Source organism: Cannabis sativa, chromosome 8 (genome assembly GCF_029168945.1).
Source record: "Cannabis sativa cultivar Pink pepper isolate KNU-18-1 chromosome 8, ASM2916894v1, whole genome shotgun sequence".
NCBI lineage: Eukaryota > Viridiplantae > Streptophyta > Magnoliopsida > Rosales > Cannabaceae > Cannabis > Cannabis sativa.
The window spans coordinates 32,680,949-32,753,037 of record NC_083608.1 but is presented as its reverse complement, the minus strand read 5'-3'; the positions used below and the strand labels follow the sequence as shown (position 1 = coordinate 32,753,037).

The window sequence follows — 72,089 nt, the reverse complement described above, 5'->3', positions numbered from 1 at the left end:
AGTAATTAAGTACGAATTTAATAGAATACATAGAAATTAGGGATAAAATAAATCATATTAAAATCATAAAGCAATGTCAAACAACATCCATCTAACCCTTATCAAGTGTTTAGCTACACATGTTCATGGAAGCAAAACACACATATTAACTTTAAGAAAGAGAAGAAGATAGAGAATAAAATAATGCTGAAAATCCTCTGCAGAATGCCTTCAGTATTGACTTCTGTCTTTGAAATTCGTACTCCTTTTTTCTTCTAAATGTCTTCCCCAAAAACTATTGAAGTCCACTTCTTTTATAGCCAAAAAAAAATGATAAAATAAAATAAAAATCGCTGAAGTAAAAAACCTATTCTCCTTAGGATTAGAAAAGCTATTCTGCTTAGGATTAGAAGAGGAGGTGAGTTTTTTGCTGCGTCGACTGATAGTATTTTGGCCACAACTCTCTCGATATTTCTCAAAATTGAACGATGCAAGATGTTCTGAAAAGATAAAAGAGAGATCTAGAACTTTTATGTTTCTACTTTTTCTAAAATCTGATCAGAACATAGTCGAATTTAGGATTGAATTTTCAGCTTTATTTTTTTTGCATAATTTTCTCTATTTTATATATCATCTTTTTGTGAGATTTTTTTATCTTTTTTTCCCATTTTTTCCTCTGATATTTTTTCTAATCTTCTTTTATTTTAAATCTGCAAACATAAAAGATAACAAGCGTAAAAATACTTCAAACACAATTAAAACTAAAGTAAAAATATACTAAACTTAATCTAAAATTCAAACTAAAAATAACCTAACACATTGTTCCTTATATAGATGCATACCATGTCTAGAAGACATATGAGCATCTTTGGCGTTAGTCATTAAGAAGCACTCAAGCACCTTATCAACGTAAGCTGCTTTCAATAGAGTAAGTGATATGTTCTTCCAGTCTCTATTAATTTATATCCTAAGAACATAACTAGCTTCACCCAAGTCTTTCATCTAAAACTGGGTGTTCAACTATTCCTTTACATCAGTTATCTTCTTGACATTGTTTCCAATGACCAAGATGTCATCCATAATAAGGACCAAGAAAACTACCACTTGATTTTCCTTGAGCTGGTATACACAAGGTTCATCATCATTTTGGTGAAAGTTGTAGGTCCCTATGATTTCGTGAAAACTTTTGTTCTAAGAACGAGAAGCCTGCTTAAGTCCATAAATGGACTTGTTTAGCTTGGAGACTTTCCCTTCTTGTCCTAGAATCTTGTAGCCTTCTGGTTGCTCCATATAGATGGTTCCATCAAGAATTCCGTTAAGGGAAGCTGTCTTGCCATCCATTTGCCAAATCTCATAATTGAGAACAGTGGCTATGGAAAAAAAGTATCCTAATGAATTTGAGCATGGAGATTGGATCAAAAGTATCCTCATAGTCCACACCTTCTCGTTGGGTGTAACCTATTGCTACAAGTCTAGCTTTATAAGTTTCGACTTGACCATTTGTTAGAATATTAGTTGTAAAAATTAAGGTAACTTGTACTTAGTAGTTTCCTATTTGTATTTGATAGTTTCCCATTTAGTCTCCTAGCTTTGTATATAAATTTATACTCTTCTATGAAATACAACACATAATTCGATTCACCATTTGCTACATGGTATCAGAGCCATAGTGATTCGAAATTCAAAATTCGAAATTAGGGTTCATAAAAAAAAGAGAGATTAGGATTTGAGTTTAGGGTTCTTTTCCAAAAACCCTATTTGGAGTGCGAGTTTATTCTCACCGCCCACTCAAGAGGATTGCCCAGCCGCCGATCTAAAAAACCCCTAAGTCTGGTCATTGGATTCCTTGCGCGTGGGGCTCATATGCCACCTAAAGTTTCTGCGCACATTCCCACGCACCGGTGCATGGAGGCACGTGTGACGGCATCTTAGATGGCATTCTTTTGCCAATTCTTTACTCGGTTCTTGTAAGCCCACTTGCATCTTCCTCAGGTTGTAATTTGGTATTTTTTTTGCCTTCTTCGTGTTATTCTTTGGTGTTCATTTTCTTCCTTTTCTCTTTCAATTGTTTTTGCTTTTGAGATTATGGCAGAGATAAAATCAAATTCGAAATCAATCGTTGTTTCTGATGTTGTTCTCGTGATGTCTAGAATCACGGATCATAAATTGATTGGTTTGAATTATTTGGAATGGAGTAAGCTGATTCGACTGTATCTAAGGAGTATTGACAAAGATGATCACTTGATTGATAATCCTCCCAAAGAAAAAGACGATTCAAGGAAAATATGGCTCCGTGAGGATACTCGCTTGTTCCTTCAAATTCAAAATTCTATCGATAATGAGGTAATTAGTTTGATTAATCATTGTGAATTGGTTAAAGAAATAATGGATTACTTGGAGTTTTTGTATTCTGGCAAAGACCACATATCTCACATAAATGATGTTTGCAAAGCCTTTTATCGTGCGGAGAAAGAAGATAAGTCTCTTATGAGTTACTTTATGGCATTTAAGAAAACATATGAAGAACTTAATGTGTTATTGTCATTTAGTCCTGATGTGAAAGTTCAACAATTATGAGTTTTCTTGCAGGACTCTCATCTCAATTTGACTCTACAAAGTCACAAGTTCTCTCTGGCTATGATGTCTTCTCTTTACAAGATGTGTTTACTCATGTTCTTCACACAGAAACTACCTCTTCAACTCCTCTTAATAGTGCCTGTAACATCCACGCTTCAAGCCTCCATTGGGCCCTTACACCCACGAAATAATGGCTCTTATACACGAGTACGTCACTATGGCTGCTTCATGGACTGATGACTGGCCCTACAGACCAACACGAGTGTTTCCAGCGTGCTTTGTCCTCACTCGCACGCTTCCTGGGAAAACTTCCCAGGAGGTCACCCATCCTGAAATTGCTCCAAGCCAAGCATGCTTAACTGTGGATTTCTTTCATGATAGGCTACCGAAAAACAAGATGTACCTTGTTGACATAGGTAGTACCAATCAATCCATTTAAGCTCTCTTCAACTGTGCAGTCCCATACCTACACAGTCTCAGAATCATCCCACTTGACCTTCCCCGGGCGGTGTGGGATTGCACAGCTTACCCGGTATTTCCCCTTACGGATCACGGGACTACTGACTGTCACAATCACCCCCCCTTACGGGGTCCGACGTCCTTGTCGACCACACTTCCAGCTAGGTCAAGGCTCTGATACCATTTGTAACGTCCCCACTTCAAGCCTCCATTGGGCCCTTACACCCACGGACTAATGACTCTTATACACGGGTGATTGTGACAGTCAGTAGTCCCGTGATCCGTAAGGGGAAATACCGGGTAAGCTGTGCAATCCCACACCGCCTGGGGAAGGTCAAGTGGGATGATTCTGAGACTGTGTAGGTATGGGACTGCACAGTTGAAGAGAGCTTAAATAGATTGCTTGGTACTACCTATGTCAACAAGGTACATCTTGTTTTTCGGTAGCCCATCTCGAAAGAACTCCACAGTTAAGCGTGCTTAGCCTGGGGAAATTTTAGGATGGGTGACCTCCTGGGAAGTTTTCCCAGGAAGTGTGCGAGTGAGGACAAAGTACGCTGGAAACACTCGTGTTGATCTGTAGGGTCAGTCATCAGTCCATGAAGCAGCCAGAGTGACGTACTTGTGTATAAGAGCCATTCATTCCGTGGGTGTAGGGGCCCAATGGAAGCTTGAAGTGGAGACATTACAAATGGTATCAGAGCCTTGACCCAGCCGGAAGTGTGGTCGACGAGGACGTCGGACCACGTAAGGGGGGTGATTGTGACAGTCAGTAGTCCCGTGATCCGTAAGGGGAAATACCGGGTAAGCTGTGCAATCCCACACTGCCTGGGGAAGGTCAAGTGGGATGATTCTGAGACTGTGTAGGTATGGGACTGCACAGTTGAAGAGAGCTTAAATGGATTGATTGGTACTACCTATGTCAACAAGGTGCATCTTGTTTTTCGGTAGCCCATCTCGAAAGAACTCCACAGTTAAGCGTGCTTAGCCTGGGGCAATTTTAGGATGGGTGACCTCCTGGGAAGTTTTCCCATGAAGTGTGCGAGTGAGGAAAAAGTACACTGGAAACACTCGTGTTGATCTGTAGGGTCAGTCATCAGTCCATGAAGTAGCCAGAGTGACGTACTTGTGTATAAGAGCCATTCATTCCGTGGGTGTAGGGGCCCAATGGAGGCTTGAAGCGGAGACGTTACAGTGCCTTGGTGAGTCGTAATAATTTTGCACAGGAAAAAAACTCTACTCCAAGTGGATACAAAGGAGGTAATTCACAAGGACCTGATAATCAAACACTAAATTTTGGGAGCATCATGTGCAACTATTTTAAAAAACTAGGTCACACCAAGTTTGAGTGTAGGAAGTTACAATTCAAAAATTAACAACAACACTCTCTAATATTGCAAGTACTAGTGATACATCTGACAAATCGGTCCTTATTTATGCTGATGAATTTTCCAAGTTCTCAAGGTATCAGTTTACACTTAAGTCTTCATCTTCTTCTGTCACTGCGACTGCTGATTCAGGTAACTCTAATACATGCCTTCTTTCCAAATCCTCAAAATGGGTCATTAATTCTGGTGCCACAGATCATATGACAGGTAATTCTAGTCTCGTTTCTACTCTTCAGTCTCATAGTCCCACTTATATTGTTACCTTAGCTGATGGATCAACATCCTCTATTCTTGGATCTGGAACTGTTGTTCCTACACCTATGCTCACTTTATCATCAGTCTTACATTTACCTAATTCGTCCTTTAATTTGCTTTCTATTAGTCAACTCACTCGTAATCTAAATTGTTGCATCTCATTATTTCCCCATCATTATTTGTTTTTGGATCTTATGACGAAGAAGATTATTCGTAAAGGACATGAATCTGGCGGCTTGTATGTTCTTGAACCACTTCCACCAACCTTTATTGCTTGTTCGAGTGTTGCTTCTACTTTTGAGGCTCATTGTCGTTTGGGTCATCCATCCCTTCCTTTGCTCAAGAAACTTTGTCCCAAATTTAGTAAGTTGTCTTCATTACATTATGATTCATGTCAGTTTGCCAAACATCGTCGTGTTAGTTTGAGTCCTCGAATCAATAAACATGCTAGTCTTCCTTTTCAGTTAGTTCATTCTGATGTTTGGGGTCCTTCTCCTATTTTGTATCAACCTGGATTTAGGTATTTTGTTACTTGTGGATGATTATTCTCGTGTAACTTGGTTATATTTAATGAAAAATTGTTCTGAGTTGTTTTCTATATTTTGTGCTTTTTGTGCTAAGATTTGAAATCAATTTAATGGGATGCTTCATGAAACTTCTTGTGTTGATATTGCACGTCAAAATGGTGTCGCATAACGTAAAAATTGACATCTTCTTGAAACTGCATGTGCCCTCTTATTTCAAATGAAAGTTCCTAAATCTTTTTTAGCCAATGTAGTTTCCATGGCATGCTTTCTTATTAATCGCATGCCATCCTTTGTACTTAATGGTGAAATCCATTTAAAATTATTTTTCCTAATAAGTCATTATTTCCAGTTGCTCCTCGATATTTGGCAGTGTTTCTTTTGCTCGCGATATTTGTCCATTTGCCACCAAATCTTTCTTGGTTATTCTCATCTTCAGAAAGGGTATAGGTATTATTGTCATGATCTCAACAAATATCTTATTTCTATTGATGTTACCTTTGTGGAAAATACACCTTACTTTTCATCTTCAACTACTCCTACTCGTTAGGGGGACGATGAGGATTTGTTGGTATATTCTGTCACGTCCTCTGCGCCTGATACATGCTCTGGCAAGCCTCTTGTTCCTTCACCTGCCTCGGTCATAACTACCACAAAGTCTACACCTCTACCACCTCCACTGTAACGCCCTAACAATAGGAACGCTACAAACTGTAACTAAACATATGCTAATCCCGCTAAACTGAGATTTACTAGAGCTAAGAGCAGAAATTAAACTTTAAAATGAATAAAGAAAAAAAATAGTAACTTGTAATTATTAAACTTTACAAACATCCAAAAGATTACATTTTTGTTTCAGGATCTCATAAAAACTTTTTCAAAATATTACTAGTTATCAATACACGCCGACCTAAGCTGTAAAATTGGAAATTACAATATTTTCCCCTGGTAGACCCAACCCCCGTGCCTTAGCTTGGCCTGAACATGTACAATACACCGCAAAAGCCCTCAACCTTATGGTTGATCAACAACAAATTTACTCTTTCCTGCACAATAGAGCACCCATGAGCCAAGGCCCAGCAAGACAGTATAAACAACAATATGAATGTCAATTTTAAAATCACTTAGCATTGATGCCACTACATCTATTGTCTATTTAACATAACCTAATAAGGCTTTAGAATGGTTTATCTCACTTCTGATTACCGAGTCTAACCTAATTATGCCTTAAGCACATAATTCTTTATATCAACATATACAACACATTATTATATTCATAATCACTTAAATTTTAGAGTAATAACGCTAGATCACATAACTGCTAAATTTAGGGTAGTAACCCTAACCTCGGTTTCTCACATAACATACACATAATAACATACATGAGCGCCACTGCGCTAAACTTTATGTGCTAGTTTACTGTCTTACCTAGTAATCCAAGTATGTGGAGATTCCAAATCTCTGGGTGTTCCTGAGCAAGTGCCGGTAATCCTAGTCACATATTAAGATTTCACAAATAGGATTAATCTTAAATTAATTTTAACATATACACATAATTTAAATTCCATTTATATATTAACATATAGAGCCCAAAATGAGCTTTCCAACGATACCAAGAACGTCCAAAACGGAGTTTGGAGTCAAAAGTTATGGTACATTCTGCCCTGACAAACCCCTAGCGCAGGCCACGACACTCAAAGACCATGCAGCGGCTCATGGGTTAAAAACCTAGAAAAACTCACCTTTAGATACACGAAAATGCACCAAACTCAACCCAAAAATACCCTAACTTGCCAACAAGTTTCCCAATCAAATTGAGGTGTTTTCCAAGCATTTATACACCAAAATACATCCAATAAATATGCACAAACCAAGATTCTAATCAACACTGAATTCATCTAGCATTGGAGATCAATTGAGCTCCAAACAAAGCTCAAAATCAAAAACCAAAATCATAAATTAAGCATGCCAACAAAAACAACACACTTGCATACTATTATACAAGCTTGAAACCCAAGCATTGAAACCTTCAAAGCAATCCCCAGAAATTCAAAGCAAATTCCCAGAATTAAACATCAAAATTCAAGCCAATAACCTCTCAATTCAATCTAGATTCATACAACACAACCTTAATAACACAATCACACATAGAACATTATAATTTCCCTCACTCTCAACAACATGCATCACTAAATCACAAGAACACCAAGAACATCCAGAAACATTATAAACAAGCTTAAAATTTAAAAATTAAATCAAGTGAAATGGATTAAAGCAATTTACCCAAAGTCCTCAAGCAAGAGTATGCACAACACACACCAAATCCAAGCTCTTTTCTTCAAAATTGGGTAAGAAATATACAATAGAGAGAGAGAGAGAGAGAGAGAGAGAGAGAGAGAGAGAGAGAGAGAGAGAGAGAGAGAGAGAGAGAGAGAGAGAGAGAGAGGTCAATTTTGGGAGAAGCAAACCCAGAAAATAGTTTTCAATTTGCTAAAAATCTGATTTTTGTTGAATATTAACTTAATTGGCCAAAAGACCTAAATGCTCCTAAGGCACACATATGGGCATAAACATAAAAAAGGGAAAGTTGGTCATTCCACTCACACACACACACACACACACACACACACACACACACACACACACACACACACACACACATCACATAAATCACATTTTCTCATTTATCACATAAATACCATAAATAAATCCCAAAAATATATTTTGGGTCCCAAACCCAGTTCGGCCCAAAATACACGGTTGTAACTATACCGCGCTGACTTGTCAGAAAATACCTGCAGAAGGACAGAATAAACATAAAATATAATACTATAGTCCATAAACACAGTATACCATAAAATTACGATTTTACCCATCTCAGATCAAAATTATAAAAATGCCCCTAACACACCAACAGGGTCTTAAAATGTAATAAATCATAATAGTTTCACATATTAAATCATATAATAACATAATTTCTTATTAATACATAATTAACCTAGCTAGGGTTACTAATCGGGTTACTAACCTTAGAGTATTACAATTATCACTTCCTTATAGAAATTTCGTCCTGAAATTTACCTGAACAACTCCAAATATTTCTACTGCATATTCATCTCAGTTCCTAGGTTGCCTCTTCAACCTTACTATTTCTCCATAATACTTTAATTAGTGCAATTGTCTTATTTCTCAAGACTTTTTCTCTTCTGTCTAGTACTTGCACTAGTTGCTCCTCATATGAAAGATCTGGTTGAAGTTCCAATACTTCATAACTCAGAACGTGAGACAGGTCTGACACATATTTTCAAAGCATCGAAACATGAATCACATCATGTACAGCTGCTAGCACTGGGGACATAGCCAATCTGTACCCTACTTGCCCTATCCTCTCAAGGATCTCAAAAGGTCCAATGAACCTCAGGCTAAGTTTTCCTCTCTTTCCAAAGTGTTTAATACCTTTCGTGGGAGATATTCAAAGAAATACCATATCTCCAACTTGAAAATCAATATATCATCACTTTGGATCGGCATAACTTTTCTGTCTAGTCTAAGCAGCGAGCATTCGCACTCTAATCTTGTCAACTGCCTCACTTATTGTCTGAACAGCTTTGGGACCCAAGAACTTTCTATCACCTACTTCATCCCAGTGAATAGGTGATCTGCACTTTCTTCCATAGAGTAGTTCATAAGGAGCCATCCTGATTATTGCCTAATAGTTCTTGTTGTACGAGAACTCGATCAGGGGAAGGTACTTTACCCATGATCCTTTGGTCTAATAAACATGCCCATAGCATGTCTTCTAAAATTTGAATGGTCCTTTCAAATTGTCCATCTGTTTGAGGATTGAATGTTGTGCTAAATTTTAGTTGAGTACCCATGGCTCGATGTAAGCTCTCCTAGAATCTTGATGTGAACTTTGGATCCCTATAAAAAATAATGGACTTTGGGACACCGTGGAGACAAACTATTTTTCTAACATACAATTTTGCAAATTGATTAATGGAGACATTCGTCCGAACAGGTAAGAAGTGCGCTGACTTTGTAAACCTGTCAACTATGACCCACACAGAATCGTACTGTCTAGTAGTCCTAGGTAATCCCACTACGGAGTCCATGGAAATGTCTTCCCATTTCCATTCTGAAAGGTTCAATGGCTGCAGCAAACCTGCAAGCCTTTGGTGTTTAGCTTTCACTTGCTGACAGGTTAAACACTTTGTAACATACTCTGCTATATTGTTCTTCATTCTAGGCCACTAGTGCATGGACTTAAGGTCTTGATACATTTTTATTGTCCCTAGATGAACAAAATAAGGAGTTGTGTAAGAATTATTTAGAATTTCTCTCTTAATATCATCATCCATATGAACGCAAACACGATTCATAAACTGTAACACCCCATTATTATCCACTGTAAAGTCACTGGTCTTCCCAGCTGAAATCTTATCTCGAGACTTCACTAAATCTTGGTCTTGATATTGCACTTCTTTAATTCTTTCCATGAGAGTAGACTGCAAAGTAATGTTAGTTAACCGTCTCACAATAAACTTAATGTTAGCTCGGGTCATTTCATCTGCCAATTACTTGGAAATCTGTTTCATTGTATTCATCTGGTTTTGACTACTTAGGGCATCAGCTACAACATTGGCCTTCCTAGGATGATAAAGGATTTTACAGTCATAATCCTTTACCAGCTCAAGTTAACACCTTTGTCTCATGTTTAGGTCTTTCTGGTTGAAAGTATTTTAGACTCTTATGATTCGTGTAAATCTCACATTTCTCACCATATAAGTAATGCCGTCAAATCTTTAGTGCAAATACTACTGCTGCAAACTCTAGATCGTGAATAGGGTACCTCTGTTTGTACTCTTTTAATTGTCGAGAAGCATAAGTTATTAGCTTTCCAGTTTGCATAAGTACACAACCTACACCTTGTCTTGAGGCATCACAATAAATGACAAACTTTTCCTTATCAAAAGGAAGAGTTAATACTGGAGCAGCAATTAAGCATTGCTTTAACTCTTGAAAATCTCACATCGGTCCGTCTAGTTGAACTTCAAATTCTTTCGAGTCAATTACGTTAAAGGTCTCGCTATCTTTGAAAAACCTTCAATGAACCGACGATAATAACCAACTAGACCCAAAAAGCATCTAACCTCAGTAGTTGATTTTGGTGTTGGCCAATCCCGAACAGCTTTGATTTTGGCATGATCAACCATGATCCCATCTTTATCCACTATGTACCCTAATAAAGAGACATGTGATAACCAGAACTTACACTTCTTGAATTTAGCATAAAGCTTGTGATCCCATAATCGTTGAAGTACTAATCTGAGATGTAATTCATGTTCTTTTTCTAATTCGGAATAAACCAGAATATCGTCAATGAACACTATCACATGCTTCTCCAAAAAATCTTTAATTACTCGGTTCGTAAGATCCATGAATGCAGCTGGGGCATTGGTGAGTCTAAAAGACATCACCAGTATCTCGTAATGTACATACCTAGTACAGAATGCAATCTTCGGGATATCCTCTTCTCGAATTCTTAACTGATGGTAATCAGAACGAAGGTCAATCTTAAAAAAGACTGTCTTACCCTTCAACTGGTCAAATAGGTCATCAATTTGAGATAGAGGATATTTCTTCTTAATAGTGAACTTATTAATCCTTGTAATCGCTACACATGCGAAGCGACCCATCTTTCTTTTTCACAAATAACACTGGAGCTCCCCATGGAGAAAAACTCGGTATGGTGAATCCCAAGTACTTAAGTAATTCTTGAAGTTGAATCTTTAATTCCCTTTACTCCACTTGAGCCATTTGATAAGGTGCTTTTAATATTGGTTTCGCTCCTGGAACCAATTTTATAACAAATTAAATCTCTCGAGAAGGTGGTAATCCAATAGATCTTTTGGAAATACATCTAGAAATTCACACACCAATCTCGTATTTTCAGGTCTAGTTGAAATAGGCTGACTAGTATCCACTGTTGTAACTAAGAATCCTATGCAACCTCTGTGCATAAGTTCTCTAGCTTTCAAGATTGTAATTTTGGGTATGTGTGATCCTTGTACCTTACCCACAAACATCGGTGGGTTGGCACCATCAGGTTCAAACACTACCATCTTCCACTTGCAATCAATCTTTGCCCGGTACTTGGACAAGAAATCCATTCCCAAGATTATATCAAAATCAAATAATTGTAGATACAATTAGGTCTCCGGAGGGTAACAAGGTTCCAAACCCTAAAGCATACACATCAAACGGTTTATGAAACTCTCTATTACTCTACTTGATACATAAGAATGAGTAGCTCCCGAATCAAATAATATTGAATAAGAACAACCGTTTATAGACAACTGACTTGTTGCCACTGATGGACTACCATCAACATCAGCCTGAGTCAAAGTGAACAAATGCCTTGGGTTCTGATTGTTGTTCTTCTTTGATTTTTCTTTCTTGGATTGTGGACAGTCTCTGATAAAATGGCCCACCATACCACACTGGAAACATGCTTTGGCTCGACACTCACCCTAATGGTGCTTTTTGCATTTGGGACACTCCAGGTAAGTTCTAAATGAAGACCCACGACCTTGACGACCACCTTTGTTCCGACAAAAGTTTCTATTACTTCCTGATGTTTTAGAAGCTTCACCCTTCCACTTATGGTCTAAGTTGCTACTGTCAGTCCCCTTACTGACTTGATGTTGTGACGACATCCTTAACAGCATGTTCTTTGATCACATGTTGTTCTGCCTCTTCAGCAATTAACGCTAACTCGACCACTTTCTTGTATAATGTATCGTGATTGGTGGTAGTTTTTAAGTCCTGATTGATAGTGGCATTTAGTCCCCTTACATATTTATGTTTCTTAGTGAAGTCCGTTGGCACTAGATCGCCAGCAAACTTGGATAAACGATCAAATTCTAGCGTATACTCGGCCATTCTCCTCTTCCCTTGAGTCAATTTTACAAAATCTTATATGTGTGAGGTTCTGATGGAAATATTATAAAATTTTTCCTCAAACTAACTCTTGAATTAATCCCAAGACATGATACTAACATCTTGAGTCTGTCCCACAATATCCCACCAGACGCGGGCAAGCTCTTGAAGCATGAATGCAACACAATTAACTCGTTCAGTACTCCCATGTTATCCAGGATGCAGGTAACAGTGATCATCCATTGCTCTGCCTTAAGGATATTAGTACCTCCCAAATATGTCGGAGGTTGCAGCTTGACAAAATGCTCAAAAACTGAGTCTCAATGTGGCAATATAAATCTAGGGTTACCCAACACTAGAACAGGAGCTGGTGGTAACACTTATTCAACTGGAGCTGCCTGGGCCGGTTGCCTAAACCGATGCAACTCATCTTCCTAACGAAGTATAACGCTTTGCATTTCGAGGAACATTTACTGCTAGTCAGCATGTGGATTAGCATTATTAACCCCCGTGTTATACCCCAGATTTTGCGGAGGCACGGGCGGTGCCAGTGGATTGGTTTGGTCATTACAAGGCTTTACAAACTCACCTTATGGTCTAGGTGATTGATTAGGGTCCATTTTCTCTCAAATAGCCCTAAAATCAACAACCCCGGCGAGTCAGACACCAAAAACCACTCTTACGCACTTAATGCCTTAACCCTAACTCATACTTACTATTTTTTTATTAAATAAACATTTATCATTTTAATTACTAATCATTCTTTTCATATAAAGTTTCATTTTCTAGATGCTCATTATTAAAATAAATAGATTAAAATAAATGATTAACTAAAAATACTTTTTTTAAAAATAATAAGCTTTAATCAAAAAGATATTCGATATCCCTTGTTGGTTCTACACAGATCTTATTTTAGTGAGATTCATTCCTAATAGATGTTCGTGTTGGGTTTTGTGCCCTAAATAAAATCCATTTCAATATAATCAAATTTACTAATTAATAAAGATCAAAACTCATTCTATGTTGCATGGTTCACATGATTTATTTCATGATTATGTTTAATGTATAAATTCTATTTAGTCCAGAATATATATAAATATGTATATATTTTTTCATGATTATAGTGTCGTCAGCACAGTGGAATATAATCATGATTATATGTTCAAATTTTAATTCCCATGATTTTTCAGTTCACTGGATTTAGACAAACATAATAATCAGCGATAAGGTATACTTACACCTTGGATAAGTGTTATGTCCTTTCTAGGACATTGGCAAAGTTGACCAGTATCGGATGTATGGAGTATATATTGGAAGGGATCGATATTGATTTTATACAAGATATCATAAACTTACCATTATATCTTATTAAATATCAATGGTTGACCTTAGGTCTATGGATCTTAATCCTGATATGGTTAGGTTCAACTTAGTTGTATTATTTATGTTCTTGGAGGTGTTTGTGGAAGCTAACTTTCGGTTCTGGCAGATATTTACATCTTGGGAACATGGTAGTTCAATTGAGTGGGAGCGCTGATCATAGATATGGAATCTATAGCCTCTATAGGTATATTTAAAAGTGAAACGATGATTTCCTTCGAGCTTGGCTGGATAGAAATAAATGATTGAGATCTCATTTCAGTAATTTTATTAGTTTACTGAAATATCATTTATAGGTAGCTAAGTGTTTTAAGGATAAAATACATTGAAAGGTAGAACGATAAATTTGTCCCTATTCAATGTAGATCATCTATAGAGGATCTTTGACTATTAGGATTGTAACAATGGATAATCATAACATATCTATATCGTGGTAGATATAGAGTGTTCTATATAATTAAGAGTGCTATTCGATTCCAAATCTATAGTGGCGCAAGGCAGAATTAATAAGTTAAAAGAATTTACTTGGTAAATTCTAGATCTACTTATTAAAAGCTCAGTTATATAGGCTCATGGTCCCCTCACTAGTTGAGATAATACTGCTTGCAGACTCAGTTAATTGATTTTAATTAATCAATTATAATTCTAAAATTAGACTATATCTTATTCATGAATTTTCACTAAGCAAGGACTTAATTGTGAAGAAAAGAGGTTTTGGGGTCAATTTGTTAATTAAGAGACTTTGCATAGTCAAATTAATAAACAATATAAATGGCAATTTTATTTGATAATTAATTATAATTATTAAATAAATAGTTTTGGCATTCATAGGATTAAATTGGAAAATATGGTATTATTGAAAGAAGAATAAATGGTTGAAAAAAGTGGCAAAATTGTAACTAGAGATTGGTCCCTTTAAGTGGTCGGCGCTAGTGTTATTTTTGCCCAATTTTTTATTCTTTTTTAATCCATATAATTCAGCCCTAAGCCCTAGTTGAAACACTATAAAAGGAACATGATGCTCTCATCTCATCCTCTTGTCAACTTGACTATTCAACCAACCTAGATGAGAGAGTTCCTTCCTTAGTGATTTCAAACCTCCTTCATTGTTCTTCACCATTCGAAACCCTTAGTGAATGAGTGCCATGCCCACACATATCAAGTCAAATACTCAATCATAGTGAGTAAGATGGTGGTAACTAAACCCGAAGGAGAGAAAGAGATCTAGGTTCAGATCTTGATAATGCTCTGCGATAGAAATGAATCAAGGGCTAGAGATCTTAAACGGAAGGAGTCATTACATTCTGCTGCAATCAATGTAAAGGTTTTCTTAAACTCTTATGTGTTTAATTTCATTGTTTTAGAGAATTTATATTTAGGATGTTGATTCAACATACTTGTTAGTAAATCTAGATCCAGGTAAAATATTCCCAACAGCTCGTTCATTAGAAAGTTAACATCGTAGAATCTTGAAAGATAAGTATTATTGTAAGTCTTTTATTCTTAGTAACGTCCACCCCAATATGGCTGCTAAGAGTAGGCCTTACAAAGTATGAACAATGGTAGAAGCTCATGAAATAGGAATGATCTTCACTCTCGCCTAAATAGTGTTGGGTTTTGTGCCCTAAATAAAACCCATTTCAATATAATCAGATTTACTAATTAATAAAGATCAGAAATCACATTTTATGTTGCATGGTTCACATGATTTATTTCATGATTATAAATTCTATTAGGTCCAGAACATATGTATTTGTTCATTATTATAGTGTTGTCAGCACAGTGGAATATAATCATGATTATATGTTCAAAAAGTTTAATTCCCTGATTTGTTAGTTCACTAGATTTAGATTGGCATGATTATCAGCGATAGGTATACTTCACCTTGGATAAGTGTTATGTCCTTTCCAGGGCATTGGCAAAGTTTACCAGTATCGGATGTATGGAGTATACATTGGAAGGGACCGATATTGAACTTTGATTAGATATGATAAATTTACCGTAATATCTATTCAATACAATATCACCTAGTTGATCCTAGATCAAATGATCTTAATCCTGACATGATTAGGTTCGATCTCAAGAGTGTTATTCGTGTTCTTTGATTTGTTAGTTAAGCCTACTTTTTGGTCAGGGTGATACGTACATTTTAGGAACACGGTAGTACAATTGAGTGGGAGCGCTAAACATAAATATGGAATCTATAGCTTCTATAGAAGTGAAACGATGATTTCCTTCGAGCTTGACTGAATAGAGATAAATGATTGAGATCTCATTTCAGTGATTATATTATTTCACTAAAAGATCATTTATAGATGGCCAAGTGTTTTAAGGATAAATTACATTGAAAGGGTGTAATGGTAATTTTATCCCTATGCAATGTAGATCATCTATAGAGGATCATTAATTATTGGGATTGTAACAATTGATAATTAATAGTGTATCTATATCATGGAACATATAGAGCGTTCTATGTAATTGAGAGTGCAATTTCAAGTTCTATGAGTGGATGCAATGAGGAATTAATAAGTTAGGGAATTTACTTGGTAAATTCTAGTTCTGCTTATTGGAAGCTCAGTTATATAGGCCCATGGTCCCCATACTAGTTGAGACAAACTGCTTGTAAGACTCAGTTAATTGATTTTAATTAATCAATTATAATTCTAAAATTAGACTATGTCTAGTTTATGAATTTTCACTATGTTATGGTTTGATTGTGAAGAAATAGTGTTTTGGGGTTTATTTGTTAATTAAGAGACTTTATGGAGTCTAATTAATAAATACTATAAATGATAATTTTATTTGATAATTATTTTAATTATTAAATAAATAGTTTTGGCATTTATAGGGTTGAAAGTGCAAAAAGTGGTATTTGTGAAAAATACATAAAATAATTGAGAAAAATGACAAAGCCCAAACCTATGTGAGGCCCATTAAGTGACAGGCCATAGGGTCCTTATTTTTCTCTATTGTTATCAATTTTTTATTCCTAATAATTCAACCCTAACCCTATTGAAGAATAGTATAAAAGGAAGGCTATGGTCTCATTATCCAACTAATGCCTCCAAAGCTAAAAACCTAGATGAGACCTCTTCCTTCTTCTTCTTCCTCTTCAATTTCTAAACACAAAGCCTTTCTTCACTAAATAATTTCAGCCATTAGTGATTGAGTAAGTGCCCACACACATCAAGTTGGTCCTCAATCATAGTATGTAAGACTTGTTGGGATTTTATGCCCTAAATAAAACCCATTTCAATCTAATCTGATTTGTTATCAATAAAAGATTAGAAGTCTTTTATGTTTACATGTAGTTTTCATGTTTATAGTTTAATATATACAAAATCTGTTAAGTCCAGAACATATTGTCATTTAGAATTATAGTGATGTCAACACAGTGGAATGTGATTGTGATTATATGCTTCGAAAGACAAAGTCCCTGTTTCATCAGTGCATTGGATTTACACTGATATGATAATCAGGGATGAAGTGTACTTACACTTTGCATAAGTGTTATGTTCTTTCCAGAATATTGGTAAAGTATGCTAGTTTTGAATGTATGGAGTATACATTGGACTGGACCGATATTGATCTTGGTTAAGATATTATAATCTTACCGTTGTATCTTTCTAAGTCAATATCACTAGTTGATCTTAGATCAAAAGATCTTAATCCTGATATGCTTAGGTTCAATCTCAGGAGTGCTATTCATGTTCTTTGATTTGTTAGTTAAACCCACTTTCTGGTCAGGGTGATACGTAGATTTTGGGAACATGGTAGTATGATTGAGTGGGAGCGCTAAACATAGATATGGAATCTATAGCTTCTTTCAGGACATAGAAGTGAACGATGATTTCCTTTGAGCTTGGCTTAATAGAGGTAAATGTAAGAGCTCTTATTTTAATGTTTATATTTTAGTTCACTCAAATATCATTTACAGGAAGTTAAGTGTTTTAAGGATAAAATACATTGAGGAGTGAAACGGTAAATTTATTCTTACTCGGTGTAAATCATCTATAGAGGATCTTTAATTATTGAGATTATAACGATGGTTAAATGCTGATAACGTATCTATATGGTGGAACATATAGAGCGTTCTATATGACTGAGAGTGCAATTGCAAGTTCTATGAGTGGATGGAATAAGGAATTAATAAGTTAGGGAATTTACTCGGTAAATTCTAGTTCGGCTTATTGGAAACTCGGTTGTATAGGTCCATGGTCCCCATACTAGTTGAGACCATACTGCTTGTAAGACTCAGATAATTGATTTTAATTAATCAATTATAATTCTAAAATTAGACTATGTCTAGTTTATGAATTTTCACTAAGCAAGGGCTTAATATTGAAGAAAAGAGATTCTAGGTTTTATTTATTAATAGAGAGATTTCATTATGTCTAATTAATAAATATATTAAATGACAATTTTATTTGATAATTAATTTTAATTATTAAATAATTATTTTTGGCATTTAAATGGTTAGAATTGGAAAAATAGCATTTTTGAGAAAATAAAAGAGAAAATTGTCAAAATTAGAAAAATACCCAAGTGGGGCCCATTAACTATGGTCGGCCACTCCTAAGGGATTTTCCACTTAATGTTTTCATTATTTTAATGCCTAATAATTCTTAACCTAAACCTAGTGGTTACCTATATATAGATAGTGATGGCTCACACTTAAAGTGGATGAAAATTTCTTGTCTTCAGAAAAAATTGAGCCTCCTATTCTATAGTCATAGCCGAACCTATACCCTCTCTATTCTTCTTTAAATTTTCATATCCTTGAGTGATAGAGTGAGTGCCCACACACATCAAGTGGTATCTTAATCATAATGTGGAATATTGTGAAGAATCTAGATTGAAGAGAAGGACATTCGGACTCAGATCTTGGTGATACTCTGTGACAGACAGGATACAAGGGTTAGAGATCTGAGTGGAAGGAGACATATTATTCCGCTGCACCCAATGTAAGGTTTCCTAAACTTTATATGTGTTTATTTCATTGTTTTAGAAATTCATATTAGGATGTTAATGAAACATACTTGTTAGTAAATCTAGATCCTGGTAAAACATAATCCAACAACTGGCCTCAGAGCCATGGTAATGATTTACTTTCATGAAATATGAATTAAAACGATGATTTGTGTTGATTTGGATGGCTTCATGTGGTTTATGTGCTTATGTGATGATAGTTTAGAAATCGCAATGTATGTGCTTATGTGCTTATGAATGATATCTTTGACTCTTGCCTAAACAGGACACTGTATCAGTTTATTAGAAACCTTGGAAAATAATTTAATATGTTTAAATTTGGTATTTTTGCAAACATATTTGTTTTACTTGTTATATTTTGAATTTGTGTATGAATTTATTTGAACCAAGTAATTTATTTCTGTTTATTGATATTTGTAGTGTAAAAATGAACAACCCACACCCCAATCCTCATTTATTATGCATTTGCAAATGAACTCTCTAGTGCAAAGATGTCTCCTGGTCAGAGCGTCACTTCACACTTACTTTTGATGAACTTAAAAAATTGTTCTATCAAAAGAACAATGGGTTCAGTTCATTCTCAACAGTGTTTCACCTTAGTATAACAAAAAATTTTGTATCTTACATGATCAACAACTTTAACTCATCCGACATGGATAAGCTAAAAGCTCAAATGTGTGCTTATGAGCGGACATTGTCACTTGCAAGGAGGGCTCGCTCCAGAGTTACAGAAAAGGGCAAGAGAAAAGTTGAAGATATTGAGGATGATACCTCCAACAATGCTACTACTTTGAGTTCAATTTTGAGAGCTAGAATTGAAATTGAACCGACAATAGAGACAATTAAAGAACAACTGAGCAGACGTATTCTTTTATGTTCTCACTATGGAGAGAATGAGCATTTTAAAGCAAGATGTCCCAGACTTCTGAACCATAAGAACAAAGGTAATACTTTTGTTTTTGAATCATGTCTTTTAGAGAATGACAAATCCATTTGGATTGTTGATTCTAGATTTACTAACCATGTTTGCTCTTCATTGCAGGTGCTTGAAACTTGGGATTACTTAAATCCAAGGGAGTTAAAGCTCAAGGTTAGGAATGGCAAATTAGTATCGGTCCAAGCTAGAGGAAAAGCTCGCCTCAAGTTTCAGAATAAATTTTGTTTTTAGACAATATTTTGTTTATTCTAAATTTTAGTAGAAACTTGATTAGTGTTTCATGTTTACAAACACATAGTTATCAATTTAATTTTTTGAGTTCTATTTCCACTATTTCTCATAATGGCATTCAATTATGTGTTGCACACATGGAACAAGAGCTTTATGTTTTAAGACCAGACCAATTGTGCTCATGAACGAACTTTTTAATATTGTTAAACCTAGAAACCATAAAAAGTAAAAGATTGATAATAATGATGAAACATATGTATGGCATTTATGACTTGGTCATATAGGCTATGATAGACTTCACAAGTTAACCAAAGGTGGTCCATTGAAAAATGTCATCTTGGGTGAATTACCATTTTGTGAGTCTTGCCTAGAAGGAAAAATGACTAAGCATTCTTTCTCTACAAAGGGAGAGCGTGCCAAAGAACCTCTAGGGTTAGTACATTCAGATGTTTGTGGACCTCTAAATGTAAAAGCCAGAGGAGGTTATGAGTACTTTGCCACTTTCATTGATGATAACTCTAGATATAGTTTTCTTTACCTAATGCAAAAGAAATCCGAAATGTTTGAAAAGTTTCAACAATTTCATGCTTTGGCTCAAAACCAATTAGGTAAAACATTAAAGATCTTGTGAACTAATAGGGGTGGAGAGTATATGGATATGCAGTTCAAAGATCATTTAATTGAACTTGGAATTGAATCGCAATATATTGCCCCTGGCACTCCACAGCAAAATAGGGTTGAGACAAGAAATTGCACACTTTTGGAAATGGTTAGGTCTATGCTAAGCTATTCAACTCTATCAACGTCCTTCTGGGGATATTCTATTCAGATGGAAAATGATATTTTAAATTTTGTTCCATCTAAATCAGTCTCCAAGACACCTGTAGAACTATGGAATAGTCGTATACCTAGTTTACACTATTATAGAATCTGGGGGTGCCCTACTCATGTCTTAAGAAAGAAATAAGGCAAACTAAAAACGTGAACTGAGGTTTGCATGTTTGTCAAAAATTATAAAGAGACTAGGGGTGGACTATAGTCACAAGGATAATAAAGTGTTTGTTTCTACAAATATCACATTCCTTGAAGAAGACTATATTAAGAACTTCAAGCCGCAAAGTAAAGTAGTATTAGAGGAAATGTTTTCAAAAATAACTCCAACTAATGTTCCATCATCTTCTACTCAAGTAGAGGATAATCCCACTCCCTCAGTTGAACCAATGCAAATTAATACAACCGAGAAATCTACCACTGATGTTCCTGTTCCAAAGGTCACAACTCCTCATTGTAGTGGGAGGGTTTTCACTAACCCAGCTCGTTATGGCTTGGATGGTGAAATCAATATGGTCAAATCCATCAGAATACTTCTCTCCATAACTGTCACTTTTGATTATGAAATTTAGCAAATGGATGTCAAGACAACTTTCTTTAACAGAATTCTTGACGAGACAATCTATATGGAGCAACCAGAAGGTTATAAGCTTCCAGGCATGAAGAGAAAGTTTGCAAGCTAAAGAGGTGGAACAAAAGGTTTAATGAAATAATCAAAACCTACGACTTTCACCAAAATGAAGATGAACCTTGTGTTTACCAACTCAAGGAAAACAAGTGGTAGTATTCCTGGTCCTTTATGTTGATGATATTTTAATTATTGGTAATAATATCAAGAAAATGACTAACATTAAGGAATGGCTCAACACTCAATTCAAAATGAAAGATTTGGGTGAAGTTGGTTATATTCTTGGTATTCAAATCATTAAAAAGTAAAAGAATAGATCACTTGCTCTCTCGCAAGCAGCTTACATTGATAAGAAGCTAGAGCGATTCTCGTGACTAACACTAGAGGGGCAGTTATGCCTTCTAGACCTGGTATCTGTCTATCTAACGAGCAGTGTCCAACTGATCCCCAAGAGATAGAGGACATGAGAAAGGTTCCTTATGCTTTAGCAGTTGGAAGTCTAATGTATGCTATGTTGTGCAGTAGACTAGACATTTGCTATGTAGTAGGAATTGTGAGCAGGTGTCAGACAAACCCAGGAGAGGAACATTGGACTGCAGTTAAGCATACTCTGAAATATTTGAAAAGTACAAGGCATTATGTGTTAGTCTACAAGTGTGGTGCTTTAAAACCCGTAGGCTATACCGACTCAGATTTTCAAGCTTGTCTTGATGACAGGAAGTCTACATCTGGGATAATATTTACTCTTAGGGTAAAGCAGTTGCTTGGAGAAGTTTCAAGCAAACTGCAACATCAAACTCTACTATGGAGGTCGAATACATAGTTGTTGTTGAGGCTACTAAGGAACTGGTCTGGCTAAGAAAGTTCTTTACAGAACTTGTTGTTGTTCTTGGAATGGAAAAACTACTAGTTTTACTTTGTGACAACACTAGTGCTATAACCAACAGTAAAGAGCCTCGAAGCCACAAGAGAAGCAAACACATTGAGAGGAAATAACACATCATCAGAGAATATGTGGCAAGAGAGGACGTACTGGTGGAGAAAGTTGATTGAAATATACTGATTGTTTTATGTTAGTGCAAGTGGGAGTTTGTTGGATTTTGTACCCTAAATAAACTTTATTTCAATGTAATCTTGAATATTCACTTATCAATAAAGAAATAGATTTATTTCATTACTTCTTCAATGTGTTATTTGGTTCATGTGATCACTTGTTTGATTTATAAATTCATCCAAATCCTTATCACATTGATATTCTTGTTTATTGTGATGTCAACACAATAGAAAGTAATCAAGATTGTGTGATTAAATGTATTCCTATAATTTATCAATACACAGGGTTTAACTAATAGGATAATCTACAATGTAGTTTACTTGCACCTTGGATAAGTGTTATGTCCTTTCCAGGACATTGGTTAAAGTAAGCTTGAGTTGGATGTATGGAGTATGCGTCGGAAGGGACTGATATTGAACTTGCATAAGATATAATAAACTTACCCATAATATCTATCTAATTCAATATCACCTAGTTGATCTTAGATCAAATGATCTCAATCTTGAAATGGTTAGGTTCTAGTTCAGTTGTATTATTCATGTTCTTCAATCTGTTCGTTAAAGTCGACCAATGGATCTTCTCGTGACATATAGATAAAGGACATGGTAGTTCAATTGAGTGGGAGAGCTAATCATAGATACGGAATCTATGGCTTCTATCTAGACATAGAAGTGAAACGATGATTTCCTTCGAGCTTGGCTTAATAGAGATAAATGGTTGAGTACTCATTTCAGTAACTATATTAGTTACTGGAATATCATTTATAGGTAGCTAAGTGTTTTAAGGATAAAATACATTGAAGGGTGTAACGGAAAATTTGTCACTACTCGATGTAGATAATCTATAAAGGATCATTAATTATTAGGATTATAACAATGGATAATTCATAGAGTATCTATATCGTGGAACATATAGAGTGCTCTATATAATTACGAGTACAATTCCAAATCTATAGTAGTGCAAAGAGGAATTAATAAGTTCGAGAATTTACTTGATAAATTCTAGAGCTACTTATTGGAAGCTTGATTATATAGTGTTGAGAATATTTTACTAGGATCTAAATTTACTAACAAGTAAGTTGAATTAACATCCTAAATATGAATTCTCTAAAATAATGAAATTAAAAACATAAGAGTTTAGAAAACCTTATATTGGTTGCAGCGGAATATAATGACTCCTTCCGCTCAGATCACTAACCCTTGTTCCTTTCTGTCGCAAAGTATTATCGAGATCTAAGACTGGATCTCTTTCTCTCCTTCAGGTTTGGTTACCACTGTCTTACTCAATACGATTGAGTACTTTACTTGCTATGTGTGGGCATGGCACTCTATCACTAAGGGTTCAAATATGGTGAAGAATAATGAAGGAGGTGACATCACTATAGAAGGAACTCTCTCATCTACTAGTTGTCTGACAGAGAAAACTAGGTTTGATTTGGTTGAAGGCATCAAGTGGATGAGTGAGAGCATCATGTTCCTTTTATAGTGTTTCAACTAGGGCTTAGGGCTGAATTATGTAGATTAAAAAAAGAATAAAATATTGGGCAAAAATCACTTCTAAGGCCGGCCATAAAGCACCAATCTTTAGTTACAATTTTGCCACTTTTCTCAACCACTTATTCTTCTTTCAATAATACCATATTTTCCAATTCAATCCTATAAATGCCAAAACTATTTATTTAATAATTATAATTAATTATCAAATAAAATTGCCATTTATATTATTTATTAATTAGACCATACAAAGTCTCTTAATTAATAAAAAGACCTCAAAACCTCTTTTCTTCACAATTTAGCCCTTGCTTAGTGAAAATTTATAAATAAGACATAATCCAATTTTAGAATTATAATTGATTAATTAAAATCAATTAACTGAGTCTGCAAGCAGTATTATCTCAACTAGTGAGGGGACCATGGGCCTATATAACCAAGCTTTCAATAAGTAGATCTAGAATTCACCAAGTAAATTCTTAACTTATTAATTCCTCCTTGCGCCACTATAGATTTGGAATTGAATAGCACTCTCAATTATATAGAACGCTTTATATGTACCACGATATAGATACGTTATGATTATCTATTGTTACAATCCTAATAGTCAAGGATCCTCTATAGATGATCTACACTGAATAGGGACAAATTTACCGTTCTACCCTTCAATGTATTTTATCCTTAAAATACATAGCTACCTATAAATGATACTTCAATAAATTAATATAATTACTGAAATGAGGCCTCAATCATTTATCTCTATTCAGCCAAGCTCGAAGGAAAACTTCGTTTCACTTCTAAATACTTATAGAAGTTATAGATTCCATATCTAGGATCAGCACTCCCACTCAATTGAACTACCATGTTCCCAAGATGTAAATATCCGCCAGAACCATTTGTTAAGTTGAACCTAGGACTGAACATCGGGCGGGTTTACCGGGTTTCGGGTTCGCGAGTTTTGGGTTCACGAGTTTCGGGTTCAAAAAAATGAAACCAAACCCAGACCCAAATAGGGCACGGGTTGGCGGGTTTCGGTTGGTCGGGTTGACCCAGTCAACTCGGTCAACTTTTTAAAAAAAAATTAAGTATTTGTTCAAATAATTATTTCTTTTATTTTTTTTTATTTATTAACTCTAATCTATAATTTCTAATAAATGTAATAACTTATTTATAAATTTATAATTATACATTAAAAAAATCTAATAAATGTAATAACTTATTTATAAACTTATAATTACATATTAAAAAAAATTCATCACCTTCTTTCTTTTTATTTTTTAAATTTTCACATTATATCACTGTCACATATATAATATAATATATTTGTCGTCTCTCTCTGTCGTGTGTGTGGTGAAATTCAAAAACTAATATATAATATATTAATATGTAATAAAAAAAATATATAATGTATTTATATGCGGGTTGGCGGGTGGGTTCGGGTTCAACCCAAAACATGGTGTCCCTAAAAACTCAACTCGTGAACACGGCCAAAGGGCACCGAGTTGAACCCGACCTGCCCGAATATTTTATTCAAAAGAAATTGCAGGTTGACCGGGTCGGATCCGGGCGGGTTGACCAAGTCCGGGTCGAACCCGTTCAAAATATTCAGTCCTAACTGAACCTAACCATATCAAGATTAAGATCCATAGACCTAAGATCAACCATTGATATTGACTTATAAAGATATAACGGTAAGTTTATGATATCTTATCCAAGATTAATATCGGTCCCTTCCAATGTATACTCCATACATCTGATACTGGTAAACTTTGCCAATGCCCTGGAAAGGACATAACACTTATAAAGGTGTAAGTATACCTTATCGCCGATTATCATGTCAGTCTAAATCCAGTGAACTGACAAATCATAGGAATTAAACTTTCGAACATACAATCATGATTATATTCTACTGTGCTGACGACACCATAATCATGAACAAATGTATACATATTTATATATGTTCTGGACTTAATAGAATTTATAAATTAAACATAATCATGAAATAAATCATGTGAACCATGCAACATAAAAACGATTTTTGATCTTTATTAATTAGTAAATCTGATTATATTGAAATGAGTTTTATTTAGGGCACAAAACCCAACATATAGGCCCATGGTCCCCGTACTAGTTGAGACAATACTTCTTGTAAGACTCAGTTAATTAATTTTAATTAATCAATTATAATTTTAAAATTAGACTATGTCTTATTTATAAATTTTTACTAAGCAATGGCTTAATTGTGAAGAAAAGAGATTTTAGGGTTTATTTGTTAATTAAGAGACTTTGTGGAGTCTAATTAATAAATAAGTTAAATGATAATTTTATTTAATAATTAATTATAATTATTAAATAAATAATTTTGGCATTTATATGATTAAAATTTAAAAATATGGCATTTGTGAAATAAAAGATAAATAGTTGAAAAAATGGCAAAATTATAACTAGTGGGGCCCATCTATATGGTTGGCCACTTAGTGTATAATTTACCATTATTTTATCATTTTTTATTTCATATAATTTAATCCTAACCCTGAGTGAAATAGTATGAAAGGAATAGGATGGTCTCATTATCCAATAACTTAACCTCTCATAACCTAGTTTACATTCTGTCAAACAACTAGAGAGTGATTGAGACCTCCTTCTTCCTTCTTCTATTTTGTATCTCCTTCATTGTTCTTCATTAAATTTTGATCCTATAGTGAGTGAGTGCATGCCCACCCATAGCAAGTCCAGTACTCAATCATAGTGTATAAGATTGTGAAGAATCCAACAAACTGAAGGAGTGTCGGGCTCAGATCTTGATAATAATCTACGATAAAAATGAGCAAGGGTTAGAGATCTGAGTGGGAGGAGTCATTATATTCCGCTGCAATCAATGTAAAGTTACTTAAACTTTATATGTGTTTAAATTCTATTATTTTAGAAATTTATATTTAGGGTTTTAATAAATATACTTGTTAGTAAATCTAGATCCTGGTAAAATATATTTCCAACACGTTAATCATAGATATGGAATCTATAGCTTCTATAAGTATTTAGAAGTGAAATGATAATTTCCTTCAAGCTTGGCTTAATAGAGATAAATGATTAAGATCTCATTTCAGTATTTATATTAGAATACTGAAATATATTTATATGTAGTTAAGTATTTTAAGGATAAAATATATTGAAGGGTAGAACGGTAAATTTGTATCTATTTGATGTAGATCATCTATAGATGATCTTTGGCTATTTGGATTAGAACAATGGATAATTCATAGCATGTCTATATCTTGGTACATATAGAGCATTCTATATAATTAAGAGTCTAATTCCAAATCTATAGTGGCGCAAGGAGAAATTAATAAGTTAGAGAATTTACTTGGTAAATTCTAGTTCTACTTATTGGAAGCTTGATTATATAGGTCCATGTTCCCACACTAGTTGAGATAATACTGCTTGCAAACTCAGTTAATTGGTTTTAATCAATCAATTATAATTCTAAAATTAGACTATGTCTTATTTATGAATTTTCACTAAGCAAGAGCTTAATTGTGAAGAAAAGAGGTTTGGGGGTTTATTTGTTAATTAAGAGACTTTGTATGGTCTAATTAATAAATAAGATAAATGATAATTTTATTTGATAATTAATTATAATTATTAAATAAAAAGTTTTGACATTTATAGGATTGAAATTAGAAAATATGGTATTATTGAAAGAAATGATAAATGGTTGAAATAAAGTGACAAAATTGTAACTAGTGAGGCCTATTAAGTGGCCGACCACTAGAGTGTATTATGTCAGACAACCAGTAGATGAGAGACTCCTTTTCATAGTGATTTCGCCTCTTGTTGCTCATCTCTCGTTGACTGCTGAAAACTTAGTAATATTTATTCGGTAGATCCACTTGTTGTTTATCACGATTTTTATGATTTATTTATCAATTTCTGGAACCTTCGCCAATTACTTCCTTAGAGCTAATTTTGGTGTTTATGTGGAGAATTTAGTTTAGGAGGAACAAAAGGGTGCATAATGATAAAATGATTGATTCATATATTGTTATTTCATGTGGTCATGACTTCCTTGCAGACTATCAGAGATTAGATAAGTCTCTTGATATTTCTCACTCTTTGGGGAGCTTGGCTTCCACACCCAGGGGCTCTTCTCGATCGGCCTGGGTGCCGCCTGCCAATGGGTTTATTAAAATCAACGTCGATGCTACACTTGATGTTCCTAATGGTAGATGTGGTTGGGTATGGTGGCTCGTGACTCCACAAGTGATGTTATAGTTTCTGCTTTTTGGCACATAATGGGCACCTTCTCTTGAAATAGCAAAAGCTCTAACTTTAAAATATCCTGCTAACCAATGTCGCTTATTGGGTCTCCAAAATGTGTGGTTTGAATTTGATTGTTTGAATGTTGTTTTGAAGTTTAATAACGAGGTTCCTTTGGCTTCTTCTCTGGAGTTAGTCTTAGCAGATTTTAGACTCAGTTTTTCAGCTTTTCACTGTGTTAGTCTTTCTTTTTATGCTAGAACTTTTAATATTGTTGCTCATTCCTTAGCTAAATATGCCTTGTCGGAAATTATTAGTAAGGTTTGGTGCCCCGGTTATCCTTGTTGTATCCATAATCTCATTTTATATGAGAAGAATTAATACAACTAGTTTTCCTTTCACCTTTTCTTTAAGCTTTTTGCTTAAAAGGTGATCTGTGGGATTTTTTTTTAAAAAAAAAAACTTTTAAAATATTTTTTATTTAAATTATTAATTTATACAATTTGAAGATGACACATGTTGCCACATGTACAAAATTAACACTTAACAGCCTAGGCACTAACAAATGCACCAAAAACCTAATGGTAAGCGTTAAAAAAATTACATAGGTATTAAATTACAACAAATTAAATTTTATAGGGATTAATGCTGTTAATTTCTCTATAATATTATTTTGATTGGCTTGTATAGTATTTATTTAATGAACATAATACAAGTAGTATTTATCATTAGTATATTATTATATTTTTTTATGAATTTATTCATTACTTAAAAAAAAAAATAAGTTTGTCAAAAATTAAAGTTAAAATATTATTTTGTATAATTTTTAAAAAATATTGGTGTAATTTATTATTTGGGTAATTTTTCCAAAACACATTTACAAAATGGTATTAACTCTTAAACATATTCTCGATCGGTTCTTCTAGTTTACTTCATTGGTCGAAGATATCCCGAAGCTCCTTGCACGCCGGTCTACCCCGTCCACTCCCCCACCGCACTCCAAACCCATACCCACTCTGACGCCACTGTAGGTGAACCTCTCTCTCTCTCACGAGCCTCTTTTCTTCTCCATCTCTCTCAGTGTTGTATAATTTCCTATATGGGATTATTGGGAGTGAGTAGATTATACAATATAGTATTGTATATACATGGAATCATTGGGTTTCCCTATGATATAAAATCATTTATTTGTGCAATTTGTGAAGCTAAATAGTCTTTTGATGTTTATTAATATGGGAAAGCATGTTTCGGGTTCCACATTTGGCAATATGATATTGTGAAGTTGGCATATGTACTGTTTGATTAAATGATTGTGTGAACAATTTGTTTATAAAGTTTTTCTTTTTCACTTTAGCAATTTTTTTATATAGTTGAAAAGCCATACAGGTGCTTTATAAGCATTCATGGATACGCTATATGGGTCATTGTGTTGTATGTTGTTAATGCCTTATAATTTCTAGTTTCTCATTTAACTGACTGTTTCTGAATTTCGTTCATAACTCAAGTTTGTGAATTAATCAATTTAGGTATTGGTATCTGCTAATTTTGATCACATTCTTTTATACTTCTCACTGGAAGCATGTTCCATTTTGGATATTAAGGGTAATATAAAAAGCATGCCTTTTCTGTAATTGTCATTTGCAATATCTAATAGTAAATTGAAGAAGAGCATGATTCTTAAGTAGTGTGAGGCAGAGTGAACTGGTTTAGAATTTCATTCATTGTTTATTTATACTTCCAATATTTTTTAAATCACTTTTTTCCTCCAGCCCTCGCTCACTCCAATTTTTCTGTTCTCCTCAGAGACTCCCTTGTTTCTACTCCATTATTATCACATGCTATTAGCTCTCAAGGCTACTTATTCAGGTATCATTTTACTGTCTCTTTCCTATGAATGGGCCTTCTTCTTTTTCTCCCTTTAATCTCTTTCTCAATAAGAAATTTTCTCTCTAATGTTGTATAGCATTTGCATTGTAAAGGTTTTTGGATCCATATGAAAATGGTGTAATGACTAAATCAGATTCGTAGGGGTTGGATTTTTCTACTAGAAAGGTAAGAATCTATTTCTATATTTTTTTGAGGTTAAGTTTTGTATTCTTTGGTTCGATCATTGTTTCTGTGACTAGAATATCCTTGATTTTTGTTTTCTGCGTTAAATGTCAAAGAGGGATATGATAGGAATTGATTGCTGCCCAAAAAACTTAGAACAGAATAATAGAATAAAAAACTAGGAAATCGGCCACATTATGGAAGAGAATGGAGTTAGAAAATAGTGGACAGATCTGATATTGCTATTAGATGATAAAAAAGTGATAAGAACAATAGAACCCGAGGTATTCGAGAGACCTCAACTCTCCCAAGGGCCAAAACTCAATCTCAATCCCATACAGTTTCCATCCCCCACCCATTCAATCTCGTCTCCTATTTATATTGCTCGGTTCATACAGCCTACCACCTCTTACAATTACCCATTTACCCTCTATTTATTATCTTAAGGCCCAACAATACCGACTGCCCGAAATTCACCATATCCTCAAGGTGAAGAACATCAAGTTTCCACCGCAGACCGTACTCGTCTTGTGTAAAAGAACCAAGCTAGCAAATGCATATTGTTCAAGCTGTGAGAGATATGCAAACATTCAGCAAGTTGACTTCGATCAAAAAACTAGCCGAACAAAGTTGTATTTCCTCTCATTCATGATGGATAAATCCAAGGTAGAGTGAAAAACAAGCTCCCTTCTACCGCTGGCTGCACAAGTTAAGAGCAGAAAGAATTTGAATGGTGCCCTTTGTCAGAAAGCCAACACTGTGAACAAAACACTAGAACAACTCTAAAATTCCATTTTCAGCAAAAAGAAAGTAGACTCGGTTTAGGGTCAGCGAGCTGAGAGAAAAATGCATTGAGCCAAGCCAAAATTCAAAGACCAAACTCCCGTGACAAAACCCTCTAGCAGCTAAGATGAATTAAAATAAAGAGTCTGTCGAAAATCCAATGCTGTGATCGCACTAGAACAACCTTAAAATTCCATTTCCAGTGAAAAGAAAGTAGACTTGGAACAGGGTCAGCGAGCTGAGAGAAAATGCATTGAACCAACCACTAATTCAAAGACCAAATTCCTGTGACAAAACTCCTCTAGCATAGGAGTTAGTTTACTGCTATGTGTGGGTTGGAAATTTGCTTGAAAACTAGCCACTAGTTTCTCGATAGCACCAAGAAGAGAAACCAAGAGCTCAGGGCTGCGCCAGGTAGAAAAAACCCTAAAACTCATCGCTCATCGAAAACCTAGAAACAACCAACCCCAGGAATCAAAATAGGAGAATAAAAACTATACACCCTCAACTGGTAATTGTGCTTCACTTGGAAACTTCAGTGGAAATTTGTTGGTATTCTTGCCACTGATAAAAAAATCTACCTAGTAATAGAAGACATTTCCTTTTGTAGCAACAGGTTCACCATAATAAGAGGCCTCCTCCATTCTCCCAACAAGCCCATAATAAGAAGAACACAAGAAAAAGTTCCATAGGAAAGAGATTGGAGGGCTGCATTAAAATTCAACTATTAAATAACCCAACAAATCTGGAACTTATTAATTTCTTGGGGTCAACAGATAGGGGGCTTGAAAAAATGTCACTGCTCTTTGTTGGCAAGCACCACGGTGGTTGTCACTGTGCGTAGGACACCCGAGAAGGGACGCGCGATCCTAAGTCCTTGCGTCTATGGTAGATGACATTGGTGAGAGCAAGTATTGAGGAAGGGACTACCATCTCGTGACAAGAAGATGAAGAAGAAATATGAAAGTGGGCCATAATAGTGGGTTGGGCCTTACTTGGGTCCTAGTGAACTAATTTATTAATTAAAATATTGAGTTTTTGGCAACTTAACCTTCCAAACTATCATTTTACTTGTACTTTACTTTTCATGTTCAAATTTTAGTGGTAAAACCCTTCAAACCACCGAATTGTTAACAAATTTAAGGTGTCATCTATTTACCACAATTAACTATCAACATAAACTGCTTATGTGTACACTCTTAGACATGTGACACATTTATATTAGTACATCTAACATTGTTATTTAAAAATTATAAAAATTATTTCAAAATTCATTTGAAAAATAAATAAAATATATTCATAAAGAATAAAATATTATAAATTAAAAAAATTAATTTTTCTTCTTGATTTCGAATTTTTCACCAAGTCTTTCTTTCAATTGTTCCAATTCAACAGCATCATCTCCAATCAACACAATATCATCAACATACACAATTAGAATTGCCACTTTACATTCTTGTGAATAGAACATTGTGTGATCAACTTGACTTTTAGTGTACCCATAACGCTTTAACACTGTACCAAAGCGTTCAGACCAAGCTCTAGGGGATTGCTTGAGACTGTATAATGACTTCCTCAATTTGCAAACTTTCCCTGCTCCAAAACTTCGAAATCTGGAGGAATACTCATGAACACTTCTTCTTTAAGTTCACCATCAAGAAAAACATTTATTACGTCTAATTGGTGTAAAAGCCAATTAGAATTAACTGCTAGAGATAACAACACACAGGAGAAAACATTTCTTAGTGGTCTATTCCATAAGTTTGAGTAAAAACCTTAGCCAAAAGCCTAACACACGAATACAGTTAATTTTAGCAACAGGAGAAAACATTTCTTAATGGTCTATTCCATAAGTTTGAGTAAAAACCTTAGCCAAAAGCCTAACTTTGTACCTCTGCACACTTCCATCGGCTTTATATTATATTGTAAACACCCATTTACACCCAACAATTTCTCCTTTGGTAACTTCACAATTTCTCAAGTACCATTCTTTTTTAGAGCATTCATTTCTTCAAACACTACTAGCCTCCAATTCGGTTCATCTACTGCTTCCTGAACATTCCTAGGCACAACCAGTTCTAAATTTTATTGGTAAAGGTTTTTATAGGATTCAAATAAGTGCTTGTAGGATATGTATTTAGCCATGGGGTGCTTGGTTCAGGTACAAGTGCCTTTCCTAAGGGTAATGGGAAGACTGTCTAAGTCAATGTTTCCTGGGGCTGATTCAGGGGTAGGTTTAGGAGCAGAATTTGGATCTAAAGCATGTTGAGATGGCTGAGTAATATGTGGAGATGAATCAATAACAGGAATAGAAGAAGAATTACCTAGAATACTTGAAGAACCATCGTCTTGTGCTTCCAATTGACCATGTGCAAGGATGATTAAAGGATCCTTACTTCTTTCAGCAACATTTTTTCTTGAATAAACCACATGCTCATGATTATTACAAATTTTTATCAATCGTAGCATTTCTTTATCTAACAAACCCATTTCAGATTTGTATTCAATGGGATTTGTTTCCTCACTAGAAATATCAAGAATGGTTTTTGGTAAAGGTTCCACAGTCTCCCAAAAATTTGGTTCCACTATATTCTCCCCTTGAATTAAATTTTCAGAGAAATAAGGGTCGTTTTCCGATAAAAAAAAACATCCATAGTCATATAAATACACTTAGTAACAGGATTAAAACATTTGTATCCCTTCTTACTAGAGGGATAACCCAAAAAAAATACATTTTTTGCGACTTTTTAATCGGGGTAGAATACTTGTAAAAATTTTGAGGGCATCCCATTTATTAAATAAAAAGTAGTAAGAATGGCATCACCCTTAAATATTTAGAATTTGCATATAAAACATCTATCATAGCACGAGTTGTTTCTAATAAATGTCTATTTTTTCGTTCAACTGTACCATTTTGTTCAGGTGTATCAGGACAAGTAGGTTGATGTGAAATACCTTTTTCTTTCAAAAAGTTACCAAGGACGTTATTAAAATACTTTGTTCCATTATCAGTTCTTAAAATACTTATTTTTGTTTGAAATTGAATTTCAATCATTTTGTAAAAAATTTGAATAAAGTTTCTCAACTTCGTATTTTTCACTCATTAAGTATATCCAACAAAGACGAGTATGATCGTCTGTAAAAGTAACAACCCATTTTTTTCCATAACTAGTGGTGAGCTTAGAAGGTCCTCAAACATCACAATGAAAGCAATAAAAAGGTTTTTGAAGATTTATAGGATGTTTTAAATAATTTTTACTCTTTCACACTAAAAAAAAGGATTTAAACCTTCAACAAAGTTGGAAATAAATGTTTTAAATAAGAGAAACTAGGATGACCTAGTCTATAATATAAAAGTAACAATCCATTTTTTTCCATAACTAGTGATGAGCTTAGAAGGTCCCCAAACATCACAATGGAAGAAATAAAAAGGTTTTGAAGATTTATAGGATGTTTTAAATAATTTTTACTCTTTCACACTAAAATAAGGATTTAAACCTTCAAACAAAGTTAGAAATAAATGTTTTAAATAAGAGAAACTAGGATGACCCAGTCTATAATATAAAAGTAACAACCCATTTTTTTCCAATAACTAGTGGTGAGCTTAGAAGGTCCCCAAACATCACAATGAAAGAAATAAAAAGGTTTTGAAGATTTATAGGATGTTTTAAATAATTTTTACTCTTTCACACTAAAAAAAAAGGATTTAAACCTTCAACAAAGTAGGAAATAAATGTTTTAAATAAGAGAAACTAGAATGACCAGTCTATAATGCCAAACCATTATTTGATCATGAACAGAGAAAAGAACTAATGCTACTAAACCCTTGAGCAATTTTATTCTTAGAAATATTATCTTAAAATAAGAAGACTATCAATCATCCTAACACTGCCAATTGTCTTTCCTGAACTCTATCCTAAAAAAAACAATTAGATTTATGGTTCATAAAACGATTAGAATCTCTTGATAATTTACTCACAGACAAAAGTTTGCAGGTAATATTAGGAACATGGAGAACAGATTTAAGATTTACTCCCTTAGATAATTTTATTAAACCTTTTCCTGCGATGGGTATGAAATTACGCAATCCTAACTTTTTTATCTCCTGAACAAGGTGTATAGGAATCATAGAATTTAGAAGAATTTGTCATATGATTGGAAGCTTTGGAATCAATTATCCACGGAGCATAAGATGGAAAAAAGCGGTTTAAGGCATGTATTTCATCACCAAATTTGCAACAAAAGCATAAGGAATACCAGATGAGTTTGAATTGGATTTTAGCAATGGATGAAGATGAGTCAGTTAAAGGATTGGTCTTAGCTTCAGTGGCAGTAGGGATACAACCTAATCTCTTAGCCTTGCTTTTCCAATTTGCAGGTATTGCAGGTTTATTATCAGATTTAGGGGGATATGAATTTTTCCTGCTGTAACCTCCTCCAACAGCCAGCGCCAAGCCTTCAACAGTGGTCCTAATTGCCTTTATTTTTCAGCATAACATTCCTCCGACTCTCCTCTCTTTTGACCTCCGTGAATATTTCACCAACTGGAGGCAAGGGGAGCCCCTTCCAATGATTCTCCCTCTCACCTCATCAAACTCCACGTCGGCTGGTTCTACAGTGATGGAATGGAGTTTTGGACAGCTACTTGGGTCTTTAGAACCAAACATTTTGAGGATTTATCATTTTTAGATTTATGTAGAGAATGGAAGACAATTGTATAGGGCAGCAGGTGGTTTTGTTTAGCTTTTCCCTCTTCTGAGGCAAAGCAGGGGAGTACTCTTGCTTTAGAATTTCTGTTTTGTTATTAATTGTAACCATGGTTTTCCTCCACCACAAGTGAGGCTTTTAATATATAACCATGGTTTTCCTCCACCACCATGGTTTTCCTGTCTAAGACAAGAGGATCTCTTCTCTTTTTTTTAAAAAAAAAGAGACATGGTGGTATCAATTTTGAACTTAGGAAAGAAGAAATTAGGGTTTAAAGAAGAGAAAGGGTTGTGCAATTAGGAAGGGATGAAGGAGGTAAGGTGCGATAGGTAGGGCTGGAAATCGTGTGATTAGGTTTTTGAGAAAAGTTGCATTAAGCTCTGATATTAGTAGATGAAGAAAACATAGGTAGTTGGGTATTCTAGAGACCCAGTGCTTTCCTATGAACTTCTCCCCCTCTATCCTTCACTACTCACTCGTACATAATACCAATACCCCATTAAAATTACTCTTATACCCTTTCTATTTATTATCCTAAGGCCTAACACTATGCTAGCAGAAAAATGTCATTAGATCACTAAATTATGTTTTGGTTTTATTTTATCTTCCATTTACCTTGTGCTAGTGTATAACTTGCTATTCTTGGACTTGAAATCATCGGCATCAGCCACTTTTCATGCTTTTTCTTGTCTTGTTAGAGAATATTTAGAGAAGTTTCTTTGCCTTAAACTGTCATCACTTCAACATTTTTCTTATCCAATGTCAAGATTTTATTAAGGAAATGTTTAATTGTATGACCTCTATCTAAATTTGTGTTTATTTTAGTAAAATGTAGTTGTATAAAATTTTGAAGGAAGAGAATGGTTGGCCAGAACAGTATAGGCAGTGATCGTTCCAGGACATATTGGACACCAATAATGGAAAGATACTTCATTGATCTAATGTTAGAACAGATGCATAGAGGAGCTAGGATTGGCCATACTTTCAACAAGCAGGCGTGGACCGAAATGCTCACCATGTTCAATGCAAAATTTGGTTCTCAATATGACAAGGATGTTCTAAAAAGCCGTTATACAAATTTGTGGAAGCAATTCAATGATGTAAAGAATCTTCTGGGCCAGAATGGATTTGCTTGGGACGAAAATCTTCAAATGGTGGTGGCTGATGATTATGTGTGGGATGCTTACATTAAGGTGCATATTTTCTGTAAGGGTTTGTTGTTGTTGATGTAAAACTTCCCTAAATTAATGTGATATAGAGTTACATGTTTGCAGGCTCATCCTGATGCACGGTCCTATAAAACTAAAGCAGTTCTGAACTTCAATGATTTGTGCCTGATATATGGATATACAACTGCTGATGGAAGATATAGTCGATCAAGTCATGACATGGATCTTGATGATGAAGTGTTAGGTGTAAATATAGGTGTGTTGTCTTTCCTTGATTTTGTGTTGGTTAAACTTCGGAAATCAGCTTAATTTATACTAAAAAGTCAACAATATTGAGATGCTGCCTATGCTAATATTTCCTGAATTGTTAGGCGATGGAATATACAATCTTATGCCTTTTAGTAATGATCGACCAAGAACAGATTGGACACTGGAAATGGACCAGTATTTCATTGAGCTTATGTTGGATCAAGTAGGAAGAGGCAATAAGGTTGGTAATGCATTCAATAAACTAGCATGGACAGATATGATTGGGTCATTTAATGCAAAATTTGGCCCCCAACATGGCAAAAGGGTTTTAAGGCATCGACACAAAAAATTGTGGAAGTACTATACTGACATAAAAATTCTTTTACAACAAGAGGGATTTTCTTGGGATGAAACACAACAAATTGTAGCTGCTGATGATAATGTTTGGGATGCTTACACCAAGGTATTAATGGTTTTTATATTCTCCTTCCAACTCTGTTTGTTTATTGAGCTCCAATTTGTTATAACTAATTGATGTAAAACTGATGCAGACATACCCACATTCACGTACATATAGAACAAAGACCTTACCAAACTTTTATGATTTGATCCTTATCTTTGGTAATGAAATCGACCATGGGTTGAACAATTGTTCTCAACAGAAGAAAAGCCTTGAAGATGATATAGTACGAGTAAAGGAAGGTGACGTTCAGTTTTCTGTCACCTAGTGACGGTGACTCTGTTTCAACTTTTTGTTTGATAGATATGCAAAAGCTTTGAAGTTTAGTTCATGAATTCCTGCCAGAATCTTGTGAAAAGTTTGTTTTGATTAATAATTAGTAACTGCTTATAGAAACAGACATAATATCAGAAAAACATGGGAAATCTTAATTCCTAATGTGATGTACAATAAACCATGTAATTGAGCATCTCTTGACTAGGTAAAACATGTCATGTCGTTTTTGCCTTCGTGGAGTATAGAATCCTACAAAGTTATGAGCATGATTTTATTTTTACAATTGTACATTCATGAGATTTGTCATGATCTAGTTATTACTATGTTAGAGTTTATCAACAAATTTCCAGATATATCGTTATGTCTGTAGGTGAAGGAAAGGGTAGCCAAGCCTCCTGTGTGGGTGATCGTACAAGAACATATTGGACACCACCAATGGACCGATATCTTATTGATTTGTTGCTAGACCAGGTACATAGAGGAAACAAACTGGGGCAAACGTTCATAAGCCAAGCTTGGATGGATATGGCCACATCTTTCAATACTCAATTTAAATCTTGCCATGACAAAGAAGTTCTGAAGAACAGATACAAACATTTGAAGAGGCAATATAATGACATTAAAATACTTATCAAGCACAATGGATTTTCTTGGGATGAATCACGGGAAATGATATTAGCAGAAGATCACATCTGGGATGCCTATATAAAGGTAATTTCTTGTGTTGTTGACTAAGAGAAAATTAGTTATGCTGAAACCTCTGTTTTATGCATGCAGAGCCATCCTGATGCTCGATGCTATAGAGTCAAAACAATACCAGGTTTCCACAAGTTGTGTGTTATATTTGGAGAAGAACATTCTGATGGAAGATACAGCCGCTTGGCACGTGATGCTGACCCATTTTGTGAATTACCCATGTTGATGACAAGTAAGTTCGTATATGGTATTTTTAACTTGATATTAGTACTTTTCTTGTTGGTTTACAGAGAAACAAATTTACGCACCAATCACGAGGTTAAGATAATTATGATAGTGAACCCAAGTGGGGTAGTTCGAATGACTAGACATGTGGTTTGCTCTCGCTAAGTTTGTGGTTCGAGTCCCTCCTAAAATCCTACATAACAATTGTTGTAGTTTTCTAGTTCCGGGAAGCCTAGTTTCAGGAAATAACAATAAAAATTGTTTCTCCTAATGACTGAGCTTTCAGTGTTACAAAAAAAAAAAACGGGGGAAATATATGACGAAGGCTTCAGTCTACATACATACAAAACCATGTAGGCCTTTTCTTCTTTCTTTCTCACTAAAAATATGTGTGAAGATAAAATCGCGTTGGCATCTTTACCAAAAATAATTTTATTGTGTTTACTGTTTCTTCTGTTGACACTTCATGTCATGATTTATTTTTTCATGGTTTACTTGACTCTAGGTGATGAGAAAAGTGATGTCTCTCCTGTGAATTCTGTTCCTTCAATTATAGATTGGACACCGCCAGTGGACCGATACTTGATTGACCTTTTGTTAGAGCAGGTGCAAAAAGGGAATAAGATTGATGATTCATTCAACGAGCAAGCATGGGGTTATGTGCTCAATTCATTTAATGAAAGATTTGGACTTCAATGTGATAAATGTGTTCTTGAAGATCGGTATGTTTGGTTGAGAAAACTGTATGATGATATCTGCAAGCTTCTTAGTTGTAGTGGGTTTGGATGGGATGAAGCTAACCAAATGGTAACTGCTGACAATGATGTTTGGGAGGCCTATAGTAAGGTGCATGCCTTACACTTCTCTTATTAGTTCCTAGATTGCCTCTACATTCAATAATCTTCCAAAGCTTAGCTCTGTGAATTTAGAAAATGCTTTCTTTGATCTGAGGAAACTTTCTTTTGACTGTGGTGTATTGTTAAATGTGATTAGAATCCTGTTCACTTTGTATTCTTTCTGAAATTATGTCTGTATGATGCTTTGCAGGAAAACCCAGATACCATCTTATATAGAAGCACAGGCTTAAGCATTTACAGTGATTTGAGTAAGATTTATCAAAGCAGAGTATTAGATAAAAGACTTGATGTTATGGATACAGAAAATATCTCTGATGATCAGGGTGCAGAATCTGCAACTGCAACTGGCCCTAGTACCCTAGAAACTATGGTTGGTGGAGCAAGCAATCTCCCATTGTCAACTAAAGAGGTTATTATGTACGAGGAACAAAAGAAACGGCAAACTTGGAGACTGTTGAATATGGCCACAGGAAATGCCAGGAAAGTTCAGAAAACTTGTGAAAATAAACTGGAGTCTCTTTCTGAGATGGCAGACCTTGTTGCAGAGTTGGTGACCAAGACAGAAAACAAGAACTGTCACTCCATAGAAGTTGCACTAGATGCACTTCAATCTATACCTGATTTGGACGATGAACTCCTTCTAGATGCCTGTGATTTGTTAGAAGATGAGAGAAAAGCTAAAATGTTTTTGGCACTTGATGTTGCCCTACGAAAGAAATGGCTACTTAGAAAGCTTCGTCCATAGTTGCTACTCTCCCTGGTTTGTCAAAACAGTCGCAGAATTTAGTGCATTTTTCACTTCATTTTGTTTTTGTTGTAACCTTTTCATGGCAGAGCTAGGGAGAGAAAAAAATTCAGTCAACTTGTGCCGCTTTTTATCAGAAAAATGTTTTGTTTGTGCATCCATCTCTTATCTAATGATGATATGATATCTGCATGTAAGATGATAAGATTTGGTAAGTTTTAAATCAATCACATTGACCTAAGTTTGTTCCTTTTAAAACAATGTGAAACTGATGTTACAATAAACAATCGTTTTCGAACTATACAAAAACTTGTTTAAGAAAACTTTCTGTTTGGAATGGGTTAATGAATAATTAGGGATGTATATTTTTTCCATGGGGATGGGGTCTTGTGAGGATCCGCTCTTAATGGGGCGGGGATTGAGATTACTTTTTATTCCTATTAAGAGTTAGTCTCACATTGTTAATGTGTGGAAATAAATTGTGATATATAAGATGAATGGGTTACTCCTTCCATAGTCAATTGGTTTTGAGATAGAATCTCATTTATTTTATCCCACATTCTAACATGGTATCAAAGCCACTTGGGATCCGTTGTGAGCCCAAAGTGTCACCGGTTCAAAAAGCCGTTTGTGATTTGTTGTGAGCTAAAGTGCCACTGATCCAAAAAGGATACTTCCGCTCTCTCTGTTAACCCCCATTTGGGACCTTTCGACCAATGTGTGCCAGTTTTCAGTGTTGGGATCTTTAACCTGTTTCAAAATTCACATATTTCCCGACGTGTACACCCATAAATTTTCTGATATTTGGCCTTGTGGAATTTTTTCAAATGCCACATTTGGCCCTATGATCTCTTAAAGGTCGTTCATTATACCCACATTTTTTAGGCCCAAACGTGAGGATGGTGTATTAAGAGTTAGTCCCACATTGCTAATGTGTGGAAATAAATTGTGATATATAAGATGAATGAGCTACTCCTCCGAATGTTAAACGGGATAGGGACGGGAATCATACTCCCTGCCCCGACGGGAACTCGGTTAATATTTTATTTATTTCTAGTAATATTTTATAATTTATAATTTGTGTTTGTATTTTTTTTAGTATATTAGTATTCTTTTTATGAATTTTAAGTTGTGTTTTGGATAATAATAAATTTATAGAATAAAAATTAATGTGTAATATTTTAATTTTTATGTAGTTTAATATTTTAATATATTTGAATTTTTATTATAAGCTTTATTGTTTTTTATTAGGGGATTTCTGGCCCTGTTCCTGCTCCTATTAGGGGATTTTCCGTCCCATCTCCAATGGAAAATAAGCGGGGACGGGAATTAAAATTCTTAACGGAAATGGGGACTGGAGGAGCACTCTCTGCCAATTCTCCACCCCGTGTGCATCTCTATGAATAGTAATGTGAAATATTAACCTGTTTGTTTTAAAGGTTTAATTTTAGAATGTTATTCTCTTAGTAATATAACTATTCTTGAAGAGGATAAGGTTGACACATTAAAAAAGGTGGGCTTGACTTATTCCTTCCATTATATTAATTTAAATAGTATTTTTAAATTAATTAAAAAATATATATATTATGATATATATTTCGTTTGTAGATCTATTTTTTTATTTTTATTTTTTTTGAAACTAAGTTATTTTTATGTTATTAGCAATAATATATATAAGCGTTTTTTTTATAAATTTTATGCGGATGGTGTACATAAATCAAATAACGAATAAAAATAAATAACATAATGATAAAATATATAAAAAAATATTTATTTTAATTTAATTAATACAATGAAAATTAATATTTTCTAATTAATGAATATATTTTTTTAATAAATAATTATTTTGTTATTATTTGTAATTAACATTAAATTTCTTCAAAAAAAAAACATTTAAATAGATATAACAAAAAAATTATTTTTTATTTTCATTTTAATTTTTTAAAATAATAAATAAGATTCATATACTCAATTAAATAATATAATTCAATTAAAAGGAATATAATTTATTATATATTACTCTACACAACTAAACATTTTACATATTTTCTTATAAAAATTATTTTAAACACACAGCACAACTTTAGTTAAGCCTCCTATATCTGTTGACTGTTGTTGTGTTTCTTTTTTTTTTTTTTTTTTTTTGAGAAAAAGCGTTTATGTCATAATATCAAATAAAGTTAGACCTCGCGGTCATTACAAAATGGAGTTTCCGGTACGGAAGAGACCGGGAGAGACCCAAACACCTGATGAGTAAAAGCCCATCTAGCCACATTATGAGCAGTAAAGTTACATGTTCTACTAATATAAGAGAAATTACAACTAATGAAAGAGGGAGAAGACTTAGTACAAAATGAGATATAGTTATCAAGTGCCCAACGAGACTCCTCCCCATTGATAGCATTGATAACCACCCTCGAGTCACTCTCCACAATAACATACTTGGAGCTGATATCCAAGGCTACTGACACAGCCAAACAGCAGGCCGCAGCTTCTCCACAAAGAACATCCGAGAAGTCCTCCCGAGTCGTGTGAACTCTAATCACTCTGCCAAAATGATTCTTTACAACAACAACAATGCACATACTATACAATCACAATTCAGCTTAATCCAATTCGGAGGAGGAGGAGACCAAGATTTTTTTAAAACTGGAGTTGGACTAGTGAGCAAGGAAGCGTGCATATCTGCATAAGAAATACAAATATTATCAAAGCATTTGTTGTTTTATGTTTTGGTGAGGTTATTGTGTTTTGTGCTTTGTTTTCTTTCTTTTACTTTAATTTCAAACTTTTCTTAAAAATAATTATGTTTTTGGGTGCTTATACATTTGTACTTTTTTCCTTCAACAGCCCTATCTAAATAAATGCATAATAAATTCTCAAATTTTCCTTTCATATCTTTTAAAATATATTTTGGAGAAAACTACCTATGAGCAAATAATATTTTAAATTTAATAAAATATTTTTCTTCCTCTATTATTTATTATTTAAATATTTAGTACTCTCAATTATAAATATTAATTCCTCAAATTTAAACATTTTAATCACAATTTTTAATTTAAATCAACAGTAAATATAACCACAAATACATTAATTTTTTTTATTCAATTTTCATGCTTGTAAAGATAAAAGTATTTTTTTACATACATATATATTTAAAATCCTTACAAAAAAAATCTTAAAAATAATAAATTAATTACAATATAAAGATATGTATTACTGTTTTGAAAGTGTGTAAAAAACTAATTATACTAGTTAATATTTTCTTAAGAGAGATTAATTTGTATGGGTAGCTCCCAAGCTCACGTGATTTGTAACTCCTTCGTCTCCGTAAGTTAATGCTCCACTCCTATAAGCAAACACTCGACTACGTACTATGTATAATTTTAGGAGCTTGCATTACTTCATGTAAAGCCAAATTTATATGTTTAAATTCATATTTAGAGAATGTAAAACTTGCACTAGTAGTACGTATAAGAGATTGATTATTAGTAATGCTAAGTACACACAAGTTTCATGGCACTACAAACCCGCTGCTGTTGTGCCTCATGCGCAAAAGGCCTAATCAATTTCTGTTGAAGATTTAACAATAGACATCTCATACGCAAACAACACCATATGAAGTTACTATTATATAGCCTCTTCATTCACTCCAAACCTATTCTCATTAATTTCCATATCTATTTGTTCATAAATGATTTTATTCAAATACAAAGGCCACTTGAATGCATAGCTATTAGCTACTGATCAACCAACCTATTATGCATCAATGGCAATAATAGATCATAATGAGGTGAGGCAATTAGAAGCAGAGATAAAGAACAATAATTCGACTATTCCCAAGGATGGATCTGTTTATTTCTCCATCAAGGTTAGGCCAACCTTGCCTGATTTTCTCACTTCAATCAGCCTCAGATATGTGAAACTTGGTTTTGGTTACCTCATTTGCCGATGGTTTTATATCTTGATGATTGCACCAATTGTGTTATTGATCTTTGGAGCTGAAATATGGAAGCACATACGCCAAGATTTGTCCACCAAATGTGATCTTATGGATGCTTTCTTTTTAGTTGGCTTGTTTGTATTGATTCTATGTGTCTACTTGTACTACTTGGTTCCTCGCTCTACATATTTATTGGACTTTGCTTGTTATCGTCCGCCAGATGATCTAAAGGTAAGACTTCATTAACAGAACACCCATGTCCGTTTGGTATCTCTAATATGAGAATGTACTACTAACTGATTATACATAATGGTCTTTTTCCAAAACTGAAGATATCAAAGGTGGAATTCATCGAGTTAGCAAGAAAATCAGGCTACTTCAGTGAAGCTTCCATAGGCTATCAACGGCGAGTTCTCAAGAAATGCGGGATAGGCGATGAAAGCTATATGCCTAGAATAGTTTTCAAGCCAGACCACAAGATAACGTTGAATGATGGCAGAGAAGAGGCTGCAATGGTGATGTTTGGGGCCATAAATGAGCTGTTTGCCAAGACAAAAATCCGGCCTAAGGACATTGGAATCTTGGTGGTCAACTGTGGAGTATTGAACACAACACCATCGCTCTCTTCAATGGTCATAAACCATTTCAAGCTTAGGAACAACGTGCAGAGCTTCAATATAGGAGGCATGGGTTGCTCTGCTGGGATCATAGCCATTGACATGGCTAAAGACCTTATGAAGGCCTATCCGGGGTCATATGCACTGGTTGTGAGCACCGAAGCTGTGAGCTATACTTGGTATAAGGGTGACCATCTTGACAAGCTCTTTACCAACTGCTTCTACCGAATGGGAGCTGCTGCTATGTTGCTCTCCAGCTCTCGACAACATAGATGGCGGGCCAAGTACGAGCTGCATCAGCTGCTGCGAACTCACCACGGCATGCTAGACAAAAGCTTCAAAAGCATTCGTGTAGAGGAAGATGAGGAAGGGAGACAAGGTGTGTGTGTGAGCAAAGACGCCATTGAGGCTCTGCTTCTCCCTGTGTCTCAACACAACGATTTTTTCAGCAACCAAATGAAGTCTAAGACAGTGTTTGAGCACATCTGCATAGTGGCAACCAGCAAGAAAGTGCTGGATGAAATGCAGAGGAGACTAGGATTGGGAGACGAACACATGGAGGCGTCCCGGAAAACGCTTGAGCGGTTTGGCAATACTTCAAGTAGCAGTGTCTGGTATGAACTGGCTTACTTGGAGTCAACTTCAAAGATCAAAAGTGGAGATCGCATTTGGCAAATTGCCTTTGGCTCTGGTATCAAGTGCAACAGCGTCATCTGGAAAGCTCTCAAGAATGTTGGGAGCCCCATCCCAAGTCCATGGGATTGAATTCATTATCCCCAGATTAGCAATGAAGTATTTGTTTTCTTTTTTTTTTTTCTCTTCAATTTGAAATCAAATAATTTTCTTTCCGTTACCATGAACACATTATTGCACAAAGCCCCTTCCTCTACTTTTTCAAAGAAAATATGATGTTCACCCTGCTTAAGGCTCACGGCTCCAAACAAAATTTTAAGATTTATGCGTATGAATTGAATTATTATCCTAATTGAGGTCTTTATATAATCTAATATTGCTAGGTATACACTAGCTGGATCTAGTGTAATGACAAACCGATGATAAGGTTGATCGCTTATCAAGAGTAAACAATTTAGTATCGAAAGAAAGATATGGCATTCACACAAATACTTTAAGGCTACAAGTTATTACATCATAATCACAATCAATCGCTCAAAAAAATGATATGAAATAACATGGTTGTTAAGAAAGAATTATGAACAAAAAGTAATACACACATTGGCTGATTCTTCATGTAACGTCCACTGTTCAAAAATGTGGGTGGTCCTTTGGCTCAGGTATGTGTCAGGAGTAAAAATCATGCTGTCAGACAAAATACCGTACTCAAACTAGCACATGGAAGTGATTTGGCCCAGCTGCCATACCAAAACAGCAAGGAAAAACAATGGGATAACCAAATTTTCTGGTCCTATGTCGAACTACTCAACTCAAGACTGATTAACGTAGAGAACTGGGACAAGCCCAGCCATTTTTCCATCTCTCCCAGGGCGTTTCTTCTTCACCTGCAAAAAGCGTACAAAACGAGAGGCATTAGCCAAAATCATTTAATGAAGTAAGTTCCTCCCTTGTCTACAAAACACTTACATAGAACCAGCCATCCACTTCGTACTGTATGTCAACCTCCTCGCCCGCTGTCAAGTTAAGCTGCATTGACATAATTAATCATTAATTATCTTCATCTTCCGCATTTGAAAAAAAATGGATGCTCATAGTAAGTAAAAGGAAAGGATAGAGCGAAATCAAGCTCATAAAAATAGTGATAAGCCCATCCAAGATTCAAGCGTCATCTCCTGTACATAACTAGCTGAACTTGTTGGGATGCCACATCTCACATCAAACGACATAATTTCTCATCTTTACCTCATCATCGCCACCGGCAGTGAAGTCGTAAAGTGCTGTTCCATGTTGCGGATTACTGGAAGAAACCCGTTCCTCATCTTGAGATTCAAAACTCTGGGATCCTTGGCCAGCCAGAGGACTGTCAAAGGACTCAAACCTTTGCCTAACAGGTGATGAGTATGGGGGAGGCTCTTCTCGAATCTGAAAAGGATCAAAGCATTAGAATTTAACTCGGTCAAAAGCTACATATATGAAAGATAAGTGGCAATGAGCCCCACCGGGGAACTAACACCCTCATACAATGAAGGACCACTTGTGGCTGGAGTGCTAAATCTACTTCCTCCTGACCTCTCCTGTTGAAGATTATTAATTAGTAAAATGAATACAAAAATGGGAACCAAATTACTTTAATATAACAACACACTTCAAGATCAACTTAGGAACAAGAATGCCAGATTGTTTTGTGATCTTATCTGATAAATAGAGCCCCTTAAACCTTATTAAACCTATCAAGTACCGCTTAATTAAAATAGAATCGTGGTTACTCTTAAATTACAAAATAAAGTGATCTCAAATCAATTTTAATTTGACTGTACCGGTCGTGAACTGAACAATGAAGGGTAGCTCATTCCACCAAAGTGCGATGATATGGAAGTTTCAACTGATCCTGTTGAATCTGGAGATGATGATCCAGATGATCTTGCATCTTCCTGCAGTTCAAAAGAATATAAATAGTGAACAGCCAGAAGGTTTTATATATATACATATGTATATTTATATATATAGTATACTAAACTTAGTTTTCTTCAGTGCTAAGCTAACCATACATGATAGCTTGAAAAATACGTACTTCTATTTCTGTAGTCTCTAAAAGTGTCTTTGCCCACATATCATCATAACTAACTGAAGGTCTGGAGATGATATGTTCATCGTCAACATCAGGAGCATCAGTTCCAGCACCAGCCAGAAATTCATTAACCTAGGAAAAAAACCAAGTTGAAAATAAGTCAACACAAAATAAGTGTAGATTCCACTGATTATTTACTAATATTAAAAAACATCTTAGTAACAAATACAACAAATATTTACTACTGATCATTTTACCCTGTTCACAGCTGGCGCATTCTTTCCAAACAAGCCATCATCACCAAGATTTACTGCCCAGGCATTCACTAGGTCGTCATCGAGTGCATCAGAGTCATCAGGTGCCGGTTTGGAGTCATAAATAAGATCGGAGATTCCAGTAGCAACAGCTGGATCACTCAAACCAGTTGATGCACTGATATTGTGCTTTGAGCGATATTTATCAATCAGTTTTCCACTGGAGAAAGAGAAACATTCAGCAATGTCAAAGAACAATGCATGGCCAATATATTAATACGACTTACAACATATATCAGTCAACAATGGATATGCATGTGGAGGAATCGGCTTGTTAAACTTTCAGTCGATGAACATTACCAAGGACTAACTACTATAGCAGATGGAGATAGTTTTTATATAAGGACCTCCATGACGTAAGATCTCAGTCTAGTTTATTAAGAATTCTTACTTGCTAAAGAGTTATGAAATAGACTAGAATTAACTAGTCCAAAAGTAAGTCCTTAGGTTTCTAATTTCAATATACCGTTCTCAGGTTAAACTATCTGAAGCTATTTTGAGATTTCTTAATCTCTAAACTACAAGCATGAGTATAAACTTCTCGCCTTGTGTCTCTTTAGCCTCTAAACAACAAGCATGAGTACAAATTTCTCACTTGTTTACTTAATATAGCAGGTTCCTCAGTATAAGCAAACTACAGCTGGACCCATCAATAAATTTCTTGTTTCTTAAGAGGTAAAGAAAACATACTTACAAAAGAAGGAATAAAGGAAAATAGGCCCAAAGTATCATTTTTCAAAGGACTCCTAATCCACCAACACCCAAAACAAAGAGAAACAGTAAAAAAACTGCAGGAAACAAAACTCGGTTCTAATATAAAAAGTCATAGTAGTGTGATGATGTACAGAAATGAGAGCCATACTACGAAATGATATAAGATATATCCAAACCAATACAAGGACTGACATATCCTACATGGAGAGAAACATGGAATATTGATGTAAAAATCATTTAACTATGCTCTTTCCTCTCAAAAAGAAAATAATCATAAAAACTTGACACCTATCAAAACAAACACAAAGTGATCTGCAAAATAGTGTCTACCTTATTGGCCCCAGTGGTAGATACTTTGCTCTTGGAACATAACAAAACAGTGAAACCAGATCAAGCAACCTTTCATGGGTTTCATAGAGTTTTTTCAGTTCTTCATCTGCCCATTCTTTTTGTGCATTGTCATGGTAACGAATATCTCTGAGTATCACAAAGGAAATTTTTGTCAGTATAAGATGTAGTACAATTAAAGAAGCTAAATAGTCATATATTTTTATCAAATAAAGAAGCAAACTTTTTCTTGAGCTGGTCTCCATTGGTTAATAATTCTTTACTTACTTTAATACAACACTTATTGTGTGTTAAATAAATAGTTATCATTTCTTATGTATGACACATCAATAATAAAGAAGCAAAATAATCAAGAGCTTACTTGATTAATTCATCTTGCGCTCTATACATTTCATCAAGAACCTTTATCATGGGACTAATCAAAACTCCAAGGCCAGTACCACTGGCCCCTTGATCTTCCCCATTACTGAGATGCATCTCTGATAGTTGAGACTGAACACCACCCTGAGCTAAAGTGTGCAAGAATTCATAGATCTGTAGCCTATAAGGCTCACCGGACCTAATTGCCATGGTTGTAAGAGCTTGAGCAGCAACAATTCGAACCTGGAGAATCATTTAACCCAAGAACATATAAGAAAGGCAAATCAAAACAGATTACTCAAAGCAGTTCGATTCTCGAACACCAATTTATTTAAATCATAAGGGGTAAATGATTACAGCACTTAAACTAGGTAGGTAATCCCATAAAAGGATGGAAAATTTGGTTTTACATTGAATTCAACCTGTCATCACCCAAGATACAGATGGTATGCACATAGATAAAAACTGACCACACAGGAAAAAGCTTATACCTCCCAGCTGCCACTGAATGCACACCTTTGAAGTCGAGTCAACGCACCAGCTAGAGTTGGGTTTCGAGAGCTGGCAGCAGCAACCATTTTATCAGCATCTAACATCATCAATGCAGTCCCAGGAGGTGTTGCGGATTCCCAGGCATATTCAGAAGCAGCGTAATTTGCATTTTCTCCAAGAAACCATACCTGCCAATCTATACGCTCAGCAAGAAACAAAAATCTAAATGGTGATCAATACCTAAAATAGAAAAAGACATTAATCCCCTTACTGCTGCTTGAACTAATCTCTGCAGTGCCAAAGCTGACTTCGGATCTGATGCTGATACTCTATCTACTGATGTCAACCCCATCATTGATCCAGGTTGTGGTGGAGGTAGATCAAGAACTATGGTAACTGCCTCTAAAGCAGTATGTTTCCCATCAGGACCAGCTCCAACTAGGCATGTCTGAAAAAGGACATTTTGAAAATACTATGAATAGAAATTTCTAATATCTATATTAACAAATAATAAAACGACATTATTTTGTGGGATAAAAATTCTTCAGTATTAAACTGGAAGTATTTAAGGTACAAAAGGAACAACATGAAGGTAAGATTACAATCCAATTGATAAAGAAAATTTAAAATAGATAGCCTCAGTAAGCAAGAAGATAATACAGAAAACAATACTTTTCAGATAGAAGCAAAGATACAGCAATTAATTTGTAAGAAATTACCCCGTAACTGCTATATAACCCATCAGCAAGCAAGAAAATAATACATGACAGTGTTTTTCACAAGGAGACAATGATTAAACTATAAGCAATGATATCATAATTACGACATTAAAAAGAACTTTAACATAGAATTAATATCAAAGTCAGAATGGGAAACAGTTTGAAATGAGAACAGAACAAAACCCACTTTCCATAGTAGTTGTAACACATCAGCATCGATCTTCCCTGGAACTTTGGTAGCAAAGATCCTTGCAATTTCAAGAAGAGTGACAGCCATATCTGGAGTTGCCTAATGAAGAATGATATAGTAAGAACACTTAGTTAGAACTTAGAATAGAAGAGGAGGCAGAATATATTTTGAGAGAAAAAGCATAAACAGAAATCATAAACATCACATTGATAAAATCCAAGCTTTGGCAACAGAAAAAGAATACTTAAATATCCAACTAAGTCATTGATTATGTAAACCACAGAGATCATCAAAAAAATGTTTAAATCCCCCTAACCCATCCCAGCCAAACCACAAGTGTTATTATTTGAATGTATCCCAAACACAGACACGCAACAGGCATTAAAAATCACAAGTACAAGAATAGAAAAAGAAAAATACAATTCAGCGCATGAGCAGAAAAGAATCTTAAGAGACATTTTCATGTCCATTTAATACCTTAAAACGAGCATGCAAAGTAAGTAAAACATCGTTCAGAAGCGTGGCTGGCCAAGCTGGATCAGAAAGTTCTGATGCAATGATGGATTTCAGCTCATCAAATGATTCGTGTGGACTTTGCATCCAAATCAGAGCTTTAATAACCATTGCTCTAACATAAACACATTCACAGGCAACGGTTGTCCGCACAACTTCCATCAATGATGCTAACAAACTTGCAATTGTATCCTTGCCACCAGTTCCATTAGATATGGAAGCAGTTCTCCGGGAGCCTACATGAAAGAAGCAAAAGGAACAAAGTAAGCAACAGCAATAGCATATGCAACGTAAATCATTTAAACCATACTGCTCATAAATTATGATCCTATGTTTTCAAATATGCAATAATCTTTCCATAAAATGAACATATAACACCTGCCAGACTTGTTAAAGAACCAAAACCAGATGGCCAAAAAATAATCACTTAGTACTGCATGCACACAAAAATTCTACTAAATGCCTTAGTCCATAAAATTGCAATCTATAAACTATCACAAGAAATAAATAAATTCTAACTATCGAAAATTTAGAATAACAGAATTCAATGTCAACAATCCTGTGAAACACTAAACAGACAACATAATACAAGAGATGGGTACTCAAAGATAATTACTTTCAGTATGAGAAGCTTCAGTACTGTCTGAGTCGTGTGAATCTAATGTCTCAGAAAATGAATTAATATGTGCCCCTTCATCAATGTCTTGTACACCTAAAGCAAATGCAGCAGCTCGGCTTCTCCCCATCTCCTGCACAACTCTTGCTGCAGCATGCAGTGTTGGCCTAGAAAAACTACGAAAAGAACTCTCCAGCCTGAATACAAAAAGTAAAAAACAGAACTCGTATTACTAAAGTATTCTTTAAACGTTAATAAAAAAAATCATTTAAAATAATAAATCCTGATACTTGAAGATCACAAAAGACTACTGATGTAAAAATGAATATCAGCTTAATCCTAATATTCATCAAGAACTAAGAGGTTTTTAATCCTGGGTAAAGAAAAAGAGAGAAGTGTGGTCAACCTCCTCATTACAAGCTTAATAAGAGGTTGTGGGCGCCTTGTCTTTTGGGATTTATCTTTAGCAGCTTCCTTCAGAGAAGGAGCTTCTGGTAATTTCAGAATCTCTCTAGTCAAACGATACCACCCAGCAGCTCGCTCTTCAGTCCTATATGAAGGAATAGTAGGGGGAGAAAAATCAATTTAGGAAAGGAAACCAATAACATCTCATCAAATTGGAAAGCAGCTAGAAGTAGTCAGACCAAAAAGACTATGCAAAACCCCCTAAAAAAAAGCATAAAAAGAATAGCCAAAACAGAGGTGCAAACAATTAAAAAACACAGAAAGGAACCTCTCTGCAGCATTGTCATGTTTTCCCAAAACACATAAGATTGCCTCAAAACAGACTCTTTCACTGGGATCCAGAAGCAGTTGATAAAGCACAGAGTTGAACTGAGATTTAATATCAGGCCTCTCTGTACAGCAAACAATATTATTTAGAAAGCCGATCATATAATATACTCAAGGAAATAAAATACCAGATGGCACATGGGAAGAAAAAACACTAACCATCTAGTGCTCGAGCTCTAGATATAGTATAACACAATCTAGCTAGTGCAACTCTTGCAAGAACATCATGCAAATGCAGCACATCCTGCAGAGCCCCTGCCGTGAACATATATTATTACCACAAAATAAATCTAGCTAGTATGTAACAAAGTACATCAATCAAGACCACAAAGGAATACCTCCAGGCTGTGCAAGTTTCCCTGCATAAAAAAAGTGGCATTAGATACTGTAGGTGGAACAAAAAGAAACCAAAATTACACGTAAGGAAAACAGATTCATTTGCTTGAGCAAAACATGATCAGTGACAAAAATTAAAAATTTTAAATCAAATCAATTTACCTATGGCCATGGCAACTCCATAAGGATCTTTCGTAGCTAGCTCGGAAAGAATTTCCAAAGAATGTCTCACAGCAACAGGATCAGCAAATGAAACCCTGCACTCAAATATAATATAATATAATATAATGTATCGGATAGTCAAAATAGAAACCCGCAAGTGCAGCACAAAGAGGTACAGGTACCACAGGTGCTATGAACTAGCCTAAAACATAGAAATTAGAGCATAGGAAGATTTCCAAAAGAAAAAAAAATCCAATATAATGAAAAATGTAGCAAGACCATTAGGATCAGGGTAATCAAACAAAAGAATTTCAATCATGCTAGAAAATAATTGTAGATGTTTAGTCAAAACTCTTAAAAAAGGACTATTCTACATAGAGTGCTCAGCGTCACATCGACAAAACTTTTGAGAAAACACAATCGATTCCAATATTTCCCATAAAGCAAAAGGTAAAAGATGTTGGACCATGTGATGTTCTCTATTTAAGTAGTATGTAATCAAGGGTAACAACGAAAAATTAAAAGGAATAGCTGAACATTTTCATATTGTGTCAACACTTCTTTATTGTATGTACGTGTCTTCCCTAACCTTTGGGAGGTAGAAAACTTTAGCAACACATTATAAGTGGGAGAACTATAACAAAAGCTAGCAAAGAGATATAAGCACAACAACTAATTACTTGACATTTCTACTCAAGAACTACATGCATGCAATTGCAATAAGAGGTTAACAATCAAAATTGTTGGAAAAAGACTAACCCCTGTGACGCTCTAAGCAGAAATGCTGGGTTTCCTGGATCCAGAGGAAGCCTTCGCAAAGCACTTAAGGCAGCATATTGCAAATTACTCCGGATGATAAACTAAAATTTGAATTTTTAATAGAATTAATTTAAGGTGTATCAGCTTATAAAGTACTTCACTAGAATTTATGGAAGTACGTGGGTTAATTACCTCCTTATCGCCACCTTTAGTCCCAAACACACCTTTCTTGCGTTTGTGTGGGGCATCAGCCACCTGAGAATAGATGGATTGTTGTTTAGGATAAATATAAAGTGTAAGAGGAAGATTGATGATCCTTATGTCATACAATGGACAAATTTCAAAAGAGACTGAATTATAATCAATAATACATGTTTCATTATTCATTTACAGTATGCAGGATGACCAATATTGCAATATATTTATTCGCCGCCAATTATCATACACCTTATATAAGCATAGGGTGTGAATAGGAGGAATGCACATTATTAATGAGGTGTGTGGGTGGTGTATATAAGAGAAGAGAGTAAGAACCTTATCAAGAATCCCAAATACAATTTCATACAATTTTGATAATATCTCAGAGTTGCTTGAGGGGGCATATGTAAGAGCCTTCAATGCTTGCAGTCTTCGTGCATGAACTATTTGAAAAATTAAAAATAAATATAAAGTCAAGCATTACATAGAACAATAAATTGGAAGACAGCATCAAAATTACAAAATCTAATCTAACATTCCACTCCACACATTTTAAAATGAAAAACCAACCCTTTTTATTTTTCTAAACTGCAGAAAAATATTTTGTAAAAGCGAAGGTAAGAATTATAACATATACTAAAAGAATGAATTTTTCTAACAAAAAAGTAAAACAAGGTCGTAAGTTATATGAAAAGTAAACAATCTAAGAGACCCATGCTCAATCACAAAACCCAAGATTTATAAAGATTTGAAGAAATTAAAAGCAACATTCAAGTCAAAACCATAAAGAAGAAGCACTTTACATTCTACTTCAACATTTGAAGCCTCAGTTGTCAGCAGAGCTATAATTCTAGGTACCACATCAGCTCTGGTCACCCCACCAACAGCATCTATGTCAGCTAATGCATCCCAGTTTGGAGTTGGAATCCCACCACCAGTACTTACACCTTGTGCCCCATTATCCGACAAAATCCTGGCTAAGTAATAGTAGACATACCGTAGAACACTCCTGTCTTCACACTGCTGATTAAGCTGCAGAAAGAAAAAGAATATTCACACAACCATGCAAAAATATTTTAGGATTATTTAGTAATACATAAACACAAGATGTGCAAATGAAAGTTAAGGAATTTGAGAAACAAACCATGAGCAGGGAAGGTGCCAAAGAAGGGTCAACTGAATTGTACACAGCTAACTTGGGAAACACATGATTCAGTAACTGCTTCTGGGAACTTTTCTATTCACACAATTGATCGTTATTCAAAAAAATTAAAGAAATTAGTTATTTCCAAACTGGTAAGAGAAGATATAGCAATAAAAATGGACAAAAAGCAAATGCTAAGTTACCTGATCTGATGCGGCAGCAAGCTCGTGAATACTTCTGGCAAGTTGTGAATACGAAACAGGCTGCAATCAAGAAAGGAAAAGTAAGCAACTGAAGTAGAAAAAGGTCTTAAAGAGCTCAAAGCTTAAATGGGTTAAGTGATAATAAGCACCTTCTTCTTCCTCTGCTTCTGAGGCATCATTATGTTTGTGCGAACAGGATGCAATGCAGCTTTGGCAGCAGAGATGGTATCATTCTGGATCTGTAAGAGGGTTGCTCTCTTGGAACGCTTCTCGCCGGAAGGCTTTCCCAGAGCGGTTGGGGGACCTGTCGGCATGGATGATGCTGAAGAAGAAGATGATGAGGAGGAGGATGAAGCAGCAGGGGCGGAGACAGGGGCGGGGTCCGCCGTAATTAGATCCATGAGGGTGGTGCCGGAAGAGTCCTGCTCCACCAAAACCAATAGGAACAAATTCAAAATTCAGTAACTACAAATAATAACTGCAAAAGGGGTATAAGTATCCCAGAAATTACCGCCATTGTTGTCTGCAAATGGTTTCGTTGTTTAGCTTGGTAATTATGATTCTGTGCAAGGGAAAGAAAACGGGGTTAATTTTCTTCTATACATTAACATCATCACTCTCTGAATTGGGCAAAACTGATAAAGAACCCAAGTCAGTGTCAGTGACCAACGAAAATTTTCTGCACTGTTATTCCACAAAGATGACATAGATGTGCAAATCGATCAAGAGAGAGAGAGAGAACCCAAAGGAAAAAAAAATACAGAAGCAAATGAAAACAACTAAGTCACCAAATCAAATGACTAATAGGAAAGCCCCAAATTTAACAAAAACAACACTAAATTGGGCCAAACCTAACCAAAGTACAATGAAAGCAATCAAAGACATAACGAATTCAGATCAATTACGTACAAATATAAAATAAATAAAAAAGAAAGCGAGGGAGAAAGAAAGAAACCTGTGGTGAGAAGAGTAGAAGAGAAGAAGAAAAAAGAAATGGAGAAGGTAGAATAGCGATCAAGGGAGGGACACCGGATCTGGGCAACGGAAAGCCCAGCTCCAACAATACAACCAGTCTGGAAAAAATCACTACTTCATTTTCACCTGCGTTTTCTATGTCCTAACTCCTCCCCTTGGAACAGAGAATTAAGTCCCTAAACTCTTAAAAAGCTTTCATTTTAGTCCCTTCACTTCAAATGTTATCATTTTGATTTTATTTAATTTTATTATTTTTCGGGGGTTTTTTCATTTTTACACTTCAAAATAGTTTTTTTTTTTTTTTGTAAATTTTTACAAAATTTCACAGGGAAAATCATATAAAAACTAACAGATGAACCTAAATTGCAACCAAAATCCACATAGCAACCCACATAGAAACTACCGGAGAAACCACCGAAGCAACCCAACCCTAAATTTGAAAAAAAAAAAAAAAAAGTTAAAAAAATAATATATGAGATAATTCCCCTCTATTTTTTAAGGTAACTGATACAAGTTCAAATAACAAATTTAACAAAGTTATGCAACTAGTAGAAAAAAAAATCCATCTATAAAAGTTCATTATCTATTCTAAGAGCATGCAGAGATACAGAGAACTATACAATAAAATTATTTTGATTTTATAATTGACAAAATTATCATTTTCATATGAAATTTTGTATTTTAATATTCCTAGTTTATTAATTAATTAAATGTGGAATAATAAAACTAGTACTAAAATAGTTTTTCTGTAGCTATAGAAGACAACTCTGTAACTCCAAAAAAAAACCTAAAAAATAAACAGTGCAGAAAAGTAAAAACACTCAAGGTTTTTGAACGTGATTTCAATAATCCTTTTAGATTGTTACTAGTCCACAAGGTCATGCCCAAAGAAAAGATTCAATAGATAGATCTCAAAAATACAAAGTAATTGATTTATGCATAAATAGACTCTCTCTTATTGTATGCTGCAAGCTTGATGTATTCCACTTTCTAATTGAATCTTAACTTCAAGTGCTCGAACTCCCATCGATCTCCTTGAAGAGTGCTTGCTTCCTCCCGAGGCAAGACTTGAAAAGCAATCTCCCGAAAGCTTTGTAAAACCTTCTCCCGAAGGTAGCACATCAAACAAATCGTTTTAAGTCCAAATTTCTTGCAAGCAAATCAATTACCATGGCTCTGATACCAGTTGTTGGAAATTATTTTACCAGGATCTTAGATCTACTCACAAGTATGTTGATTAACACCCTAAATATGAACTTTTAAAACGATTATGAAATAAACACATATAAAGTATGAGAAACCTTACATTGGGTGCAGCGGAATAATATGTCTCCTTCCGTTCAGATCTCTAACCCTTGTATCCTTTCTGTCGCAGAGTATTATCAAGATCTGAACGTGGATCTCTTTCTCTCCTTCTTTAGTGTTGAAACTCCTTCTTGTTGAATGTCTTTCTTCACGATCTTTCTCACTATGATTGAGGTATCACTTGCTGTGTGTGGGCACTACTCTATCACTAAGTGGTTTCGAAATTTCAAGGAAGAAGAAGAGAGTATAGGTGGCGGCTAGGGTTTAGAAGAGAAGGATCAGGTTTTTCTCTGAAGGAAATCAGAAGTAACAGTGTGTAAAGTTCCTGAAGCCTTCACTATCTATTTATAGCATTCCACTAGGGTTAGGTTTGAATTATTTGGCATTAAAATAATAAAAATATCAGATGAAAAACCCTATAAAAGTGGTCGGCCTAGGCAATGTGGATTTGGGCCTCACTTTTTGCAATTTTGTAGTTTTATCATTTCTGCATCTCATTTTCTCAAAAATGCCAATTTTCAAATTCAACCATTTAAATGCCAATTCTAACTATTTAATAACTATAAATAATTATTAAATAATATTGTCATTTAACATATTTATTAATTGAACCATATAAAGTATCATAATTAACAAATATGCCCTAAAAACTCTTTCTTTACAATTTCGCCCTTACTTAGTGAAAAATCCACAAATAGACATAGTCTAATTTGAGAATTATAATTGATTAATCAAAACCAATTATATGAGTCTTACAAGCAATATTATCTCAACTAGTGGGGGACCATGGGTCTATATAACCGAGCTTCCAATAAGCAGATCAAGAATTTATAACCTAAATTCACTGACTTATTAATTCTTCGTTGAATCCACGCATAGAACTTAGAATTGCACTCTCAGTTATATAGAATGCTCTATATGTTCCACCATATAGACACATCATTAGTTATCCATTGTTATAATCCTAATTTGATCAATGATCCTCCATATGAATGATCTACACTGTAAAGGGATTAGATTACCGTTACACCCTACAATGTATTTTATCCTTAAAACAGTTAACCCCGTATAAATGATATTTCAGCTTATGTGAAATGAGTACTCCACCATTTATTTTCGTTTGGTCAAGCTCGAAGGAGATCATCCTTTACTTACTATTCGCCAGATAGAAGCTATAGATTCCATGTTTATGTCAGCGCTCCCACTCAATTGCACTACCGTGTTCCCAAAATGTACGTATCACCCTGACCCAAAAGTAGGCTTAACTAACAAATCAAAGAACATGAATAATCTCTTGAGATTGAGCCTAATCATAACAGGATTAAGATCATTTGATCTAGGATCAACTAGGCGATATTGACTTGAATAGATATTACGGTAAGTTTAATAAATCTAAGTCAAAGTTCAATATCGGTCCCTTCCGATGCATACTCCATGCACCCAACCTGAGCTTTACTTTAACCAATGCTCTGGAAAGAACATGGCATTTCTCCAAATGCTAGTAAACTCTGTTGTAGATTATCATATCAGTAAAACCCTGTGTCTGATAAATCTAGGAATCTTTATTCACATAGTCATGTTTACTTTCCAATGTGTTGACAACACAATAAACAGGATCACGTATGTGAAAAGGGTTTCAGATGAATTTATAAATCAAATAGACAAGCAATTGATAAGATGAACCAAAACATACACAAATGAATGAAAAATACTTCTGTTTCTTTATTGATGTTGAATAAAATGGATTACATTGAAATGGAGTTTTACTTAGGGCATAAAACCCAACAGCCATAACATGATAGTACTGATTTTATTGGATTAAAATATTGAGGAAAGAGATTGACCTTGGGAGAAACAACAACGATTTCCATGGTTAAACATGGGGTTGTCAATTTTTAGCAGATACAAGCCCTTACTGAACTCAGCATAGCCAATCATCTTCTACGATTCCACATCCTAAAAAACACAAAACTTAGCAGCAAACTTAACTTCACAATTAAGATCACTACTCAAGTTGCTTATAGAAAGTAAATTGCAATCAAGCTTTGGAACATAAAGGACAAAATTGAAGACAAGACTTGGTGAGATTGTTATAGTTCTGATTCTTGAACACAAACCATCTGCTATGCGAACAGTACTTTCATGAGAGCATTTACTTAGAAAAGAAAATAGTGATCTATCACATGTCATGTGGTCAGAAGCACTAGAATCTACAATCCAAGGGTTGTGAGGATTTTGAATAACCTAAAGTGCATGAGTATTGCATTGTCTTGCGACTAAAGAGATGACTCTTAATGAGTTTTAATCTGCCATGGAGAAAGACAATAAGACAAAACAAACAAGTATAGAATCCCAAAGAAGACGAACAAAGAGAGACAACGCTAGAAAAACGTTGCTGGAGTCGGAGAAGAGCCAAAGATGGAGAAACCTAAGAGAGACGACGCGGAAAAATGTCATTGGAGACTACCACGCGCGCCTACGCGCCGGCACGTGGAGAGAGTTAGCGCAAATGGAGGTGGTGCGTGGGGCCCACACGCAGCTCAGATGGACGCCAGATTTTTGGGTTTTGCCGGTCGGAGGTGAGAATAGAAAACTCCTTTTAATTAGTTTTCTAAGATAAAGCCTCCAAACCCTAATTTTAAGAACCCTAATTTTATGAAGGGAAGGAATGAGAAAAAAAAATTGAGAAGCTTTTACATGCTCTGATACCATGAAACAAATGAGAGAAAATGATTTTTATTTTTGATGGTCAATTTTAGTATATACAAAGGGTATATATAATACAATGTGAACACCTAGAACACTAGAGTAAATAAAAAAGCATTAAATGTAAGTTTACACCTAATTTACAGCTAGCTTGATTTCCTACACCTATCTCAACATCCCTTCTAGTTGAACCTATAATGTTTCTAGCTTAATCACTGCTAGTGGCACCTAGGATGTTGCCTAACTTCATACACTTTTCCCCATTGATATTTGCCACCCCATACTTTCCATTCCCCTCCCCAATACCCAAACACCTGATTCACTTTATTAGCCTTTTACACCTCATGGAAATTACACTGTAAACTCAAGCTACCACCATGCACATAGCTTAGCTACACAAACGAAACCTTCTCCTCCAGACTCTTCTACGCAACATAAATGGTGGAAATATTTTTGGCTCCTTCCTATTCCTTCCAAGATCAAGCACTTTGCTTGAATGGCTGAAATGATGCGCTCCCCACAGATCCAAGCTTCAACATTGGTGAATCATTCATAATCCAGTTTGCTATCGCTGTCAAGTCGTTGAGGAGACCCTAACACATGCTCTTTTTGGTTGTTCAACTGTCCAGAAGGTATGGAAACTAACCCCCTTTTATGAACATATTACTAAATATTGTTGGGATTGCCCTAAATAAAATTCATTTCAATATAATCTTTTTTGTTGTCAACAGAAGATTAGAAGTCATTTATGTTTACATGTATTATTCATGTTTATGGTTTAATATACAATTTTTATTAAATTCAAAACATACTGTAATTCATAATTACAGTGATATTAACACAGTGGAAGGTAATTGTTATTACATGCTTTGAAATTTTATGTCCCATGATTCATCAGTGCACTTGATTTACACTGATGTGATAGTCAACGATAAAATTTACTTACAACTTAGATAAGTGTTATGTTCTTTCCAGGATATTGGCAAAGTATGCTAGTATCGGATGTATGGAGTATACATTAGACTGAGCCCGATATTGAACTTGGTAAAGATATTATAATCTTACTGTTGTATCTTTCTAAGTCAATATCACTGGTTGATCTTAGATCAAAAGATCTTAATCTTGATATGGTTAGGTTCGATATCAAGAGTGTTATTTATGTTCTTAGAGTTGTTTGTTAAATCCTACTAATTGGTTCGGGTTACACATACATCTTGGGAACATGATAGTACAATTGAGTGAGAACGCTAATCATATATACGGAATCTATAACTTCTATCTAGACATAGAAGTGAAATGATGATTTCGAGCTTGGCTTAATAAAGATAAATGGAAGAGCTCTTATTTCAATAATTATATTAGCTTACTGAAATATCATTTATAGAAAGCTAAGTGTTTTAAGGATAAAATACATTGAGGGGTGGAACGGTAAATTTATCACTACTTGATGTAAATCATCTATAAATGATCTTTGATTATTTGGATTAGAACGATAGATAATTTATAGCGTATCTATATCGTGGAACATGTAGAGCGTTTAATATAATTAAGAGTGCAATTCTAAATCTATAGTGGCGCAAGGAGGAATTAATAAGTTAGAGAATTTACTTGGTAAATTCTAGATCTACTTATTGGAAGCTTGATTATATAGGTCCATGGTCCTCACACTAGTTGAGATAATACTGCTTATAAGACTTAGTTAATTGGTTTTAATTAATCAATTATAATTCTAAAATTAGGCTATGTCTTATTTATAAATTTTCACTAAGCAAGGCTTAATTGTGAAGAAAAGAGGTTTTAGGGTTTATTTGTTAATTAAGAGACTTTATTAAGTCTAATTAATAAATAAGTTAAATGATAATTTTATTTGATAATTGATTTTAATTATTAAATAAATAATTTTGACATTTAAATGATTGAAATTTGAAACTATGGCATTAGTGAAAGAAAAGATAAATTATTAAATAAAATGGCAAAAGTCAATTTAGTGGGACCCATCTTATGGCCGACCACTTAAGGAGATTTTTAGCCAATTTTTATCTTTTTTAATTCCATATAATTTAAATCTAACCCTAGGAGAAATTCTATATAAGGAATAAGATGGTTCTCATTCTCGTCCAACCTAAGTCATCATAGTTTTCATTCTTTGTCAAACAACTAGAGACTTGAGAACCACCTTCTATAGAATTCGAATCTCTCCTCTTTTTCTTCATAAAATTTTGAGCCCTATATGTTAGACTTTTATTTGGGCTTACATTAAATTTTATTGGTTTTATTAAAACTTGGGTTGATTGGATAGTTCTTTGCTGTATTAGCCCATGTTGTTGGTGATCAATTGTTAATGGGCTTAGCATCTGTGAGTAAAGTCTAGGTGAAGCAGAAGTGTGGGCTTTTCTAGTTGACTGAAGCCTTTGATGAGCAGGCCCAGCCCAACTAGGGTTTTGTAGCTAAGTCCCCTCCCTAACTCTATAAATACATATTGTCTCATCACAATTGTATACCTTTTGATAATCAGAGAAAATAAACTGCTTCTGATTTAGAGATCTAGGGAGGAAGACTTAGTTGATAGTATTGCACTATCAAATTGGAGTAACTGCTGTGGATCAATCAGAGATAATTGCTATGGATCAATCAGGTACACATACTCAATTATCATATACTATTATTGTGTTCTATGTTATATACAAAGAGATCTTGGGTTAATTTTTAATTTATATAACACTATAGTGAAAGAGTACATGCCTACCCATAGCAAGTCAAGTACTTTATCATAGTGTGTAAGACTGTGAAGAATCCAACACTTGAAGGTGAATCAGGCTAAGATCTTGATAATACTCTGCGACAGAAAGGAACAAGGGTTAGAGATCTGAGTGGAAGGAGTCATATTATTTTGTTGCAATCAATGTAAGGTTCTTTAACTTTATATGTGTTTAAATTCCATTGTTTTAGAGAATTCATATTTAGGGTGTTAATCAACATACTTGTTAGTAAATCTAGATCCTGGTAAAATAATACCCAACAAATATAACCTGTTATCTATAACCTGGTAAAATAATGCCCCCTGAATCTTACCCACAAACACTGCGCGCTGGGTTAACACTATCGGGCTCAAACACTACCTTCTTCCGTTTGCAGTCAATTGTCGCTCCATCTTTAGACAGGAAATCCATTCCCATAATTATGTCAAAATCAAATAATTGCAATTCGATTAGATTAGCGGTCAACTCACAACCGTCAATCCAGAAGGACAAAGACCGAATCCACCTAGTGGATACTATAAGGTCTCCCGAGGGTAACATGGTTCGAAACCCTGAAACATAAATATCACATGGCTTGTGAAAACTTTCAATAACTCTACTCGACACATAAGAGTGAGTAGCTCCCGAATCAAACAACACATTATATGAACAACCATTAATAGACAACTGACCTGTCACAACTGACGGACTAGCATCAGCGTCAGCCTGAGTCATGGTGAAAAGTCACCCCGGGTTCTATGTAGTATTCTTCTTGGGCTCCTCTTTCTTGGCCTGAGGGCAATCCCTGATAAAGTGGGCCACCATGCCACACTGGAAACATGCCTTGGCTCGACACTCACCAGGATGGTGTTTCTTGCATTTAGGACACTCGGGATATGATCGAAATGAGGACCCGCGACCTTCACGGCCACCTCTATTTCCCCAAAACTTTCTATTTCCCCCTGATGCTCCGGAAGCCTCAGCCTTCCGTTTGTGATCAGGATTGCCACTATCGGTCCCCTTACTGATACTACCTGTAACGCCCTAATGCTAAGGCACGCTACAATGTTTTTTTTTTTTCAATTATAGTGCAATCTTTGCTAATCAAAGAATTTTCTCGAAAAACGTGTCAAATTAAAACTTTTATATTAATTATTAAACTTTGAAATGTAATAAAATATTTACATATATCGGGATCCCGTTTTTAAACTTTTAAAAGTTAACATTCCAAAATATATAACCGTTACAGGTCGCACAGCGACTATCAAAATAATATCCCCAGATGTCCCGAGACCGAACACTCCAGGTCGCGCTGCTTTGACATGTACAATCTCACCCGAGCTCAGGTTCATTCTTGTTCAGCCTTCGCCTTTCCTTTACCTACACATGGAAGCATAACTGTGAGTCGACAAACTCAGTAAGAAATGCATATAACATATCATAAAATTTCCGACCTGTAAATAGGCGCCCATACACCTATTTACAGAGCTTTATAGATGAGTATGAACGTTCAATACTAGGGTACAACCACTATACCACATACACAACGTACCTCACTGTACGAGTGTTGGTAGGGTTTACTCCGTACCCTGAGTACCACTGAGTGATATACCACACACCTTAGCACTTTCCGGTACCCGTGTTGGTATCACTGTATTGTACTCACAACAACAGCACTCATTATACCAATGCACTCTGTATCATATACATACAAGTGTTGGTAGTGCAATCACAATCTAAGCATGCATATACAAACACATATACATACATTCAGATAATCACATCACATATTATATTCAGTTCTTACCTATTTTCCGAATTCAAGTGTGCTGGCCGACCTGAACGGAAATCTCGTGCTAGATGGATGCCCTAATCACATTTTGAAACCGGGTAAGTCACATGATTAAAACCCCAATCCCGGGAAACCCAAAACCAAAACCCTAGGTTCTGATATGCTCTTAATGGGTTATTCTAACTCTAGAAATGAGGAAACACCCAACTGAGGCATCGAAAAGGCAAAAATTGAGAAAATGAAAGGCCCTGGGAACCTTGCCAAAATTGGCTAGCCGATTTTTGTGGCACTGCAAACCGGCTAGCCTGTTTGCACCAGGTTTCCCAAAACCTTTCATTTGTTGCTCAACTCTCCACCAATTACCATGAAACCTTCTAGAGTACCTAATTAGGGCATAAACAATAATTTCCAGCCAGTAATTCACAGAACAAACCAATAAATCTCAAGTTGCCATTAAAGCTCAAAGCTTTGAACTCAATGTTCAAAGTTGCACAAAACTTAAACCAATCAACCAAACCAGCAACTAGGAACTAAAATCAACTTAAATAACCTCTAAAATTCGAACCCTAAACATTTCAAAACCTAACAGCCCCCAAAACTAAGAATCACATGTTCAACCTAAATTTAACTTCAAGAACTAGGGCTAGGAGTTGCTAGAGCTTACCTTGGTTTGATTTCTTGATGAATCCTTGATGAAAACACCACAAATCACAGCAAAACCCCCTGGTTTGCTTCAGCCGAAATAGAGAGAAAGAGGGAAAGAGCTTAACCTTTGATTTTTGACTTTTCTTTACTTTTCCAAAAATGAGAAAATGAATTTCTCAATTAAGCTTGGCTAAAAATGAAAAAAGCCATGTGTCACACACCTAGGCAGCCACTCAATTCCATATTTAAATTACTATTTTGCCTTTTAAGTCAAGACTTAGTTATTTCTAAAGCTAGGGGTAAAATGGTCAAATTTCATAACCCCGCTCAATCCCGATAATTTATTCCCACTAAGAAATAAGGTTCTAAACTTACCCATGTGATCAATCTAGCCATCCATCGCATTTTGCGTTGTCTCCGAGCAAAAATTACAAAAATAACATATTTCACATATAAGCTAAATAATACCTCTAGAGTCTAATAAAATCTCCGGAATTGAGAAATTATAACTCTAATATTTATTTCTAAACATTGGGGTCCACAATTAAGTTAATTCACAAATAATAATAAAATAATAAAAATTAGTGCTAATTGCCCTTACTAATCTAAATTACTAGAGCGGTCATTACAATTATCCCCCCGTTAATAGGATTTCGTCCTCGAAATCTAACCTGAATAGCTCTGGATGTTGAGTCCTCATATCCGCCTCCAATTCCCAGGTGGCTTCTTCCACCTTACTGTTCCTCCAGAGCACCTTAACCAGTGCAATAGTCTTGTTCCGAAGAACCTTTTCCTTTCTATCCAAAATTTGTACATGTTGTTCTTCATAGGATAAGTCTGGTTGTAATTCAAGGGCTTCATAACTCAAGATATGAGTCGGGTCTGACACATATTTCCTCAACATAGAAATGTGAAATACGTCATGAACAGCCGATAACGCTGGTGGTAAGGCTAGCCAATATGCTACCTGCCCGACCTTCTCGAGTATCTGAAATGGCCCAATGAACCTAGGGCTTAACTTACCCTTCTTCCCGAAGCGCCTAATACCCTTCATTGGTGAGACCCGCAGGAAAACATGTTCCCCTGCCTGAAATGTAACATCTCTGCGCTTCGGATCAGCATAACTTTTCTGCCTACTTTGAGTAGCAAGCATCTGAGCTTTGATCTTGTCAATTGCCTCATTGGTCCTCTGCACTAACTCTGGACCCAAGTACTTCCTTTCTCCTGTCTCGTCCCAATGAATAGGAGAACGACATTTTTTTACCATATAACATCTCATAGGGAGCCATCCCTATTGTACTCTGGTAGCTATTGTTGTATGAAAATTCAATTAAAGGCAAGTACTTACTCCATGAACCTTCAAAGTCCATGACACAGGCTCGCAGTAAGTCTTCCAATATCTGGATTGTTCTTTCTGACTGACCATCAGTTTGAGGGTGAAAGGCTGTGCTAAACTTTACTTGGTACCCATAGCCTTCTGAAGACTCACCCAAAACTTTGATGTAAACTTTGGATCCCTATCTGACACAATAGATTTAGGGGCTCCATGGAGATGAACTATCTCCTTCACATACAATTTAGCGTACTAATCCACTGAATATGTAACTTTCACTGGTAGAAAGTGAGCTGATTTTGTGAATCTGTCCACTATGACCCATATTGAATCATACATTCCTGAAGTTCTAGGCAATCCAGTTACACAATCCATTGCAATGTCCTCCCACTTCCATTCAGGAAGGACTAAAGGTTGCAGTAACCCTGCCGGTCTCAGATGTTCAGCGTTAATCTGCTGGCAGGTTAAACACTTGGACACGTAGTCCACCACATCTCTTTTCATCCCATACCACCAGAAGTAGGGTTTTAAATCTTGATACATTTTGGTGGTTCCCGGATGCAATGAATAGGGTGTAGTGTGAGCTTCATTCAGTATCTCTTTCTTAAGCTCATCAACATTAGGAACACAAACTCGAGCTTTATATAACAACATTCCACTGTTCGAGACTGAAAAGCCTCTAGGCCGACCAGCCATTACTTCGTCTCGAACCTTAACTAGCTCGGGATCTTCCAGTTGTGCCTTTCTGATCCTCTCCAACAGATCAGATTGAAGTGTCAAATTATGCAATTTCCCAACCACGAACTCAATCCCTGCACTAACCATTTCAGAAGCTAGTTGAGGGGCTATCATAACCGTGGTACAAACCTGCCCGGGACCTTTTCTGCTTAAAGCATCGGCCACAACATTGGCTTTCCCGGGGTGATACAGAATTTCACAATCGTAGTCCTTAACCAATTCCAACCACCTTCTTTGCCTCATATTCAAATCTTTCTGGGTGAAAAAGTATTTAAGACTCTTATGATCAGTATAAATCTCACACTTCTCACCGTAAAGATAATGCCGCCACATCTTTAGAGCAAAAACCAGAGCAGCAAGCTCTAAGTCATGAGTTGGATAGCGCTGCTCATATTCCTTCAGTTGACGAGAGGCATAGGCTATGACTATGTCAGCTTGCATCAGAACACATCCCAGACCCTGTCTGGATGCATCACAGTACACCACGAATTTCTCTTGATCTGATGGCAAAGCTAACACCGGAGCTGTTATCAAACGTTGCTTCAACTCCTGAAAGCTTGTTTCACACTTATCTGACCACACAAATTTCTGATTTTTCTTGGTCAATTCGGTTAGGGGCATAGAAATTTTAGAAAATCCTTCGACGAAACGCCGATAATACCCTGCTTAACCGAGAAAACTTCGAACTTCCGTCACAAACTTTGGCCTCGGCCAATTCTTCACTTATTCTACCTTGTTTGGATCAACCATAATCCCATTCTTCCCAACAATATGACCCAGAAAGGACACCTCAGACAACCAGAATTCACACTTTTTGAATTTTGCATACAACTTGTGATCCCTAAGTCGCTGCAATACCATTCGAAGATGATGCTCGTGCTCCTCTTCTGACTGAGAGTATACAAGAATGTCATCGATAAACACTATAATGCAGTTATCGAGGAAATCCTTGAATACTCTATTCATGAGATCCATAAAGGCCGCAGGAGCATTAGTCAATCCGAATGACATTACCAGAAACTCATAGTGCCCATATCTGGTTCTAAAAACAGTCTTCGGTATGTCCTCCTCTCGAATTCTAAGTTGATGATAACCAGATCGTAGATCAATCTTCGAAAATACTGTCTTTCCCTGAAGCTGATCGAATAGATCATCGATTCAGGGTAACGGGTACTTGTTCCTAATCGTGAGCTTATTTAATTCCCGATAATCAATACACATTCTGAGGGAACCATCTTTCTTTTTCACAAAGAGAACCGGAGCTCCCCAGGGTGATACACTGGGTCGAATAAACCCAATGTCAAGCATCCCCTGAAGTTGCAACTTAAGCTCCTTGAGTTCTGCTGGAGCCATCCTATAAGGAGCTTTAGAATCAGGTTCGACTCCAGGTGCCAGATCAATTACAAAATCAATCTCTCTCTGTGGCGGCAATCTCGGCAACCACCCTGACTGCCTCAGGCCCAAATGTTTCAGGTCTGCTGGAGTCAAATACCACTGCTAGAAATCTTACACAGCCACTGCATAGTAAATCCCTAGCCCTTAATACAGAAATAACCGGGATCCGGGACCCCTGACTTGATCCAACATAAACAAATGGATCTTCACCTTCTGGCTGGAAAATCACCATTTTCCGCTTACAATCTATACTGGCCGAATACTTGAACAGAAAATCCATTCCCAGTATAATATCAAACTCAGTTAATTTTAATTCTATAAGGTCAGCGCTCAACTCCCTATCTTCGATCCTAACCAGTATAGACCTAATGCGCCTATTAGAGATAACCAATTCCCCGCTAGGCATTAGGGTTCCAAACCCTCTTTCTAAAATATCACAAGGCCTACCCAGAAGATCAATTACTCTTGTAGCTACATAAGAGCGTGTAGCTCCCGAATCAAATAATACTGTAAACAATAAGTTGTTGACGGGAAGCTGACCTGTCACAACCGAAGGACTAGCTGCAACATCGGCTTGGGTGATAGCGAACACTCGAGCAGGAACCGGTTTCACCTCAGCTTTCGGTTCCTCTTTCTTTGCCTGGGGCAATCTTTCTTGAAATGCCCCACCATGCCACACAGGAAGCATGTCTTCTGGTTACACTCTCCCGGATGATGTTTCTTGCACCGTGGACACTCAGGGTAAGAATAACCCTGGCGTCCGCCTCTGCCTTGGTTCCCACGGAACCGTTTACTTTGCCCTGAGCCACTAGATGCTGGAACAACTTTCCTTTTCTGCTCACTGGTGGAGTCACCACCGTCCCTACCATAGACAAGAGTAGGAACAGTGGGGGTTCCACCAACACTCGGAGTCACCCGAGGCTCTTGAAGAAATTTCACTGCACCCTCGGCTCTCGAAGCCTTTTCGACCATTTCTGCATACGTAGTTGCCTCGGTGGTAGTAATCACCGAATCGTGCCGAATCTTCGCACTTAAACCAGCCAAATATTTTTCTTTCTTGCTGAAATCAGTTGGCACAATTCCCACTACGAGCTTGGCCAGACGGTCAAACTTTGTCATATACTCCATAACTGACATTCCCTCAGTTTGAACCAATTCAGTGAACTCTTTTCGCTTTGCACTGCGGACTACTTCGTTGTAATACTTGGAGTTAAACAACTCCTTGAATTCTTCCCAGGTCATCACTGTGACGTCCCGAGTGAGGGTTATCAACTCCCACCACACGAGAGCGTCTTCCTGAAACTGGAAAGTGGCGCATGTCACCGGGTCATTACCAACCACTCCCATAAAATTGAGGATACGCTCGATCACTGTGAGCCACTGCTCAGCCTTCATTACATCAGGACATCCCAGAAACACTGGAGGTGCCTTCTTCCGGAACCTTTCGTACAACGGCTCCATGCGGTTGCCAACAACAGGTTGTTCTGCTGGCACCGCTGGAACTGCAACAGCCTGAGTAACTTGAGGAGGCACGGCAGGAGGACCCTGCTGCCTCAATCTTTGAATCTCTTCCTCTTGTTGGCGGATTCGATCTTGCATCTCTGCAAATCTTTGCTCCCAATCCGGAGGAGCTTGTGGTGGATTTACAGGGCGACCACCCTGAGCTCTGCCACGGCCACGACCGCGACCACGAGGATTTTGGGGATTCCTCTGACCGCCTCCGGTCTCAACCATATCACCCTGACTTCTTGTATTTCGCGGGGCGTCCATTTAATAGGACTTAGCCTGCGAATCCATAAGCCAGGCAGGTTAGACAGCGATCAAAACTTGACACCGCTCTTAAGGACTTAAAGGCAACACACTTTTCTTTCTTTTTTTTTTTAAAAAAAATAATTAATTAAAAATCTAATATGCTTCCTAACATGCTTTCACATCACATTTATTTAAAATACTAAACAAGTACGGGCTTACTGAACCGTGAACTAAGCTTTCTCTGATGAAGATTGTACATGTCTTAGCAAGCTTCGGTAGACAAACCTGGCGGCTCTGATACCAAAATTGTAACGCCCTAATGCTAAGGCACGCTATAGTGTTTTTTTTCAATTATAGTGCAATCTTTGCTAATCAAAGAATTTTCTCAAAAAACGTGTCAAATTAAAACTTTTATATTAATTATTAAACTTTGAAATGTAATAAAATATTTACATATATCGGGATCCCGTTTTTAAACTTTTAAAAGTTAACATTCCAAAATATATAACTGTTACAGGTCGCACAACGACTATCAAAATAAGATCCCTAGATGTCCCGAGACCGAACACTCCAGGTCGCGCTGCTTTGACATGTACAATCTCACCCGAGCTCAGGTTCATTCCTGTTCAGCCTTCGCCTTTCCTTTACCTACACATGGAAGCATAACTGTGAGTCGACAGACTGAGTAAGAAATGCATATAACATATCATATAATTTCCGACCTGTAAATAGGCGCCCATACACCTATTTACAGAGCTTTATAGATGAGTATGAACGTTCAATACTAGGGTACAACCACTATACCACATACACAACGTACCTCACTGTACGAGTGTTGGTAGGGTTTACTCCGTACCCTGAGTACCACTGAGTGATATACCACACACCTTAGCACTTTTCGGTACCCGTGTTGGTATCACTGTATTGTACTCACAACAACAGCACTCATTATACCAATGCACTCTGTATCATATCCATACAAGTGTTGGTAGTGCAATCACAATCTAAGCATGCATATACAAACACATATACATACATTCAGATAATCACATCACATATTATATTCATGTCTTACCTATTTTCTGAATTCAAGTGTGCTGGCCGACCTGAACGGAAATCTCGTGCTAGATGGATGCCCTAATCACATTTTGAAACCGGGTAAGTCACATGATTAAAACCCCAATCCCGGGAAACCCAAAACCAAAACCCTAGGTTCTGATATGCTCTTAATGGGTTATTCTAACTCTGGAAATGGGGAAACACCCAACCGAGGCATCGAAAAGGCAAAAATTGAGAAAATGAAAGGCCCCGGGAACCTTGCCAAAATTGGCTAGCCGATTTTTGTGGCACTGCAAACCGGCTAGCCTGTTTGCACCAGGTTTCCCAAAACCTTTCATTTGTTGCTCAACTCTCCACCAATTACCATGAAACCTTCTAGAGTACCTAATTAGG

General features: G+C 35.7%; 4 protein-coding genes across 13 annotated transcripts; 2 read left to right on the top strand and 2 right to left on the bottom strand.

Moving 5' to 3' along the window:
- Positions 1 to 28,781: 28,781 nt before the first annotated feature.
- On the top strand, positions 28,782 to 40,446 carry LOC115699376 (L10-interacting MYB domain-containing protein). Of its 10 annotated transcripts, none has more exons than XM_030626740.2 (11): positions 28,782 to 28,952; positions 29,725 to 29,787; positions 29,901 to 29,973; positions 36,286 to 36,653; positions 36,735 to 36,885; positions 37,001 to 37,341; positions 37,430 to 37,580; positions 37,985 to 38,325; positions 38,392 to 38,542; positions 39,041 to 39,381; positions 39,583 to 40,446. In XM_030626740.2, exons 4-11 carry the CDS (start codon positions 36,321 to 36,323, stop codon positions 40,135 to 40,137), a joined length of 2,364 nt encoding a protein of 787 aa, XP_030482600.2. In that variant the 5' UTR covers positions 28,782 to 28,952; positions 29,725 to 29,787; positions 29,901 to 29,973; positions 36,286 to 36,320; the 3' UTR covers positions 40,138 to 40,446. The 10 variants fall into 10 exon arrangements, with proteins under 10 accessions (XP_030482600.2, XP_030482603.2, XP_030482602.2 ...); XM_030626743.2 differs by having other exon boundaries at positions 28,795 to 28,952; positions 36,314 to 36,653; XM_030626742.2 differs by having other exon boundaries at positions 28,795 to 28,952; positions 36,296 to 36,653.
- Positions 40,447 to 43,742: 3,296 nt separating this feature from the next.
- Positions 43,743 to 45,682, top strand: LOC115698565 (3-ketoacyl-CoA synthase 15). Its single transcript, XM_030625661.2, has 2 exons — positions 43,743 to 44,311; positions 44,413 to 45,682. The coding sequence occupies exons 1-2, from the start codon at positions 43,907 to 43,909 to the stop codon at positions 45,460 to 45,462; spliced, it is 1,455 nt and encodes a 484-aa protein (XP_030481521.2). The 5' UTR covers positions 43,743 to 43,906; the 3' UTR covers positions 45,463 to 45,682.
- A 101-nt stretch (positions 45,683 to 45,783) lies between these two features.
- Positions 45,784 to 56,439, bottom strand: LOC115698564 (uncharacterized). Its single transcript, XM_030625660.2, has 28 exons — positions 56,214 to 56,439; positions 55,770 to 55,820; positions 55,408 to 55,680; positions 55,259 to 55,318; positions 55,056 to 55,148; positions 54,715 to 54,943; positions 54,248 to 54,354; positions 53,906 to 53,968; positions 53,714 to 53,814; positions 52,955 to 53,049; positions 52,795 to 52,815; positions 52,616 to 52,711; positions 52,398 to 52,521; positions 52,071 to 52,214; positions 51,665 to 51,861; positions 51,013 to 51,284; positions 50,533 to 50,634; positions 49,898 to 50,074; positions 49,626 to 49,814; positions 49,136 to 49,377; positions 48,757 to 48,903; positions 47,656 to 47,872; positions 47,402 to 47,530; positions 47,148 to 47,261; positions 46,830 to 46,904; positions 46,573 to 46,752; positions 46,297 to 46,356; positions 45,784 to 46,214 (listed from the first exon to the last, which is right to left on the bottom strand). The coding sequence occupies exons 2-28, from the start codon at positions 55,773 to 55,775 to the stop codon at positions 46,140 to 46,142; spliced, it is 3,588 nt and encodes a 1,195-aa protein (XP_030481520.2). The 5' UTR covers positions 55,776 to 55,820; positions 56,214 to 56,439; the 3' UTR covers positions 45,784 to 46,139.
- Positions 56,440 to 63,312: 6,873 nt separating this feature from the next.
- On the bottom strand, positions 63,313 to 63,717 carry LOC133030553 (uncharacterized). Its single transcript, XM_061103338.1, has one exon. It carries the CDS (start codon positions 63,715 to 63,717, stop codon positions 63,313 to 63,315), a length of 405 nt encoding a protein of 134 aa, XP_060959321.1.
- Between the last annotated feature and the right edge of the window lie 8,372 nt (positions 63,718 to 72,089).

Coding starts and splice junctions, on each gene's coding strand:
- LOC115699376 (XM_030626740.2), top strand. CDS start 36,321: ATGGTTGGCCAGAACAGTATAGGCAGTGATCGTTCCAGGACATATTGG. Junction 36,654..36,734: donor TGTGGGATGCTTACATTAAG/GTGCATATTTTC, acceptor ACATGTTTGCAG/GCTCATCCTGATGCACGGTC. Junction 37,581..37,984: donor TATAGTACGAGTAAAGGAAG/GTGACGTTCAGT, acceptor TTATGTCTGTAG/GTGAAGGAAAGGGTAGCCAA.
- LOC115698565 (XM_030625661.2), top strand. CDS start 43,907: ATGGCAATAATAGATCATAATGAGGTGAGGCAATTAGAAGCAGAGATA. Junction 44,312..44,412: donor GTCCGCCAGATGATCTAAAG/GTAAGACTTCAT, acceptor CCAAAACTGAAG/ATATCAAAGGTGGAATTCAT.
- LOC115698564 (XM_030625660.2), bottom strand. Junction 51,285..51,664: donor TGAAGCTTCTCATACTGAAA/GTAATTATCTTT, acceptor TCTTTCATGTAG/GCTCCCGGAGAACTGCTTCC. Junction 50,635..51,012: donor CTTTGCATGCTCGTTTTAAG/GTATTAAATGGA, acceptor ATTCTTCATTAG/GCAACTCCAGATATGGCTGT.
- LOC133030553 (XM_061103338.1), bottom strand. CDS start 63,717: ATGACTCAGGCTGACGCTGATGCTAGTCCGTCAGTTGTGACAGGTCAG.